Here is a 72,089-nt window from a genome sequence, read left to right as displayed (position 1 = left end):
ATTCTGGGGTATCAATGTTCATAACAAGTAAAATACATGTTGTTTTTTTTTAAATAAACAAATCACAATGAAGTTTGAATTCATTCATACCTGCTGAGAAAACATGTCATGGTCACTTATAGAGAAATGAGTGCGAGCGGATGACGTCATTTTGATCCAAACAGATATAAGAGAAAACAACATCAATACTAATGGTATAAATTTAGCCCATTCCCCAGAATCAGTAAAATATTATTTCAAATTTCCATTCTGGGCGTCATTGTTTTGTTGTATTTACTTGGACATAAATCCATTAATTTAGGATCTTAAGCTACACATTTTATTTTGAGTGGAATTTTAATGTGAACAATTATGAACAAAAATTCAAGAATGTCTAGTAAATTGTGTTTTTTTATTATCGAATTTTGATCATTTGCAACGTGGAGAAAATGTGGACTCTCTCAAGAGGTAAGTTTCTTTCTCTTGTTATTAAAAGACAATTGAATTCAACTACAGTGTATGTATGCATAGTATGGATACATATATCACATTTTTTTCATAAACTCCTTCTTTGTTCAAATACTAGTTAACATTACATTACCTTTTATTGCCTGATCATTCAATTTTTGAAATTGCTCGTATATAAGAATATACTACTGGGAAATTTTAAAGTTTTTAACGTATTCTTTTGAAGATTCAACATAAAAAAAATCAGAAAAAAACTTTATGGAAATAATTCCTTTCGTTCGCCTTTGTATACTTATTAAATCAAGTGGATATTTTTCTTATTTGTATGGCTAGAAATCAAATGCCTGTTCGTGTGGTATATAGGTATGAATAAGTTAATCTTTGCTTTGAAAAAAAAAGAACATTAAAGTTCACCCTTATATAACCTTATCTATCCGATTTTATGAAACATAAATCATTTAAACTAAATTAAACACAAAGAAAAGCATTCATAGTCATTCGAGACCTGTTAACTTTATTTCTTGAATCATTTCCAAAATCAACTTGGTATACACTACAATGTAGTAACCTCCTACAGGTGTTTGACATTTCAGAGTGCAGGCGAGTAGATATTTTGCAAAATACGTAGGTTTTTTTCCCCTAAATATCCTTGATAGCATATCAGTTTTGAAAACAAAATTGAACCACTATAAAAAGACAGGATGCTATTTGTTTTCCTGTTCAATTTAAAGCCTTATTCATTTGATACTCTCCCCCTTTCCCTCGAATTGTTCTTCACAATAATATTCTTACCATTTAGGTAAGACAACGCAGTTTTCAATAAAATGATGCAGCATCGATAAACAAGCTCCTTGGTGAAGAAACAAACTAAAGATTGTTAGTGTATATATATTCTTTAGAAATACATGTACACTATTAAAAGCGATTGCAATTTTAAAAGAATAACTACTATATACAAATGATACGAAAACACCGATCACTTACAAAAATATCATTAATATACATATGATTACAATGAAAATACTGAAAGACGATGGATACAAGAAGAGGACAAGAGAAACAACTGTCTACTTTATTAGGAGGTCTTATGTTATAATGTTCTAAAGTTCTGTATCAGGATTACGAGTTCAATTGTTTATAAGTACCCTAAAAAGACCAAATGGTTTCCAGAATATTTCATCTTTGTTATGGCACAGCTTGAGACAAGGAAAGAGGGAACACAAACGAGCCACGAAGCTTTATTTTGCAACAGCTTTACAGATGTCCCAAAAATAGAGCTTCTCTCATGTCTCGTGAATCACTTGATAACTCAAGTATTCACTTAAAGGAATAGAAGTATACTTGATTAGTGTTTGCATTGAGAAGACCAATTCAATAAAGAAGTTCACTGTAAGTATTAAACTTAACATAAAAAGCACGCACATAGTATTATGTAGGGGGAGCTGGCCCCCTTTTTTTAGTATGAAAATGTTCATGGAAAAGACCCCACTTTTTTAAAGTACAGTCTACGTTGTGTTCATATTTCTTTTCATGTTAAAGAAATTGGATCCAACCCTCAACACCCCCACCCTCCCCCCCACCCCCCAAAAAAGCCCACCCAACCCTCCTTCCACGAGATTTTGGAGATTGAATTTATTTTTATGAATTTTTATTTTTGCTTGTCAGAGATTTTTCATGTAGGTTGTCAATTATTTTTCTGACTGCACCCCCCCCCCCCCTTTGAAATATTAAGTAGACAACATCGATGCCACGCACATACTCTGCAAAATAGATCCTTTTATTTTAAGATATATTTCATAATACTTAAATATTTTCATGAAGCAATTAACAAGAACTTCTTCCCTTTAAATTTGATTCATATTTCGTCATAATAATGATTCTGACAAGTCTAATTTATTTTTTTTTATTGTGAATGAATGTGATATTCTGTCACATTCGTGTATATTCCGAAGCTTTTATATGTGACATCGTAAGCGTCTGTCTGAAATCTATATCTTGAATTTTTTTGTGATTTATTCGTCGCAAAATAGAGTATAAGAAAAACCCCCATTAAAAGCTATTTTTAACATTTATCTTATTACAGTGTATATTATCTAAATTGCGAGCTCCATTTTCAGTGTGCATTACATATATAATACACCTTACACCTGGACCCTACATGGAAATGACCTACATATACTTATAATTGTTGGATTATATTTATGCAAAGTATTATTTGAATCAAATTTTGACGATTTAAAAAAATCAAAGGACGCCGGATTTCTTTGACATCTGAGTGACTACTCTTTGAATTTTTAATCCTGAGCTTTGAAGTAAAATAAAAAGCAAACAAGGCAATTACACAATATGTATGTATATATAGATAAAATTAGTAGGAAAATCCAGAATGTTAAGGTTATACACTATAGCCCATATCATGCTTAAATAGGTCACTGGTTTGTTTATATTGAAACCCGTCCAAAATCGATAGACAAATTCAAAATATTTACTTATACTTAATATTGTATAGCATCATATATATATATATGTTACAAATCAAGCTCAAAATATTTCCCTGATTTTGTTATAAAGTTTGGATCAGCTTATACATAACAGATTGCATGTATACATACTATTATGTGAATGCGTAAATAATAGCACTAACTACAGGGTCTTTTCGTCAGTTTATCTTCAAATATGTACAATGTAGACAAGCTAGCTAAGCCAGTGACATATTAATAATGAATTTTATAGGTTAATTTTTATTTTACTCTTTTAAAAATTACCGAACTTAATTTTCATTCGATGTTTCCCTCTATTAGTATATGTGATAGTCTTATATCGATTCTTTGTCATGAAATAGAGACAATTTTGACAAACATGTTTACTGAATAAAAAGCAAAGTCAATTTAATAGCGATCCGATATTTTTGTTTTAATTTATAAATATATAGTAGATATTTTTGGATAAGCTAATGATAAGGATCGGGTACTTTATTTTAACTACATACAACCTATAATTTTTATCTATGAATTATTAAACCCATGATCAGTTATTTAAGCTTCTATGGACTTTAGCCATTTAAAATATTCCATTATTGAAACAAGTATTCATAAAACAATCACTGAACTCTTGAACCCTATTGTTCGATTATAAATATGATACAGGTAAAGTTAAAAACTACCTAAACGTTTGGCTGCACTTTCTTAAAAATTTAAAATTTTAGTATTATCTCCCTATGCTATACAACAACAATTGTCTTGCTCTCATTTTTGACACGTCAAGGGGGTAAAATGACTGTTCATTTGTTTATCTTATCCCCTCAAAAATTCAAACAAACAGAGAAAAAAAGTACATTTTTGGTTGTACATCACGTGTATATGTATGTGTCATTTTGTTTGTGTTGGAGAGGATGATCTAAGTTGGTAAAACTTGTGTCCAATCTTATTGATTATGTTTCAATAAAATATGTTTAAATAAAAAAGAAGAAGAAAAAATGCCTAAGACCTGGAAGCCGATGTGAAGAATGTTTAGGTTTCTCTATCGGAAAATTTAGCAAGCATTATATCATTGATATACTTTACAAGAAAATGCGTTTTTGAGTAAAATGAGTTAAACCATTGCAGAATTTCTGAACGTCTACATTTTTCGAAATATATATTTTAAATCTAAAATCTAGTATCCCAAGTTGTATGGTAAAACTGAACGTTACCCAGTGTATTTATATGGAAATAAGATTAAGCTGTATAGATAATATTTACGTCTTGATAATAGATATACTAAACATAGGTAATCAAAGATTACGAAGCTCACCTCGACGAATGTTATCTACATGTAAAGCAAATTTCACATCATATTTTTTATCTAGTTAGGGTACATCCCAAGATCAATATCCATGCAAGTTTGATTTAATTATAGACCTGCTCAAAAAACTTTTGACCTGTTTAGTAATCAAGAAAATTTTGGTCAGTTCCAACATCCAAAGCAAGTCTGGAAGTTTTCATCCTTAGATGCACCATCTATGCAAGTTTAATCATAAAAGGCCATAATATTATATAGCTACTCAAAAAAAATTACCCTGGTCACTCATCTGGAAAATGTACGTCAGATTCAGAATCCAAAGCAAGTCTGGAAGTGTCCATCCCTAGATACAACATCCATGCTAATTTGGTTAAAATATGGCTAAAATTCACTCATGTGGAAAATCTAGGTCAGATCCAGCATTTGAAGCAGGTTGGTTAGTGTACATCCCTAGATGCATCATCCATGAAAGTTTGGTCGAGGTAGGGCTTATAGTTACTTGGGAATGGGACTACTCCTAAATCTATACCTGGTCTCACATGTGGAAAATGTAGGTCAGATCCAGCATTCGAAGCAAGTGTGGTAGTGTCCATCCCTAGATGCATCATCCATGCAAGTTTGATCAAGTTAGGGCTTATAGTTACTTAGGAATGGACCTGCTCCTAAAACTTTAATTTGGTCACTCATCTGGAAAATCTAGGTCTGATCCAGCATCCGAAGCAAGTTTGGTCGTGTCCATCCCTAGATGCATCATCCATGCAAGTTTGGTCCAGGTAGGGCTTATAGTTACTTGGGAATGGACCTGCTCCTAAAACTTTAACCTGGTCACTCATCTGGAAAATCTAGGTCAGATCCAGCATCCAAGCAAGTGTAGTAGTGTCCATCCCTAGATGCATCATCCATGCAATTTTAATCCAGGTAGGGCTTATAGTTACTTGGGAATGGACCTGCTCCTAAAACTTTAACCTGGTCACTCATCTGGAAAATCTAGGTCAGATCCAGCATCCGAAGCATGTGTGGTAGTGTCCATCCCTAGATGCATCATCCATGCAAGTTTGGTCCAGGTAGGGCTTATAGTTACTTGGGAATGGACCTGCTCCTAAAACTTTAACCTGGTCACTCATCCGGAAAATCTAGGTCAGATCCAGCATCCGAAGCAAGTGTGGTAGTGTCCATCCCTAGATGCATCATCCATGCAATTTTAATCCAGGTAGGGCTTATAGTTACTTAGGAATGGACCTGCTCCTAAAACTTTAACTTGGTCACTCATCTGGAAAATCTAGGTCTGATCCAGCATCCGAAGCAAGTTTGGTAGTGTCCATCCCTAGATGCATCATCCATGCAAGTTTGGTCCAGGTAGGGCTTATAGTTACTTGGGAATGGACCTGCTCCTAAAACTTTAACCTGGTCACTCATCTGGAAAATCTAGGTCAGATCCAGCATCCAAGCAAGTGTAGTAGTGTCCATCCCTACATGCATCATCCATGCAAGTTTGGTCCAGGTAGGGCTTATAGTTACTTGGGAATGGACCTGCTCCTAAAACTTTAACCTGGTCACTCATCTGGAAAATCTAGGTCAGATCCAGCATCCGAAGCATGTGTGGTAGTGTCCATCCCTAGATGCATCATCCATGCAAGTTTGGTCCAGGTAGGGCTTATAGTTACTTGGGAATGGACCTGCTCCTAAAACTTTAACCTGGTCACTCATCCGGAAAATCTAGGTCAGATCCAGCATCCGAAGCAAGTGTGGTAGTGTCCATCCCTAGATGCATCATCCATGCAATTTTAATCCAGGTAGGGCTTATAGTTACTTAGGAATGAACCTGCTCCTAAAACTTTAACCTGGTCACTCATCTGGAAAATCTAGGTCAGATCCAGCATCCGAAGCAAGTTTGGTAGTGTCCATCCCTAGATGCATCATCCATGCAAGTTTGGTCCAGGTAGGGCTTATAGTTACTTGGGAATGGGACTTGCTCCTAAAACTTTAACCTGGGACGCCGACGCTAACGCCGACGCCGACACCGACGCCGACGCCGGGGGTATAGCATAAGCTCATCTCGACTTCGTCGAGGTGAGCTAAAAATGGGACAAGTAGTCTATGGGTAGCTTGTTTACTTAATAATATTCTAAACGCAACAGGACTGTAATGTTTGGAATGACCATAATTTTCATAGTGTTAAATGGACTGCTACTTACGTAGCTACTACAATAAACCAAAAACTCAAAGATCAGTTTATACAAAAAAGCTATATTGACATAAATAATTTCTGTAACTTTATTACATACAGAATTTTTAAAACAAAGTTTGAATGTGAAGAATACTTAACTGTTTTTACCAAGATTCAGAAATATTTTTGCAAAATTTAGAACAAGTAACTACCGTCTTCCAATAGAAGTGGATAGATGGAATAATGTTCAAAGGAATAAAAGAACTAGTGTTATCTGCGCAATAATAATCAAATTAGAGACGAATTCACTACTTACTGGAATACATGTGTTATGTAATGTATAATATTCAAAAAGATTTTTTGTTACATCCAAATGTTATAAAACCCTGTAATTTGATGGCACTGATCCTACATTATTAAGAAAACTTTGTATATTTTTCACCAAAATTTGTGACATTGTCTGCACTTTTCAATCGAAATAATCTCTGCTCTTAATTCCAATTTGTTGTAAATATATGCATATGGTTTTTGAGAGAATTAAATATGACTGAATGAATGTACAAAGCTTTAATATACAACATGTAGTGATTATAGCCAGTTTTTATTTTGGAATTTTAATGGATACTATGATTGTTCTTAAATCACAAGAAAAGATTGTTCCATACGATTTGAGGTCTGTATTAGAATTAACGGTGCTTTTAGAATGGTAGAACTTTAGTAGACTTCAAATACGAAGTTTTTCCTTTCAATACTTGGTGGATAAATGTAATAAATCAACTATGCTACACACTTAATGAAATCAAAACTTCTTTCAAACTACATATGATCTTAAGATCAGGACAAAGAAAAGCAAGCATATGACATACATCAACAAAATGTATGATTCTCTTAAAACCTCTCAAAAATGTTTGGTTGTGTGTAAGTATTTAAAAAGTGCGTATTAATAATTAAGTGCAAATCGCTGTCACTGCCATCTCGATCAATATATCAAGTTTAAAGTCCAACAACCTTCAGATTCTTTAGGTGCTTCATAGCAGTGTAAATCAATAGGTGCGTCCTTGTATTTTAATATTAAAAGTTGGTGTAGATCTTCTGTACTTAAACATTACGTGTACCTGTTTTAAGTTTTCCAATGACATTGCAACCTTTTTAGGTAGTTGCTTATTCGCCAAGTTATCGATTTAGCAAACACAGTTTGACAAGCTAAAAGAAATATTGAATACAAGGAACAATATTAAATTTTTGTTTTATGTGCTGCCAATTTTTTTTAATGCATTTCAGGAAATTAAATGGTAAAAGATCATGAAATAAAAAAGATATACAGAAAATATCAAAAATATTAATGCAGAACAGCAAAACGAGCATACAATGTCACTTTCACTTAATATATGTACAGTATGAGTTTATGATTTTCACACATTCAACACTCGTGCGAAAGTTATTTAACTGTGAAAGATATATACGTTTGGCACATGTTTTATGGAATTTTTAGATTTACTCTTTTGTTTTTGTTTTTCAATCATTAAATCATGTGAAGACCAAAATAGTTACTATAACAAGATTCTGTCAATCGTTCAGGGTATGTAACTCGTACCATCACTTCCGTCCCTTTTTCTAAATAGAAAACAGCGCCGATATAACTCGTGCTATTGCTGGCTTTTAGATCAGACTGGAGCTCACACTTTGATTGCGAACTTTCGAGGAATTTTTCGGGAGGGTGATTTTTCATGTTTGCTCTCTGGTGATAGATAAAGTGGGATAAAGACATGTACATCGCCCTGGTATCCCCTTCATCCATTGTGGTGTTCATAAGAAATGTTACTTGGCTATAAATGTAGTAAAATCCTTTCTTGGAAACATTAAACCTTCCTGTGTCTGGGTTGTATGTAATTCCATTGTTAATGAAGGAATGAGGATCATCAAAATCCCATAATATATTCTCTTTTTCTGAAAAGATACAATAATGCAAGTCTTACTGAAAGTTTCATGCATTTTCCTAGACAAGGTATCTTTTCTTTTTCAATTATTAATCTTTTACTGACATTGAAAATCAAACAGTTCTGTTTAATATTTTGTTTTTCAGTTATATATATCGAGCATCTATTTTACGGCTTGAAGCTAGTGCATACTTTGTAAGGTTTCTATCCGCTTTACGTTGACAACTCTTGCTGCAAAATTTTTCTTTTCATCATCATAACGGGAACTTTGTGCACAATTAATCTCGAACTGTGGACCTTTGAAAAAAGATAAAAGTTAACAGTGAACAATTCAGCTGATATCAGTTGAAATACAATTATCATATAAATAAACAGGTATATGATATTGAAACTGTTTAAAGTATATTGCATGAATTGTTATTTATCACGTATAATAAAAGGGGGAGGGGGTTAAACATGCTATGATTGCAATGAATCACCAGATTCACATCTAAGTTTATATGAATAAACTCAATTTAAGTGATTTAATACCATGCTGATATTAGCTAATTTTACAAAACCCTTGTGATTATATATACTCACTTCTCGCTCTATCTTCCCTGTATTTTCTTGTTACAAACTAAAAAAAAAAAGATAAAAAAAATTAGCTAGCACTGTGATTTTTGCGCAAAATATGGCTGTAAATAATATCAGCAAATGTAACGTTACAGCCTTATATCAAAAACTTACAAGGTTCACTAAGCTTTGGAGTGTATCTTGGGAGTTTGCACAACAAACCCTTTGTCCTTTAGTATCGACAGTTTCCGAGAAATTCACCAGATTGTAGCTGTCATCGTCCTTATGGAGAGAAAGATCGCCACATGGAAGGCACAGGGCTTCAGGACTCGGCACGAGTTGTCTTTCGTTGCGATCGTTTTGCCACACAATAACAACAGTCAAAGCGATAATTAAAAGTAATAGATTTAGAATCATTAGTACTATCGCCAAATTTCGCCATCGCTGATTATGTTCCGCAGCAGTTTTTTCTTGATGAACTTCCGTTTTCCCTCCGTCTTCTGATTTAATAAATTTGGCGATCTCCTCTTTAGACTCCATTTTGTTACGCACAGGCCCTCGATCTAAATGTAAACACAACGATATCAACCGAAGCGGAAAGTAGGCTAAACCGTCTCTGGCTAAACTAGACATCTGGATATATTTAGAAATACGCACACTGGAATTTCCTATCGGTTTTTTGCAAAGTTTTAATACTAGGAATTTTGCCAGCCTAATGATATCTTGTAAAATATATGAATTGTATCACCTTTTGAGAAAAAAGAAAAGTACTTTATAAATTGATGAAAAATATAAAAATACTTGGCTAATTAAAAAAACATAAAATTATAGATCTCTATGGGAAGTGTACATGTGAACCGATTGTTTCTGAATTTTAATATAGAGAAAAAATTATAACTTAATTTAAATTATATTAATTAATGAATAAGGTCACAAGTTGCACGTGCATGTATATATACATATCTATAATGTAGTAGTATCATAATATAATATTTAACAGATTTGTTTTTGAGAAAGACTGACATATCCCCGATTGGCAGTTCGATAATGGCCATTTTTTTCCTTTTAAAATTAAAAAGATGGAACTCCAAGGCCGTGAGGTCTAAGATGTTTATTCCTAAATTCTTGTCAGAAAGATATGTATATACGAGTGAAGTATGAATGTCCTTGCACTAACCGTTCAGATTGAGTTTTAATGCCCAAGATTTAACTTTCTCAAGAGTAGATAAAACTCCAAGGTCAAAGACATGGTATCAAAAATGTGAGTACTCAAAGAAGGGCTTGTCACAAGGAACACACATGTATGTGAAATATAAAGCCCTAGCACCAACTGTTACAAATTATGGCCAAGATTAAAGTTTTTTGCGGAAAAACTGACAGACAAAAACAATATTCCCCCGAATCTCTGATTACGGGGGCATAATAAAAAGAAAGAGAAAGAATTATCTATTGTCGGAATTCGGAAACCACGTACGTACGTATGCATGTATACCTGTATAGGTGCGTTGTGAGAAACCAATTGTATAGTCGTGACTAACTAACCTCAAACATGCACTACACGGTCAGATATACAATCCTAAGAGAAAATGACTCAAATTAAAGGTTGATATGGTACAAAAGTGTCTTACCCGGTACTTGGATTACTTCTTTTTTCATTAACTGTACATAACTATAAGAACGTATAATAAGATATTTATTACCATAACAATACCAGCCAATCTAATGAAAAACACTTTTATATATATATATATATATATGATTTAGCGTAACACCAGGACCATTTCAGTTTATGAATCATTTACTAATTCATTTTTTTTTGGTCTCACAAGCAGAAATTCATTCTTTAAACAATACAGGTAAAACTTATTCAAATACAAATATATGGAAACACTTTGTCACATGTAACATGATAATAAATAGATATCTTTTTTTTTTTTTTTTGTTTTCTTGTTGCACGGCAGTTTAGCAAAGAAAAAAAACCCAATATTTCACTATTAAGTAAATTCATTAAAGAAGATATAATCTCAAACTTTTCAAAGTATGGAATATAACCTTTTTATTTCTTTGTGATCAATCTTCCACGTACGTGGTAACAATCAGCCGGGTAATACATTTTTGAGTGATTTTATATTACTTAAACATTACAGTTAGAACCAATCATCGTGTTGACTGTAATGTCACCAGTAATCTTGCAACGCCATTTAGACCAATATCGGGACATATAATCTCATATAAAAACTTAGAGGGACACTAAGTTTTTTTTATTTAATTGCATGTGCAACACCTTTTTTACCACATTATTTTCTTCACATTTTCAAGTATTTGTGCACTTTCTAAATTTTACACAGTGTGCATATAAAATCCCCCTTTTCTCATTGAAAATAATTGGTGGATTTGAAAGCAACTAACGATCCGTGTTTTCGTTAACAGTACTATAATCACACCTGTAATCGACCATTCGAGCTGCCTATGTTTCTTTTTTTCCTTCAATTTTTTAACTTAAAGTATGTTTTCCCAGAAAATGTCGATGCACATATTTGATAAACTACACTGTAGGTCTGATAGCATGATTTTAAATGACACATTTTTTTTTCACGGCCACCAGTGGTTTCGACCCCTTGATGTTGTGAGAATATTTTACAACTTGAAAGTGAAATACATGATCTGTTTGGGGTGGGTTGCTGTTGGAATTTAAAAAAAGTTAAGATTTAGTATTTAATATAGTTATAATATACATAGTTTATTTAGAATATAACTTTGGGCATCATACAGCCCATCAGTATACAATTATTACATATTTTACACTAATTAGACTCCCAGAGTTTAAAGGGGGGGGGGGGGCTATAGTTATATAAGAAATAATATATTTATAAGCATAACATTGCAATTTTTGTTTACAAAAACATGTTATTATTCATCATATGTTTTGCTTCAAAATTTTACAATTGTACATCAATTTTCAAAATTCTAGATAATGACATCATCATGATAAAATTTAAAGTCGTCATTTGATAACTGATATCTGACATTATCTTTTGTATCATCTGTGATAGATGTAAACATCATACGAACTACATATGATTACAACACATACAGTTGTATGTGAACATTGAATTATCAATCATTATCTACATTATTATATTACTCCCTCGCACCTCCCCCCTTCTCTCTCGCTCTATATCACAACTAAGGAATTATTTTGGATCGGATCTAGCTTGGATTCGAACTCACCGCTTAACTGCAACCGGCGCAAAGCAAGACCGCTTGAAAGTGCATTAAATAAAAGGAAGTTTGGGGAACTCTTCGAAGCTTCTTAACACACCAAGACATTGTTATATTTTGTGTTTAAAATCAATGTCCATGCCACATAAATCTAAAATCTTAGATAATGCATTTTAATCATTGGGGTGCCATTTTGCAAAACAATGTATATAGTAAGCAAATCTTATCCATATCCTCCGGATACAAAGGCAATGAAGATGACTTTGGCATTTAATGTAAGTCACATGACTAAAATCAGCACCTTTGAATTTGGAAAGACGAAAAATGTAAACATAAAGGATTTGTCAGAAGCGTCCACCCTCTAAAAATCATGACTATAATACTAATACTCATGTTATCTACAGTTTCCGATTTATTCAGTCATGCTGCACGATGTTAGGATGAAACTAACCTCTTCAGCACACTCAACGTCTCATACATCTACTTTTAACATTACAGCGATTAGTAATTATTATACACATGCATATCTAATCTTAACCCTCTGCATTTAATACTAAAACTTTTCCGCTTATTTATTTTCAGTATTAACCCTGTCCTAATCTATAATAGACTGTCTTGCTCAGGTAAGCATCTCCATGAGAGAGAGAGAGAGAGAGAGAGAGAGAGGCTCATTCTACTTCTACACATAGACTTTACAGATAGACTTCATTTACGTGGTATCGACTTCAAATACAAGGAAGAGGAAGTGCCTTAAAGCAGTCATAAATGTTATTCCCCGTCGATCTTTCACCACCTATAATTAGGTTTTACACTGTCTGATACTTCCCCGTCATTCAATTCTAAATAATTTAATATCAACAATAAATTAAATCCGGATGTCCTCCTTCGGTAATTAGCGAAGTCAGAATGGGGCCTTGGATATAGGAAACTATGTACCTTGACAATTCTCAAGACATAAACATTAATGATGAATAAATCTGAGCTTTTATTTAATTATTCAGAATTTTCAATCAGAGAAAAGACAAATTAATAAATTGTCAGTCATAAAGAGAACAAGGATTCCCTTAACTATTGTTCCATCGATTTTAAGCTCCGACCACAACACAAAATTCATTTTTTGGGAAAAAAGGTGGGATTTTGCAACGGGAAATGGGGCCCAATTCGGCCCTACCTGGGGCAGTGGAAAATCCCTGGAAGTGCATGTAACACCTGCCTCTGTAGTTCATTATTTTTAATATTAAAAAAAAAACTATATACCTTTTCTGTATTTCTTTTTATTAATATTTTCTTTTCCTAAAAATCAGACATACGTTTTTACAAAATATTGAGAGTTCATGTTTCTCATGCTAGTAACAAATGTATTACCCGCTTTTCTCAAACAATGATTTAAGCCATAGCATGTTCACAATGCATAAAATCATTGGCACCGTTTTGATAAACTTACGCATCAAACACATAGAAATGAATATAACTCAAATGCCTATTTCTGATCAAGAAAAGGTCGAAAAACTTGGAGCTAGGCATTATGTACCTATCATGCCGTATTTTCTTCAGTTTTCTGAAGATGGGGGTTAGTTACGGAGACCGGGATACAAACTCAGTGGTGGTTCTTCATTCAATTGGTGGCAATATAATTCATAGCATGTGAAGCCCAAACACGTTTCTGGATGGATTTTTGATGTAGGTCAGGTTAGATACCTTGAGATACACCTCATCCCCAGCTTCAAGGTGAACATCAGCCCCCAGAAAAGACTGATAAACCATAAACTGGCGGTTGGCGGACCTCTCATATGGGCGAAGGGTCTCGATTAGGCCCTCCTCGTCTGGTTTAAGGATATTATACTTGTAGAACCTCATGGTGATGGAGCTTGGCATATCAGGAGGCATCGAAGCCTTGTCGTCATAGGTCTGATGAAGGTCAAGGAAGCCATAAAGGTGGTAGAATCCCGTCGCTGGAACAACAAGACGGCCATTTCGGTACTCCATTCCATTCTGCATCAGGCAGTTGTTTCCATCTTTGTCCCATTCTCGTACTGGATATAAATCTCGTCGGCCGCCATCTGTTGGAAAAAAAGCTTTTTCATGACAATACTTGATCCCACTTGCCCCAAACACAAATATTTCAGTGGATTAATTGCACATGGCATTTTTATGATATTTTCACGTACCATATCTAGTGCTTATTTTTGAACCAGTGATGTGCGCTGTTGGTTTGAGGTTCCAGCTTACGTCCATGTATGGTGTCAAGTTCGGCATTTGTGTTTCTGCACAGAAAAAAAGAAAGATTTAAGTTGTTTGCTTTTTTCATGTTTCTGTTAGCATTTATTTACATATTTTTGTCTGACATCCAACTTTTGCAACTTCTGTATACCTGTTTTCCTTTGCTTCTCTGTTGTTAGTGTATCATTAAAGGTCTAAAAATACAATAGGTATAATAGAAGTAAAACGCATTACTGTGTGCACAGCTAAATAATTCAATCCGTTGCGCTCTATTTATCGCATACAGCTGATACTTAAGCAGTTAAGGGGTCGATATATCACGTACACACAAGAAATGTTATAAATATATTTATACCTTTGTTAGAAAGCTCTTCAGTGTTGGAACGTGGCAACTGCAGCAAATTTTGTTTTTGTTGTCTGCACATGGAAGGCACAACTTTGCACACGTATCGTCCTTTCTGCCCGCCATATTCCACAACAACGCTAGCACGACTACAAGGACGATGACATCCGTCAGAAAAATAAATATAGCCATAACACGTATGTTGGCCAGACTTGGCAATCTCAACGCCATTTCTTGGATTTACGATGTAAATTCTCCAAGAAATCTTTAAAACCCGTTTTGGACGAACAGCGATCGACTCTTACGGCCGATCACTACTTTGTCTTTGTTTCAATAACTAAAAGTCAAACGGACTGGCATTCGTGATAGCGCTCCTCTAGTAACCGTGTCTCTTATATATAGACGGTATGATCACGTGGCTGCATTCAAGTCCTTTCATTCGTTTACTTCTTCGTCTATATAAATAACCCGATATACGCCTAGGATTTTTATCTTTCATAAATAAAATAAAGTGAAAGCGAAACTTTGTTAGAGCCATGTGAATATATCTCCCTTGATAATGTTGTACGATAAGAGTTTATTTTTATCAAAAGTATGCGGAACATTTATTTATTTAACTATTTTAAAATTATTTTATTTATTTAGGCCTATCATTTATTAAATATACGTCTACTACAATATGGTACATATATGCACACTGAAGTGCCTTTAATTCATTAAAGATAATATATATAAAAAAATTAAATGTGAAAGTGTACATGGTATGCTTTTAAATTTCTGAGAAATTAAAACCGGTATTTGTTTTTCTATATTACACAGAATTCAAAGAAAAGCAAGTTTCATAGGGAGGCTGTGGACTCTTCCTTTTTTCTATCAGATTTAGGGGATATGTTATCAAACATCGGTAGTTTTCTTAGAATTTGTTATCTCATCTCAAACAAAAACGATTTTGAGAGATTATTTTGGTTTGATTTATACTGAAGACGCCAGCTGCTTTATTTATTTCATTGATTTGAACTCCGAAATTTTTATATATTTTTTTGAAAGTGCATACATTTCCTCATTTCCTCTGTGCTATTGTAAAAAGTCAATAATGGATCTCTTCTTTCTTTTTATTCAATTGACAAATCCTTTCTATAAGGTTAGCAAGAATTCATTTAAATCCTTTTGATGTACTCAATAAAATATGTTCAATACAAAAAACAAAACAAATATCTTTCTTGTATGTACACTAAAATATGAATTGTTTTGTTCCCTTCAATAAATATCTTTTTGTATGTACAGTAAAATATGACTTGTTTTGTTCCGTTCAATAAAAATCTTTTTTGTTTGTACTGCATGAGGAATTTCCTATTCAAAAAAGTAACTTTGTGATATAATCGGTATTTTATCATGATTCCTGTGCCTTACCAAATATTTACTCTTTGGTTAATACCAACTACTTTATAACTTTGTCGATTCTCAATATAAAAATTTGAAAAAAATTAATGTTGATAAGCATCAAATCTGCTTTTGGTTTCTTGTGTATTTTTTAATGGTTTATAGCACCCCCCCCCCTCCCCCGTTATGGTTACATACATATGTATGAAATAATTCTGTAATTGGGATATTAATTAATTTATTTATTTGATTCATAGATACTTATCAGTATCCTTTTTTGACTTTTAAAGAAAAAGTATAAAAGTGTAACAGAATAATATTTTTTTTAATACTCAAAATAGGTATATGTGTATAACACCCCTCCTCCCCCCAAATTAATAAATTTGTAAAAATTAAAATTAGCAACAAGGAAAGGAAAGAAAAAATTTTTGTGACTTTGAAAAAAAAAAACCCACTAGAAAACCATTGACAACATGCAAGTTTATGATGTGTTCTATCATGCATGAGTATGATGAGTGTGAAAATTTTCCGCATTTGTACTAACTCTCAGTGCTTAATATGTATAATTGTTTTGTATTTTATAAATAGAAGACTAATCATATCATTCAAGAATTTCAAGTCGTTCTCACATTTTTTAGCATTTTAAGTAGTCCTACAATTCACCAATAACATTCTTATCATATTGTGCAATTTACATTTCTTGAAGTTTGCAAGCAAACGAAGGCCAAAAAAAAAAGCAATTTATCAATCAGTATATCTATTTCTTCAATTTTACCAATATTTGAAATCAACTGGATCAACTGGAAACAATCATGCAGAATACACCGAAGAACTTTTTTTTTAACTCGGCCCTTCTATGATTTAAAAAAAAAAAATACCAATGGATATTTGGAGCATTTTAAATTGTTTTTTATTCATGCAAGTTATCTTCTATAGATTTGATTTTTTTTTTCATTATAGCGTGGAAATCTGTTTTTGTTTCTTGTTTTTTTTTTTGTTTTTTGAAAAAAAACAAAACAAAAAAAAACATTTCTCCTTCTTTTCTTAAACTATTTTTTAAAACTTCTTTTTTTCTTACAGAAACTAAATACATACTAAATATTGAATTGGTCATTTTTAAAAATGCTCCCAGTAAGTAGGCAATATCGATGGTATCTAGCAGCTTCAAAGCACAAACATTGCTCCTGAAGAAGCATTAAGTAATTGAAATTATATTGCTTGTTCTCTTAATATTAACAAGAAATCGAAAGTCTTTTTTTAGTCAAGACAGTATTCTGATACAAATAGTCTGTAGACTAATTCTTTTTGAGAAGTCATAGCATGTCCTATAGCGTGTATACCCCCCTCCCCCCCCCCCCCCCCCAATAGATCGGGAAAATATTTCACGCGTAAATCCTTCATGACACTTTTGTGAATTCGGAGATTTAACTCTTGCTCTGCATATGCCAGCCGGCTTCTACAGGGTATATTCTAATTGGAAAAATGGAAAAGTCCAATCTAACTAAAAAAATCTTGATTGATGTAGCTCTAGAAAGTGCATTTTATAAACATGATAGACATAAAATTGAAACAAAACATTGAAGAATTAATCACGGAAACTAGTCTTAGAACACTATAATTAGCATGAAAAAGTAGTTATGTATAATGCGTAGCGCTTACTACAATAAATTCCAATAGATTTTATTAACTGAAACTGAAAGAAGCCGAAAAAGAGAAGAATTTACTTATGTATCTAAGAGATGTCATGAATGTTTGAACTATAATGACTAGTTAATTGGTTAGAAATAGGTGAAAATTGACTTTGAACCTTAGTATTATTTGCCGAATAAAAATAGAACTAAATAATAATAATAATAATCCATTTATTAATGTGACTTGTGTAATACATTATGAGATAACATCATAAATATAGAAAGACAAATACTTTACACCCGGCCCTTTGGACGTATATGTCACCTAGATATAAATCGTACATTTTCCTACACGGACTAATTATGTATGTACATTGTGTAAGTCCTGAATAATTTACACTGTAAAAATTGCGCTTAGGAAATAAACACTTCCATTACGTGTTTAGATCTAAACGTGTTTGATTTTGTGTTTAACAACTAAATACTTACGTCTAAATGTATTTAAAATCTATACGCGTTTAGATATTGAACATGTATTTTGTTTTAAATTCGGTCAAGTGCAGAGTTATCTTCCCGGAAATGTTATATATTTGAACGTTAATAAGCGCGGTTGTCGAAACAAAGAAAGTCACAACAAAATAGTAAACGAAGTTTTCAAGGAAACTGATGAGGACTTGAGTGACAGTCAACGCAGAAATAGTGAAATACATATGAAAGGCTTCTTGTTACTTCTATAGAGGGTATGTATGCTTTGGATTAAATAAAATTTACATGAAGATTAATAAAGGTAAATAACATTGCGCTTTATATCTAGGATGTCTTTGGGTGCCATATCATGTATTCATTAATAAGTGTAAATATTGATTCTAAAAATGCATAAATATTGATTAAACTTAAATGCAACGTACATTCTTTCTTACAGGTTAAATTTATTGGATAGCCGAGAGAAAGAATTTCAAACTTCCTTTCTGTTTATGGATGTGAAAGATGTCATAACATATATACTACCATAGAAAATACTTTCAAGATTATCCATAAACTCTGCTGTTTTGTTTACATCACGGGGGATTTGAAATAGTGAACCATATTGCATCACACTGCAAGAAGCACGCCATACATGTGTACCTGGAGTCTTTACAATATTAACTTTGTATTTTGCTACTGCAGACAATTCAACAACAGGGTGTTACTAACTGTTTAGATGCCAAAAAGTATGATATGTCATAACTTCTAAAAGACTGTACAAAAAATTGAAAACCATTCACAAGAGAAAGGAGTTTCGCCGAACAATGAATCTGTGAGAACATTTTACTGTGTGTTAGGTCTTTTTTAGCACTTTGATATGATGTTTAAATAAAACTATTAATGTCCTGTCATATTTTCAGTTTTCTTGCAGATTCTTGTTTAAAACATTGAAGTGTTTAGGTTCTAAACGCAAATCTAAAACTGATTAGAAATGTGTTTAAAATCTAAACATGTAAGCATTTAGGTTCAAAACACTTTCCATTACGTGTATTGAAATTAAACATGTTTAGAATTTAAATGCATTAAAAAAAGTGTGACAAGATTGTGCTTAGAAAAGTGTCTATCACCTAAACACATTTTTTACAGTGTACTTGTGTTCTTGAGATTGATAAAGTGTGTCCATCGTAATGAAAGTTACTTTAAGAAATATTTCAATTATAAACATAATTTCTTCTTTTTCCATATCCCTTTACAACAAACTTTGCAAACTGACTTGTGCAATTAGTTACTAGAGTTTTCATTTTTACACTACTGTCCATAGATAGAAATTCATCTAAGAATCACGTACGCTAACTCTCGATTCCCGCCTACATTTTACACCCATTTAATTCAATACTAATGACAATTTGGCCAAAAAATCTTTGTTGAATGCAAAGAAGAGTTCAATTGTAATTGATTAATAATTTTAATACCAGTGTTATATAGTTAATTAGCTCTTTTTATAAGGGGGGGGGGGGTAGACGATGTTTTCCATTGAAATCAGGCTTGAAAGCATCAGCATATTTTAAAATATTCTTGGATATGGATAAATGTTCTTTAAATCTTTTCTTATGTTTTATACATATATAATTAAACATGTGTAATTGATTAAATACAAAGTTGTAAATCCTTTCGAATTTGGTGAAAAAATGAGCATTTTTGTCGTTTTTTGTCCGTAAACATAGCCCCCCCCCCCCCCCCCCGTGAAACACAAAAAGCTTTGGTATGAGTTTGTGAAATAACAATCCATATTACCTGTAAAAAGGAATTTTTGTTTCACGGGGGGGATGTTTTAAAATTATTTTCCGTTTTCAATTGATTTCTATAGTGAAAAGCACAAGTTCTACCAAAATTATAGTGTTATCTCTCTTTGTTTTCCCAAATAAGTAATGTTTTATGAAAATTCATATAAATATCTATATGAATATGAAAAATCATTCAAATATGTTAACTTTTGAAAATTGACTTGGAGGTAGGCGGGAGAACAGTACTATCGTTCGCAGTTCTTCTATGAGGATGCCGAAGGAGCTTTGCCGAATGTCTGTGTAAAACAGAAAATCTAGCACAAAATGTGTTTCCGTTTCAGCAACTCCGACATCACAGAACCGACATAACCTCTCTTCTGGTCGCTCACCATTGTAGCGTCCTGTTTCTATACGCAATGGTAAGATACCACACCTGAACTGGGCAAGAAGGGAACGTTCCACTTTGCTTAGAGTCAGTTTCACATATTTCTCCTGTTCAACGTCTGATTTGAAAGTTACATATGTACGTAATTTTGGGATATTTTGAATTGCGTCTTTCCAAAACGATGAATATAAACGTAATATGCACGACTCAACAGTTTTCAGATCTACCATTTCCCGTGAGTCAAAGACATGACCTAACTGGAGTCGTTGGAATACATCCTTAATTTCGCTGCACCAGTTATTATGACACAAGCTGTAGTCCATATCAAATATTAGTTTGGTGATACGGTCATCATCCATCGTAAGGATTCTGTTCCAGTACCGAACCATATATAATAACTAGGTATCCAACCAATATCTCCATATAGAGCAAGTCTAGGCGCAAAGCGATGAACATCCGGGAAATATCGAACGGTATTGGATATTTTCCACGGTCTGGTATCTTCTGTATCCCCATACTCCCGATGCATAATCCAGAACGGGAACTACACAGGAGTAGTACAACTTCTCATAAGCTTTAATTCCAAAATCTTTGTTGTTATGTATTTTGGAGATCATCTCTCCAAGTGCTCTTCCTCCCGCTTTTGATAAAATTTCAGCATTTTCAGTGAAGTTTCCGTTATAAAGTGAACGTTACACCAAGGTATTTGTATTGGTCAACTATCTCCAATTTGTTTTTGGCAGTGGTAAAATCAAATGTTGTCTGTTTCGATCTCATTTTTCTGAAATGAATGCACTTTGGTTTATCAGTTTTAATCAATACTCTCCATCTCTTGCACCACTGATGAAGTTTATCTAACATACACTGGAGATCTTCTGGACATTTGGAAGAATGAAATAAAAATTACTAGACTGTTATCTAAGAAATTGACCTAAAATCAATATCCAATATCAGAAATATATTTTCATTTTGAACAAAAGAAATATTCAGTAATAATCATGAATTAAAATTCATGTAATACAACCTGTTACATTTAAAGTTTAAAACATATCAATTTAAACTTATCTATAACAAGTCAAGATAAGTTATGTAAAGATATCTAATTATGTAAAAATATAACCTTTTGGAATGTCAGAGGAGTTGAGAGTTTAATTTATTCTCTCAAACCACATGAGGATTTTGTACAATATCATATATATTTTTATATATATAAAAAGAAATAGACAAACTATACGAAGAGATAAAGTCGCCCGCATGGCGCAGTGGTTAGAGCGTTTGCTCTTGAGTCGCAGAGTAAGGAGAAGCTGCAGAACTGTAGCTTTCTGGTTGAGAAAATTCGGATAGACAAACTATTGAGCTACAGATCCAATCATTATAAAAACCTTGAATTTACGGCGACGATTTTTTGTCGCACACTTTGGGTATTATTTCTTGTATTATACGCTTTCTCTCACTTAAAGGATGGTACAATTTAATTAACTATATTTTACTTGTATTTCTGATACTTTATTAATATTACTATTCATAGGTTACTGAAACCCTATATGGCTTTCGAATGACAGCTTCAAAAATTCGCATTCAGACGTCCATATGGTGGGGTAGATTGATTGATTGATTAATTGTATGTTGTTTTACGTTTGAGAATTTTTCACTCATATAGAGACGTCATCATATACCGGTGAAGGGCTCTACTCGGCACTCAGGGCCATTGAGCAGCGAGGGATCTTAATCGTGCCAACGCCTACCATGACACGGGGCCTCGGATTTTAAGGTCTCATCCGAAAGACCCGCAACTTTCACTTCAAAGTGCCGAGTAAATAAAAAAAAATAGCAGATGTTTAAAGATTTTTTTAGGTATCAAATGATATACATAACTTGACTTGGGATTCAATAAATGAATGAAAAGGTCTTTGTATCTGTATTTGTAGATAATTGATTTTGTGAAAGAAATATTTCGGTGAATTAAAAAAAATGACCAGACACATATTTAACAACCTGCACTAAAAATACAAGCAATGGGAATACATTTCTATGTCTCAGCATATGTCTTTTGATATTGTTTTAAATACCTGCCAAATATCTCCTCAAGTTACAAAAAAGTTATGTCCAAAAATAATGCAAAAATGTCAGTAGCCCAAGACCTTTTTGTGCAATTTTGAATGAATTTTAATATTTTTTTAAAGATCTGTGAAATAAATAATAATGGTTAACAAAACAAAATAAGAGGCCCAGGGGCCTTTGAACAAACTTTATTCCATACTACCTGAGGATGCTTGCATGTAAATATGTCCAATCATGACTTTGCTGTTCTTGAGAAGAAGAGTTTTAAAGATTTTTTTCCATGTTTCCTATGTAAAAATTTGATCCCCCATTGTGGCCCCACCCTACCCCTGGGGGTCATATTTTGAACAAACTTTATTCCACACTACCTGAGGATGCTTCCATATAAATTTGACCAATCATGGCTTTGCTGTTCTTGAGAAGAAGAATTTTAAAGATTCTTTTCTATGTTTCCTATGTAAAAATTTGATCCCCCATTGTGGCCCCACCCTACCCCTGGGGGTCATATTTTGAACAAACTTTATTCCACACTACCTGAGGATGCTTCCATATAAATTTGACCAATCATGGCTTTGCTGTTCTTGAGAAGAAGAGTTTTAAAGATTTTCCCAATGTTTTCCTGAGTAAAACTTTGATCGCCCATTGTGGCCCCATACCCTACCCACGGGGGTCATGCTTTGCACAAACTTGAATCTATACTATCTGAGGATGCTACCACATAAGTTTCATATTTTTTTTTAGCACAGTGGTTCTTGAGAAGATTTTTAAATTAGGCCATAAATTTTTCACAAATTCGTAATTATCTTTCCTTGGAATAAGGCATGGTCCTTCATTTGAACAAACTTGAATTCCTTTAACCCAAGGATACTTTGTGGCAAGTTTGGTTGAAATTGGCCCAGTGGTTCTTGAGAAGAAGATGAAAATTTGAAAAGTTTACAACGACAACAACAACAACGACGACGACAGACAAATTTCGATCAGAAAAGATCTCTTGAGCCTTCGGCTCAGGTGAGCTAAAACAAAAAAAAAACCCATTGATTTTAGAAGTCTTTATGACAAAAGAATTTTCAAAGTGTAAAACTATAACTGATATACCATTTAAAACTTAAAAATGTTATATAAATCACAAGCAGCATTAATGGGAGTCAAGTATCTGTGCATACCCAATTATGTAAGGAGTGCAACATTTTATGTTTTGCTTCCCAGCATGGTAAAACTTAAATCAGTATATGATTCTCTGATTTCTATTTTGAAAAATAAAGACAAAAAGAACTCAAGATATAAAGCCAAGTTGAATACTTTTATGTGTTTTAACCATGAAGTATTGAACTAAAAATATTGCACAATTTCGTTAACACTTAATGTTGCCAACACTTTTTTTTGTGTTCTATGAGTTTATTTTTAAATTTTACTCTAGCCAGGAGTGCAAACTGTTTTATAGTTATCGATGAACTTAATCTATTTTTACTAAAAAATAAATTGCAGAATATGTTTGATAGTATTTGTAGTTCAAATCATTATGTCTATTAACAAATTACAGATATTGTTTGGACATTTTACAGTGAAGTCACAGAGTAGTTTTCATCACCAATGATATATTTTTTAAATATACTGTATATTACACAAGCAAATAATCATATTTTGAGGTCTAGAAAATATGAAAAACTTGCCGTAAATGATAAAGGATATCAAAACGACGAACTGATATACAAACTGTAAATGAGTTATTTTGTGTTATAATTTTTAAAACAATCTTTAATAAAATACAAATCATATGTCAGGATTGCACCAAACTACATGTATGGTGAAGTAGGATCACCTCGAAATTTAGTATTTTTGTAAGAAAACTTGTATATCAAAATTCTTCTTTAGTGGCTTGCATTTAAAGAATTGACTTACATGAACAAAAAAGTAATTTTGGGGGAATTTAATGTATCATATATTAACACTTTTCAAACCAGATTTGAAATAAATGAATAAATGTAAAAAAAAAAAAACAAAAACAAAAAAAAACAATCAAAATGCCAATTTCTTTCACATATGCAAACGAGAAAAACTTTAATTTCTTTTGATTATGTTTTTTAGAATATCTTTTAGGAGGTAGTAATATTTTCCTTTTTTCAAATAAAATTTAACTAATAAAAATTCTGAAACTTTTCTATACAACTGTCTATTCTATTGACACTTCAGGAATTTTAACTAGAATGTATGTACAGTATAAGTGAAAAATGTGTTATGGTTAGTTGATTATTTTCAAAAAAAAAAAAAAAAAAAATACAAATTTGTTGGTCATTGTTTTTTTTTATTTACCCATTTGTAGGTTGTTTTTTTTTTGGACATGAAAAAAGGAAGTGATTCAGTAATTTAAAATTTTTGAATTATATTTAATCTCTATGAAATACTCAAGGGCCAGTATTTAAGGTATTTAAATGTTGTTGTCCAAATTGTATGAAACGTCCAAGGCCCAGTTTTTTAAGGTCTTGACCCCACTTATAATGAGGAATCACTGTTAATGCAAAATACATGCTAGAAAGACAAATTATTTTAATCAATGTGTCATGAGAGGGTGTCAAGACACTCCTTGCCTTAATGGATATAGTTCTTACAAATGTCATTCATTCAACATGCAAGGATAACCTCGGTTCCAATAAATGTGAATCGTTTAACACGAATATCATTCCATATAACAGTTATTTCGAAATCATATGTCAGTTTGAAATATTTTTAATGTTCTCAAGAACCAAACTGAATTCAAATTACTATACCTATACTGAATTACTTTACCTATACCTAATTCCTAAACATAATTAAATTCCTTACAAACAAAGATACATAGTGGGTTCCAGTAAATTTTCTAATAAGAAATATTCGAGAAGTGGTGATAATCAAGTGTGGATACTTCAAATTCCAAGAAACCTTTGGAAAACTTCAAGTCGCAAAATTTTATCAAAATCAGTAACTTCAAAACGTACAGACTTTGTAACAATTTAATCTGCCATTCCCTCAATAATTTCAAGGGCCAATAATAATAATAAATAAAATGAAAATGATTATATTCATTTTTATTCCTATGTTGATTCGATATACATTCTCCGCATACCAGTAACATTTAGACTATTAATAAGCTATGGTAAACAACTCTAAATTGATAGTAAATGATACTTGTAGTTTACGACCTCAACATTTACAACAATATAAAGCGCTGAAAGACAAACATGGTTTGACATTTGCATCTGAATCTCTGATTCTGTGTCAAAATTAAACAATTTTCTGTGATATTAACTATAATACAATTCTACAATTATTACAATTATACAATTCTATTCTAAAATCTACGTTAAGATGTTAAGATTACAATTGTTTCTAAATCCTAGTCACAGCATGATTAGATTTGACTTTGCAACGTTGTTTCTTATATGTATTCAAAAACTATATTCAATAGTTTATACATGTACATTGTAACTTTAGATTACGAGTCAGTCTAACCACTGTGACACCGTGGTTAGAGTGACTGCTCTAGAGTCAGAAGTATTGATCCTTACGTCGCGGGTGCGAATCCAAATGCGGGGCGTGGAGACTGGTCCTTGGGATGAGACCATATAAACTGAGGTCTTGTGTAGCAGTAGGTGCTGGAACAAAAAAGATCCTTTTGCTCGAAGGCCCTAAGTGCCGAGTACAGGTCTAAATTTCAAGCCCTCCATCGGCAAATGGTGGCGTCTCAATATGAGTGAAAATTTTGAAGGGAAATAAAAAAGAAAACCGAATGTTTATTATGTATTTTCACGGTAAACTATGCATTGACAAATCTTAAGTTCATCACTCAAAATAGTTTAGTTTGAGACTTTATATTATAGTTATGTCCTTAAATACAGTTTTTGAATATAAATTACTATTGACTAAACTTTAGTCAATAGTAATTTATATTCATTAACTGTACTTTTGATAATACTATTTTATATCCTAATTTGTAAATTATAATTCACATTCGTTTACAGTAAAATGTTGCTCAGACATCTTAAGTTTAAAGTTTACGACCGAAAACTACATATTTTATAATGTAAAAATCACCTGATAAAAGAGATTCTTAAACGATGTTCAGAGCAACTCCTACATACATGTAGTAACAGGTATGGTTAACAAATGCAAATGCAAATTATAATTTACAAATAAGAATATAAAAAAAAGTATCATTAAATATTATTATGAACTAGTTTATCAAGTGTAAAACTGTTTATATTATTATTTTTTTTTTGAAAAAAATTGTATGTCATACCTAGGGTATTGATGTAACAACAAGAGGAGTTATTTCACATAGAAAATTAAATTGTGAAAGAATTTTACCAAGATAACAAATAGCCAAATTATGCAAGCATTTCTAATCAACTCTTGAAAAAAAAACAATGTCATATATTTAATTAATGATTTGAGAGAATATTGACACTTATTTTTAATATCTTGAAAAGGAAAAAAATGATAAAAGTGTGCTTAAAATTCTAGGAGTAATTTCGTCCTTCAGTTAAATTTTGTCATGAAAGTTAAATATTGATATCCGTCGAAGGTAGCTTAATTGTGGCAATCTTTTATAAAGCTAATTCATTATCTGAGAAGAAATTCATTTACATATGTAAAATAAAAGATTGCAATTTAATTAGCAGAAATATAAGTCTCTCATGACAGGGTTTGGATTATTAAAACAAACTGTACCTGATAAAATGTATATTATTTAAAAATATTAATTTCATACATTATGATTTTTTTAAAACCTGAAACTATTATATATCTAAATTTTAACAGAATATCTTAAGAATATCTATGTAAAAAAAAATTCTAAAGAGGGCTCAACTAAACGTACATGTATTTTCTAATAATTTATTAATTTTTTTTCCCACAATGTAATGCATTGGATGATTTTAATACAATCAAAATGCAATAATTTCTTCCGATTCGTTGAAAACAAAAACCCAACAAACTATTCTTTTTCACCGTCAAAGGGTTAAAAGGCGAACCATAGAATCATTATCTACAAAAACAGGATGTAATCAGTTTGTATCTTTGTCAATTTTATATATAATATGGAATGCAAAGATCGGTAACTCTTTTCAAAATTTTGTTTTCCTGTAGCTTGATTTGTCTCTTCACAGTCTGAGAAAAAAAAACATAATACAATCTAAGAAAAACATAATTAAATCTAAGAAAAACATAATACAATCTAAGAAAAACATAATACAATCTAAGAAAAACATAATAAAATCTAAGAAAACATAATACAATCTAAGAAAAACATAATAAAATCTAAGAAAACATAATGAAATCTAAGAAAAACATAATACAATCTAAGAAAAACATAATACAATCTAAGAAAAACATAATACAATCTAAGAAAACATAATTAAATCTAAGAAAAACATAATAAATTCTAAGAAAACATAATACAATCTAAGAAAAACATAATACAATCTAAGAAAAACATAATAAAATCCAAGAAAAACATAATATAGTCTAAGAACTCATATTGAAATGTACTGAGTAATTAATAAAATTACAATTATTTTGTCTTTTTTCTCAATTAAATTACTAAGCTCTAAGGTATGTAATAATAAAAATTTCAATTGATTTACAAAAGACTTTGTTAAATTACAAATTACATTTTCATTTTCACAAATATATATAATATTTGTGAATAAATACAGAAAAAGTACAATATAATTTGTTCAGACTCTGTGCTAATTTTACATTAAAGCAAATAAACATAATCTGAATAGTGCATGTGTGTTTATTATTAAATAAATTTTGGAGAATTTCCTGTGATTAATTTGACAGCTTTTAATATTTTAATGTGTCCTAAACACAAGATCTACATGTACATGTATATTAATTGCCTCTCCTGTGAAATTTGATTAAAAAAGGTTTTCCAAGGATTTATGAATCAAAAATTTCAAATCATTTCATTAGTAGGTAAAAATGCAAATGTTGACAATATTCACAATTTTCGCATACAGTGTATGTCATTTTAAATTACAAAAGGGTAGATCAAAATGGACCATTGGAATGTTTGCCAAGTGCTATAAAAACATTTTGATCTGCAAATTTAGGACTCTTATATCCTAAATCATTTTTTTTTTGTTTGTTTGACGTCCCTTGAGAGAACTTTTCACTCATATATTAAAAGGCACCACTCTTGTCGGTGGAGGGCTGGATATTTAAGATCTAAACTTATGGCCTTTGAGCAATGAGAGATCTACTTCGTGCCAGCACCTACTACAACAGGGGACCTCGGTTTATATGGTCTCATTCGAAGGAACGGTCTCCACATCCCGAAGTGAGATACGAATCCGCGAGATAAGAATCAACTCCTTACTCCCGACTCTAGAGCAAACGCTCTAACCCATTGCTCGACGCGGGCGACAAATCATATAATGAGACATCTGTATAAACATTTTTCACCACCGACAGATATTTAACAAAAAAGTTTAGAAAAGAAGTGACAAAACAACACTTGGCCAAAAGCTATAAAACATACTGGAGCAAACAAAAAAATCGGGAAGACCTGAGCAATCTTATTCAACGAACTCGTTAAAAACTCTCAACTGACAGAAAGCCTTTACAAATTGAAAGATTTTTTATCTTATAATAAGTTTGTTTTACTCATAAGTAGAAAATTCGGCAAAGTTAGAATTCCAAAGATAGGAAGTTATAAATGAGTTCCTCTGTGAATAATTCTTTGAACGAAATGAAGCATTGTTAAACGTAAAAGACTTTTGATAATGTATGTACCTTGGCCTTTATTTTTATCTACAGAAAAGCAATAAAACAGACATACGAGGGTTAATCCAAAAGTAATGTTTCAACTGCTATAAAATTTTATTAATCAAAACTTTTCAACAAACTCAACAGCCCTAATAATTCATTCAGATATATACAATACTTTATAAAATGATAAAATAATTAAACATAACTTTGGGTGTCGTCTATCGCCGCAAAGCAAGAATATGACCTTTCTCTTCGACACTAATTTTGAATCTGATGATACCTAAGATTTACTCAAAAAGAAAGAATTTAGAGATAACTTTTGGACAAAGTTCAAATAATTTAATACATGATGGTTTATAACAAAATGGCAGTAAAGAGTATTAAAAAGATCACGGGAGAGGTTAAAAAGATAAGCTGATGAAATGAAAATGAGTGCCGAAAAGTAACGTCGGTATTATTCTTGTCGTGTGGCAATAGACAAAACCGAATGTTGTGTTTTTCTTAATATTTTAAAAGTATTTGATATAATCGAAAGAAATGTTCAGGCAAAAATCAAAATAGATAGGGGTATTAGTATGTCAAATTTTGTTGATAACATTTGATTCTATAGCAGTTGTGATATTAGTTTTGGATCATCTAAACATGAATAATAAATAGTTTACAATATAAGTATATGGCTAAATTATAACCATGATGTAATGAAAAAAAATCTCTAATATCATCAATAACGGTAAAGCCACCAAGAAAGACTCATTTTCTAATTTCATTCAAGAAACATAAAATGCTTTATTGACATTTTGATGACTGTGTGTATTCAGCAGAACTAGGCTTGTTACCATTGATGGATCTGTGCTTTTTATCTACACACGGATGAACAGACTTTTTTTACTTTCCAGAATTTGTTTTCCCCATGCTAGACATTTATATTCCAACAATAAAAATTAACTAAAAATGAGCTATTATCAATTCGGAGTACGAGTGGATGAAAATGCTCCACAAAAAGCAAATTTAACTTACCTTTCTTCACTGTTAGATTTCTTTACCTTTTCCAATGTATTTAGAAGTATATATGTACATATCTTTATTGGCTATCACATTAATTTCGAGAATAAAAACCATTCATTTAATTCTGTAATTTCTCACAATGCATGGTATAAATAAACACCAGACATGTAAAGCCTCAGGAATTTTCTAAATCTGAAATATTAACTGTATTTTAATTAATATTACATTAATCATTTAACTTTGAATGTAATTTGTAAGTGCATGTACTCTTATCTACATGTAAATAAGAGAAATCGGTACTATTTTAGCTACTAGTACAATGACTTTGAGATAAAAAATTAAGAAAAACACAAATAACAATCCCCTTAGAATGAGAGCTTACATTTTTATTTTTCACAAAATACGCCCATTTGTGGTTCAATCAAATTTGAGCATATAGGCCTATACTTCTTTGCATTATATTGACCGTAACTGTACTGAATACTTTGTCCAATAATTAAACAACTGTAGGTAATTGAAGAATTCTATTTTTCCATATTGGCAGTTAATTCAAATAAATCTGGGCAACCACTCTCCAGAATCAAAGACGAAACACACTGAAACAGAAAAATCATTTAAATTTGTTTTGATTTTATACTTTTAATTGTATTTTGTTTGAAAAGCCTAGTTGGTGTTCACCGTGGCAAAGTCACTGCTCTGAAAAGATAAATATTTGTATCGGACTATTGTATTTATTGTGAAATCCCTTTCATTAGTTATCCAATAAAAGACAATTCTTAATTTTGAAAATTGTGTACAATGTATTCAATTGCAAACATAACAATGTACTGAATTAACAGAACAATTGACTGGGGAAATCAGGGTACATTAAGTTCATCGAATTGTCCGTAATATAGTTCCTACCTATTACGCAAAAAAAGGTAGAGAAATAAAATAAGTATTTATTCTTTTGAATTTCAAAATGTGAGCAATAATTTAATTTGTTATAAATTCCTTATGGGTGCTCAAAGACCTCTCTATGAACAAGCACAATGAAAAACAAATGCTTAGTCTGCTTAAAAAACAAAACAAAACAAATACTTTTTCATTGTCAATGTTATGCCTCACAGACATAACCTGAAACAGAGAACCCGACTCCCTCGTTAGTCCACTTATAATCCATGTTAGGATGAAGGACAATGAACTCCTTTTTACTGTTTATTGATGTCGGGTCGGACTGACTACTCCACTGCGTATAAAAATCACTCACTTTAGATCCATCATCATAGAGCCAGTCTCCTGGATATTCAAGTCTTTCTCCTTGGATAAGGTAACTCGATCCTTCAACACTGGCTAAAAAGACAATTGTTTGTATGATGAAATAAATATTTATTTTAGGGTTAATTTAGAAATTATATTTAAAGCTATCAGTATTCAAAATTAATATCCTTTTGGAAAACTATTGTAGATATTCAGCTCTAATCTTAAAAATGCACAACCAAGTGCAAACAAGTGGAATGAAAATAGTGTTGAAAACCTGAATGCATTTGAGTTGAACTTCTTTAGAAACATCAGACAAACACTACGGGTCAGTTTTGAAGAATTAATAGTAAAGAATTTAATTTGGTCCGATAAGTTACAAAGGGACCGGTAACATACGAATGATGCTTGTTTTATTTTTTATTCCGATGACCTATATACTATACTGTTACATGTAGCGGTCACCCATTTAAGGACTGTTCATGCTTACTGCAGTGTAAGGTCCATGAAATTGAGTGAAACTTTACCGTGTCAGTAGAAAAGGAAGTTCTCTATAAATAAATAAAGGATCACAAAAATCAACCATTGGATGCTACCGGACCTCGTAATCAGTGAATGCAATGCTGTGTATAGTTTAAATATTTTAATGCCCCTTGATATTTACCTCAAGGCTTAAATCATTCACATTCATAAACAAGCGACCCATGGGCCAAAACACTCACCTGCTACGTTCTGAAGAAGATTTAAAAAAACCCCTCTTTTTTCCAATAAAAACAAATTACTCTATTTTGTGACCCAACCTTAGTTCCCAAGAGTTTATAATTTAACTGAGCATGAATCCACACAACACTGGGATACTTCAATACCAATATGACTTACAATGAAACACATTGAATGGTAAAATCTTATGTTTGAATGGAGCGTTTTGAGCTTTCTTTAGAACGTTAATTGTCATATAACGACAGGCCCATTTCTTTTAGATAGGAAAAGAACGGTCAAATGGTTAATTCGATTACCTATAGAACAAGTTTTCCATAAATACAATTATAGCCAATCAAATTGACAGTCTATATGTTGTGGTAACTCCAATAAACATAAGTTCATAAAAACGTACAAATTCGTTGCACCATGTTTTTTAAACAGAGTCTCTAACTCTTCCTCCTAACTTCATAGCATCTCCATTTTAGTAAAACTCATGTTGCTAGTCGCAGAGACTGGGGTGTCTTAAAACATTGCGACGAATATTTCTTTCTCGTTTCTAAAGAAGTGGATGTGTCATTATGTAACAATTTACTTTCGATAAAAAAAAGACCCAAACTCTCCATTCAAACGAAAAATTTTTACCACTTCAATGCTCATCATTAACAGTTGCTACCTATTTTTTTTATCAACTTAGGTCAGTCGCGGCCGTGATTCGAACACACGACCTACCGATCACGGAGCGAGCGCCCTTGATATTTGAGGTAGGCCCTTTAATTAAAGACAAATAACACAAAGTCATCTATTCCCGTTTTTTAAAATGATTTTTTATCACATTGATTTGCACGAAGGCCTTCTGGTTTGGTCCTAATTAAGTTATTAAGTCATACTAACACAAGTTATTACAAAGTATCCAATTTCTAAATAATTTGTTACTGAAAATGACTTCAAGTTATTGAAGTCACACATTAATCTTTGTGGACTTAAATAGAAATTGTACTTTCCAAATACAAAATTGAAAGTTTTTATGAATTTTTGTTGGTGCAGTGTTAAATTTAGAATTCTATTGCCATCAGCAGTATAAAAAAATGCTCACTGGCTTAATGAGATGAAAAAGTTGAGGTGAAAAATGAAATGAATGCAACAACATCACATTGTATTTATGTTCATGTACATTGTATATGACCTTGCTGTCCTACAGAAGAGAAATGTTTTAAGATTTTATTCCTTTATATATTATGCTTTGTTGCAAGTTTGGTTGAATTTGGACCAGTGATTCTGAAAAGACATCTAACTGTGAAGATTTACAGATGAATGAATTTGGTTGAATTTGGCTCAGTGGTTCTGGAGAAGAAGTCTAAAATGTGAAAAGTTTACAGATGAATGGATTACGGACGACAGGTGATCTGAAAAGCTCACTAGAGCTAAAAAATTAAAAAAAAAAATTCTCACCCGTCATATTTTTGAATAAGAGAACCTTTTCGTTGCTATTCAATTTTACGAGGTGATGCCCCTCTGACTCGCAATTTTCCTCTATATCTCGGATTTTGGAAGGCTCCTCGTGTATTTGATAGCAAAGAGTGGTACCGTTGCTTGAAGCACAATTGAAATCTGGCGGACAGCAACTACAGATATCTAAAATATACAAAAAATCAAAAGAAAATTTAACGTTATTAAAAATTAAACATGAAATATAGGAAAATGTCTATGTCTATACAAAAGTGTTGTCTACTGAATTCGCATGAAATCAACACGAAGCAAAACACCTGAAATTTTGTAGATGTAATTAACCGTATTGCAGCTGAGAGATAATTTCATTAAATATTCAAGTGAAAACTTTTGCCAAAACACATTTGTCGAACAATTAAGCGAATCCTGATAGGCAAAAGGTGACTGATATTAAGCGATAATAAAAGACTCCGTATCTACATGTAGTGAGGAAGATCAAAGATCATGCATTATATCAATACAAATTAATTCCATAAGAAAGACACGTAGAAACTGCAGCACGTACCATCTGGAACACAGGAAATAAGTTCTAAAGATTTCCCAGGACATCGTAAACCTTCATACTGTGGTTTTGGATTGTTGCAAACACGTGACCGGAAGGATGTACCTGTGCTCTCGGATACAACCTTTCCACAAGACAACTGACATTCAGACCAAGCTGTCCAAGCATTCCACTGACCATCAACTGTAAAATGAATAATGTATACAAATAAAATAATTTATTACATTTTCAACAGTAAAATACTGTGATTTATTTATTGAATAAAAGTGATATTCTCTCACAGTGTGAAAGGATACCAAAATAATATTCTCTCACAGTGTGAAAGGATATCAAAGTAAGTAAAAAATAATTTCTGGCCTGTCATAAGATAGAGATAGTACCTAAGCATCTTGATAGAGCTAAAACTGCAAATTTCTTAATATAAATATATTGCTAAAATCCATGCTATGTAATGTTTTCAATCACACAACTGCTAAACTGTGACGTCTCAACCGCTCAACTATGACGTCAAGCCTATGACACTGTGTTAAGAAAAAACAGAGGCAAAGGGAAAATCAAAGAAAATGTAATAAACAGAAAATTCAATGTTTTGTAGATGAATATGGAATTTATTTCACTCGTGAGACAGGATTTTTTGATACTTTCACTCGTGTTTCGCACTCGTGAAAATATCAAAAAATCCTGTCCCACTCGTGAAATAAATTCCATATTCATCTACAAAACATTGAATATCCTCTATGTATAATTCAAGAACAAGAGGAAATTCCTGTTGTATACGTTATGACAAAAAGCATAGGCCTTGAAATGCTGAAATGTTTATCAAAATCTTAAATTCAAAAGATGCAGTATTTACTTTCAGACAATCTATAATATCTGCATGAAATTTTCGGGTAGATATAAACCATCCAAAAAAAACCTACTCGGTGGATGCTTTGCACAATCTTCGTCTATAAATCCGTCGGCATCGTCATCTGCAAGAATAAATAGTATTTATTATCTATTAGGTGAAATATCTTGGTATAGAATTATAAACTTATTCATATAATATGTGATCATAAGTCATTTTTCTTACTAAGTTTATCAGTTAACGTACTTTAAAAAATGTTGAAACATTTCTTCCCCAGTTGTTAAGTGCCAATAAGTACATTTATTTTCTAATCACTTACTAGTACACTAAATTCAATATTAAAATATGAGTTACTGGTTCTCAATACAAAAAATGAAAATATTTAATTGGATGTACTTATTTGTTTTAGTTGAAATTATGCAATTTTAGTGATATTATATTGAAAAGCTCGAGAGTGTTACTTTGTTCTTAGGTCCTTCACTCGCACGAGGTAAAGAAAGTTAATGAAAGCTTTTGTTTGCTAAAAAAAGGTGTCCTTTTATCAGACAGTTCAACCAGTATCAATAAATTAATTGTTAAATATTAAACATGCATGTCAGTAAACTGTTTTGTCTTTCAACGCTTGATCATGTACTAGTTCTTGTAAACAAAAGGTAGCACCATTACTTATTGTCTCTGATGCAAAATCAATCTTTTCCTGTCTAAATCGATACCAATGATATGTCTTTCATCGTTGAAAGAAATGATTATGTTTGCCTAAATCTGTTTTGTTTTAATTAAAAGCTATTACAAAAGTGTTAAAGATTTTTTTGTTTTTCAGTAAAATGTAAAAATCTATTAAGCACTACTTCAATTCAAAAGCTCTCACACATTGCCTCACTTTGACATAGCATCCATATAAATTCCTTCATCAGCGATTCATCTTATACCTCCAAGATGTTACGAAGTTTAATTAGAATGGTACCTATCGCCATTTGAGTGTATTCATGGTCTTAGGATACAATAATATGATACCTATTAAATTTTTATCACAAATTTCCTCGTCAATCAGCCCATCACAGTCATTATCTATACCATCTGGGACATCTCCATTGGTCACATTGCACGGCTGAAAGTGAAATACAAGGTCAGCTGAGCTAAATATAGATTTCATCAAAAATATAATAAACCTCTTTTCTCATTTAGCTTAATATAAAAATTGTTTTGGTCTTTTACATATTCAAAATGATCTATTACAATATTATAGATATTTAATTAGATTTAGCTTTCTTACGACCTTTGATACTATTTGCTGTATCATTATACACACTACTAGTACAGAGCTCCAGATAATTTTTTACCTCAAAGTGTATTTACTCCCTGATTTTCAAATCAATACAGATTTTGCTTTTTCAGCAAAATAATCAAAAAGTATCTTTTTAATCTATTGCTCTTTTGACATCTAATGTGATTTTTAGCTTGTTATACAAATAGGTGTTTTCTGAAAGAGGAATGCATAATAAAGAAAGAAAGACAGTTTCTGCATTTATCAATTAGGTTAATAAAATTTTTAAAAATCTTGTCAGCTTTTAGCTATAACTGACAGAGAGAAACATTTCGTTTCTTTCACCAGAAAGACCATATGGTAGGCGAAGTTACCAAGGATTAGGCCTATGTCGATCGTAGCAAGAGTTACGAGAAAAATATCCTTCCTTTGGCCAGAAAAATATAATATTCAAATTTTCATCCCCACCTGCCCCTCTCAAAATGTCCCGCCCCGTTGTTTTTGTTCTTGTTTTGTTTTTTGTTATCAAAAATATATATTAGGTTTTGGTATATAAATTGTTGGCATCGACCGAGGTAAAAGTTTTAGAGTTACTCCCCGTTTGCATTAAAAGTCACGTGGCGCTATTTATAGCAAAGGGGCATGTGGAAAGCAAAAAAAAAAAAAAAAAAAAAAAAAAAAAGCAATTATTTTCATACAATTAATAAAGGCTGTCTGCGGACTGTAGATGATCATATTGCTACAGAAAATGGTTAATATATAAGAACTGTGTTATAAACAGCGATAAAGGATAAATTAGACACCATGCGTGTTTTGTGACAATATCGACGTGTACGCGCTGAGAACGAAAATTTGGATGTTATATGAACAGTGGAAATCTGTGATATTTTCAGACAAAATACGAGTATTTAATATTCAAATCTTTCTCCCGAACTGGAAATCGGCCTACTAGGTTATTCCGAATACGCTTATAAATCAAAATTTCATTTTGATAAAAATTCAAACCGTCGTATGCAGTACTTTCGTAGTGTAATGCTTATTTATGATTGCTAAGGCATAATTGTACGCCCTGTTCTAATTTTTAAAGCGTATTTTGAAAAATTCAATGCATATTTCTACAAATACGCACCTTATCTGGAGCTCTGCTACTAGTATACTTATGTGTTTTACGTACCGTGTTTATTGGAGACAACCTCATTCCGGCAGGGAATCCATATGATTCAAACCTAGCGAGTCCATAAATATATCCACCAAAGACCACAATTGGTGAAGTGTGACGAAATGAGTGGGAACCAGTAGACACTGAAACATGGGAAGCCAAGTACTGAGTCCCTATTATTTGCCTATAAATCTGACTTGATGGTAGGTTCACTCCATCTAATTGTAAACCGTCTGCATCTTTCGAGTGCACAACAAACATAAAATAGTTGGTATATTCGCCTAATGAGTACTTTGGGGTGGTGAAGACATATTCTGAGCTATACTGTTCAATCGGAGGGATCAGTGTCATGGCTGGGTCGGCCATCTCTAGAACCTGGCTCGACACAATCTGAACCAGCATGATGGGCTTTGAAGACGTGACAAAGCTGTACAGATATGATGAGTGGTATTTTTCTAAGAAATCACCGGCTTTTGAAAGATACAGTGTGTATGATACGTTTTTACTAAGTTTATAGTCAAATCCAGTCGTTTTTACTACGGTACTGTCTTCGCTTGCAATAAACCGGAAGTAGTCACCGGTCGTTCGAGTAGGGATAGGTAACGTAATAAATCTTTTGCCCCAAGAATTTGTTGGTGTCATTTGCTGAACCAGATGGTCTTTACTGGTACCAAATCCAACGTTTGTGCGCCTATTTCCGCTATAAACCACAATAGGCTGGCTTGAGTTAATTCTTGTCCCTGTTATATCTGCTGGAGCTTGTATCTGAACAGTGTCAAATGGACTTATCTGAAACTTGACGACATCGCCATTGCCATAACGTTGCGATCGGAATTTAATTTTAGAATCATCACTCATTTTTATCCGTATTTCTACAAACGTATCCGCGAAAACGCCGCATATAAGAAACTCAGTGTTATAATTTGAGGGAAAATGAGATACTGTGTAATATTCTCTGCCAAGGACATCAATCGGCAAGGCGAGGAATGCATCAGTAGAATATTGTTCTTTATTGACGCCATAAACGATAACTTCATCACTGGCAGACACACTGAGCGCCTTCTGACTTTCGCCTGTTCCATACATACGAAATTCATTGCTTATGAATAATTGCTTTGTTTGACCAGATGTCAAAGTAAAAGACTCATACACAGAAGGCATATTCCATTTTGGAGAAGTTACTACGACCTTTACTTCATAAGGTTTGGCAGTGGTTATGAAAAGCTCGACAGGTAACGCTCTTTGAAAATTTTCCATAAATGCAACAACGAAATCTGTTCCTTTGTTGTCCGGAAAATCTCAGAAAGAAAAAAATATAAATAAAGAATATATATATGAAATTTAAATAAAAATAATAAAAATATCTTTTTCGTCTTCAGGATGGAACCAAAAGTGTAATGTATTTTTACAAAATACTTCATGTTTAGAAGTCTATTGTCACAAAATTTATTCCAGCTTTAAGAATAATTTCATATCATAATGATTCAATCAACTGAAGGAATACAATCACCGGAAAAGCAGCAAAAATATTTTTTTTTCCAGAAAACCTTGAATTGGTCCAACAAACTGACTATAATAGAGTGTATCCCACTCACTGAACATTAACTATGCATATGACTCTGTTTCTATGAGGAACAAGAAATGAAGTAGAAATCTGTTTTTCAGTACTTGTGGGTTTGTGTTCATTTCTATTCTTTTATGGTCTTTATTTATGCAGGAAATGCATTGATTGAATAAAATTCATTGAGTTATTTTGAATACATCTGCTGCTGTATCAATCTTCAAAAGAGTAGGAAATACTTACTTTGAACGTCTTTATAAACGATATTAGATCCCTGGTATTCATAATCAAACGTGCAAAATTCAATGACAGACTCCCTGTCTGAAAAGATAAATACCTTTCATAAAATATATCATTTAACAGGCTTAAAATTGAGCTCCTTGAGCATTATCCTATAATCAAATAGGTTTTGCCTCAGTAGAATTGCAACTCGTTTCCGTTTTCACAGTGCTCCAGCACCAAGAAGGTACATATACGTATGGGAAAAGTATTTTTTCTGCTTTCTTATTAAATTACTAGAGATATATACAACAATGAGAACTTTCATTTAAATTAAGAACAAAATGGAAAAATATTGTGTTTAGAGAAAAAGCAATATAATACATTCAGTTAAAGTGTTTTACATGTAAATTTCATTTCAGAAGAAAAAAAGCTCTAGTCCTCAACGTGAACATTTATTAGCAATGGCAATTTTTAATTTGCCGTTACATTTTCTGGTACTTACCTTGAAGGAGATCGAAGTGTTCCCAACCGGGTATCGAAAGATAAGTTACCGTCTTAGACGTGGAATATTCATCAAACACATAGCAAAGACAATTTCCCTCATCAAACCCCAGGGACCTACATTCGAGGGAGGAAGCACACAGGGACATACACTCCCGGAGAGTACACGTGCTACTGGAGTTCTTGATATTTGGGGTATAACGATAATTGTCTGTGACGTCACTGTTTTTGGTCCAGGAAAGGCAACAGTTGGCATTTGTAGATTTAGTAAAGTGGAGGAAAGATAGTAGGAATATAAACATGATTGTATTGGTAACGACTCAACAATGGGAATATTACAAATGGGAAAGATTCTACGTTGAAATAAATTTTATATGAATTGATAAACTACATCGATCATATGCTGGTGGCTGAATGGGTACGCTTACGTTTACTGACAACCAATTGCGCCCTTGTTTGCAGTATGAATGTACTTCCGGTGTACAAAAAAGCGTTATCTTTGTGAGCTGAAAATCACAAAGCGCTTAAAGTCAAATATACTTGACAACTTTCTGCTAATCATTATCGACTGTTGGCTGGAACAATATTATATCATAATATGTGTAACAGTTTTACACAATAGATGGAATTGATTTTATGCTTTTGTTTGCTTGTACCCCCTACGACTTCCTAAGTATATGTGCATTGTGGAAAAAGGGTACTTGTTCCAGCGTTTGAATTTAAAAATTAAAAAAAGATAATTATGCATCTATAAAGTCTCTTTTATAGTAGTTTCAGTCCTAAGATATTTATCTTATCACTACCTTCTTTAACTCGTGTTTTCAATATAGATCTTTAAGACTGATTTATTATGAGTTGTTTAACGTCACAGCGAGATTTATCATTCGTATAGCACTACAGATGAAGATTCCGGACTTCAGTCTATACACTAGTCCAACATTGATACCCCCACCCATTCTGCCAGCATCTTGTTCCCACGATTGTTTTTATCTCCCGATCCTTAAACTCTCATCTGGTCCCGGAGATTCAAGACGTTTACATCCTTGCTATTCACTTATTTATAACTTAATGATGATTGATAAAAAATTTTGCAATTCAATATTAAGAAACTGAGGACTTATTTAGACCACACCTGATGTTCGATACCTAATGTCCAATCCAATCATGTAATCTGACTTTTCATAATAAAATATTGATTAAATTAATCAAGAAGCAGAGATGCAAATTTTTTTTTAGGCCTTTAAGAATATAAAACTTGAAGTCCTCTTACTTTTGTCTTCTGTGTCGCCTGCAAAGCAGAGCGACACTTAAAAATCACTTTACCTGGCGTATGTCTGTCAGTTCGTCTGTCACACCTTATATCTGGAGAATTGAAAGAGGTTTTGATTTGGTATTTTGTACATATATTGCTTGGCACTTTGGCTTTTGTAAATACTACCGACCTGGTGACCATGAAATTGACCTTTCACCTTGCTTTTCAAAATACTTCATAGTATTTTACAGCATATTTTGACAATTAAGAGAAAAGTCTCTGCTATTTAGCACTTGCACTGTTTGTTATAATACCAGCGCTACGGTCCACTTGACCTTGACATTTGACCTATTTTGCCAAAAAAAAAAAAAAAACAAAACAAAACAAAACAAAAAAAAACAAACAAACAAACAAAAAACCATAACCGAGTTACGTCTTTTTAATCTTGAGAGAAGGGTTTTGATAATTGGCATTTATATCATATGTTTTGAGCTCATGATAATATACTTTGAAAACTGTATGATATGCAGTTAACACGCAAACTGAAATTTAAATACTTTGAAAATACATCCGGATCAGTATTCTATATTTCTATTTGAATGTCAGATTCTATCGCAATCTTACTATCCGTTAATATGCAAACGCATGAACTATAATGCTAGTAGCAAATAAATAGCTGACCTCTATTAGATTTATTTACATCTTTTATGATGTTATAAAGGCGACACGTGCGTTCCTTGGAATATTTTAGTTTAAATTTCTTATGGATAATATTTTCCTTGTGAAATAGTGTTAGCTCACCTGAGCGGAATGCTCAAGTGAGCTTTTCTGATTACCTGTTGTCCGTCGACCGTCCGTCCGTCCGTCCATCTGTAAACTTTTCACATTTACAACTTCTTCACAAGAACCACTTGGCCAATTTTAACCAAAGTTGGTACAAAGCATCCTTGGGTGAAGAGGAGTTTAAATTGATTTAAAATGAAGGGCCTAGCCCCCTTCCCTAACAAAAAATACTATCGTTAACTATAGTTTACTATTGTTAAGTATAGTTAACTATAGTGATAACTTTGACACTTTGATTTACTATAGTGATAACTTTGACACTTTGATTTACTATAGTGATCACTATGAAAACTTTGATTTACTATGGTGAAAACTTTGATTTACTATAGTGATAACTTTGAAAACTTTGATTTACTATAGTGATCACTATGACACTATAGTGGTCACTTTGAAAACTTTGATTTACTATAGTGATAACTTTGACACTTTGATTTACTATTGTTAACTATAGTAAACTATAGTTTACTATAGTATTTTTTGTTAGGGTTACAAGGGAATAAAATTAAAAAAAGACAAAAATAGGGTGGGGTCATTAAAAAATCTTCGTCTCAAGAACGACAGGGCCAGAAAACTGAAACTTATGTGTAAGTATCCTGGGGAAGTGTAAATTCTAAATTGTTCAAATCTTGACCCCGGATTTAGGGTGGGACCACAATGGGGAATCCAAGTTTTACAATGAAATACAGAGGAAAAATCTTTAAGAAATTTTCTTCTCAAGAACCAGAGGGCCAGAAAAGCTGAAACTAGTCTGAAAGCATCCTGGGTTGTATAGATTTGAAATTATTTAAATCATGACCCCGAGGGGTATGGTGGGGCCCCAAAAGGGAATCCAAGTTTAACAGTGAAACTTTTAGGCAAAATCTTTAAAAATCTTCTTCTCAAGAACTACTGGGCCAGAAAAGCTGAACCTCGTGTAGATGCATCTTGGAGTTGTGTAGATTCTAAATTGTTAAAATCATGACCCCCAGGGGTAGGGTGGGGGACCAAAAAGGAAATCCAAGTTTAACAGTGAAACATAAAATCTTTAAAAAATCTTCTTCACAATCATCACAGGGCTAGAAAAGCTTAAACTTAATTGGAAGCCTCCTGATGTGGTGTTGATTTTAAATTGATTAAATCATGACCCCCGGGGGTAGGATGGGGCCACAACAGAGAATCCAATTTTTACATTGAAATATACAGTAAAAATCTTTAAAAATCTTCTTCTCAAGAACCATTGGGCCAGAAAAGCTTAGACTTATATGGAAGCTTCCTGGGGTAGTATAAATTCTAAATTGTTCAGATCGTGATCCCCCTCCCAGTGGTTGGGTAGGACCACAATAAGTAACACAAAGGGGAAATCTGTTGAAGAAGAACAGGTCCAAAGTTAATCAGCAAGTTACATGTTCTTAAAAATTCTATATTAGGTATTCTATTTTCTCAGCTACAGCATACTTTGAGTAAACAGAAATTATTGTATTTAAATGTGATGGACATTTGCATTTAATTCAACCTTTTAGTAAACCTTGGTCCTCTTTTATTATGACTCGCTTTAACACAAAAGATACATTAATAATAGACCTATTTGTCAACCAGAGTCTCCCTCTGAAGTTATTGTAAGGGCTAAGTTCAGTAGTTAGTTTAGCAGATATAGTACATGTGTAATTTCATTCATGTCTAATCTTAAAATGTTTATGTTTGTCAAACAATCATAAACAGGAAACTTCCATTTGTTTGTTTGCTGAAAGCAAAGATACTTTTTACATTTAAAAAGCTGAACACTTGCATAATCGTTTAATGAAGATAGTAATCATCGTTTTTTTTCAGCGTTGTTTTTTGTGTCAAATGACCCTTTACAGAAAGTCCAAATTCTAGTTTACATTATATATTCTTAAAGAGGTGCTTGTTATATTTTATATTATTTGGGGGGAAAGCCATCAATAAATTATTAAAATTAATCCTCTAGCTTAAGGAGTTTTCGACTCAAATATAGATACGTTTTAAAAAGAATTATAGACTCTTTACGACAGAATACATCAGTTTACGTATCTCAGAGATTTATTAAATAGACTTATTTAAAAAATCTTAGACAAAATTAAAAAAAGCCCCCAAAATAAAAACAAAGCAAACAGAAAACAAAAATACACACACATACACAGCGATTAAAGATGAAGTAGATGGCGGAAGAAAACGAAAAACATATGTATAATTTTCACCAATATTTGAAATGATTTCATTTTCATGCAAATAATTGAAGTCTGATCATTTAAAAGACTAGAAATAAAGCAAAACTTAAATGAAGCTTGACCTCCACCGATTGTTCTTTCTATCACACCGATGAGAAAAGCCACAAAGGCATGCATTGCTTTTGCGATGAAAATCACTAATTAAAGTTTGTAAGTGCAGAACGACATAAAACTAATAAAGCTGGAGAGCTACAATGATTAATGGAGGTTACGATTGATACCTTTTACGATTGTCCAGACGAGCATTGAGCTCTAATCATCGATTCAACTTATTAATGAAATCAGCATCATTCTTACAGTCCAAAGGGTTGTTCCTATCTCTAATACCCGCCTTCAGCTTTTGAATCAAAATGTAGGATACCTGTACGTTAACTCTTGATGTATCTTGTAGTCTTAAGATTAAGAAAGATCTTAAAATTATCATTAGATATGAGTTTTGTATGATGCAATCATATAATATAATTTGGTCTTGAGCTAGATCTTATTCATAAGAAGGCCAAGGCTCTTAAAAAATTAAGTTTGTGCAAAAACAAAAAAAAGATAATAATGTTACTGTATGCAATGCCGAGGATCTGTTAACAGTATTAAGTAGGGTGTTTCATCCCCCAAAACACTTTCCGTTTGATTTTATTCTGAATATTAGGTAGAGAATGTTCATGTGTTTTTATCTGAACTCTCAAGAAAGGTTGGTTTTTCACGGCATTAAATGGGATTAACAGTGATAGTCATTAAGTGTTCTATGTTATCTACAGACATGTAGCAAACATTTCCAGTTTCAGGAGGGGGACTGAAAGTGTAATCAACCTTTCATGCTTATTAATTTAAAAAAACTGGAAAAACTTATAGAGGCTTAATTCTTTTATTACTTTATGCCCCAAACACCTCGGCACATTTACGTTCAGCGATTATGACGTCATCGATGTAGAGACTGCCGTTACTACTTTTCGTGCTTCCATAGATTGCCTACAAAACATTAATTTTAGTGTATATCAAAATACGACATACTAAAACACTATGTTAAATCTTGATTAATGTATGATATTTTGCCTCTAGTAATTTTCCCTATATACAATTAGTTCGGTAGATATGAATAATCCTTTAGAAATCGCTGTGAAAGGCTAATCCCCGTTTTACCGTTCGTTAATTAAATTAGCTTATTCCTGCTTCGAAATTTGTATCGGTATGATAAATCCGTATATCATTGACGGAGTTAGCAAGATTCCAATTCCCCATTGACCAGGACTATTTCCCGAGACGAAGCCGAGAGAAATAGTCCTGGCCTCGAGGAACTGGATTCTTGCTAACTCCCTCAATGATATACTTTAAATGTGTAATAACCCCCTTTATAGACTTAAAAAAATTATAACTACATTAAAAAAATATGACAAAACTCACGAATCGAAGATCTTTTGGGAGAGTCTGATTTGACATGTCGTATCGAAGAACGCTCCATTTGCGGTAGCCATTCTGTGGTTTCTCAATTTTTAGGATAGGATGGTAAAAATTCGGTTTTTGAAAGAAGAGGGATAGGATGCAGCCTTCCTCTTCCATTCTGTATGTAAAGCTGACACAGACGTCAGTTCCTATTTGAAAATACAAGAAAGAAAACTTAAAGTCGGATTATACCATAGTATCAGACAAAAATGTATTTCTTGTAAATTTCATATAAAAATTCAGACATTTTGGGGGTTTAACCGATTTGGTCGCATGAAAATGCAACTTTTTTGCATCTACTATTCTTCCTATAAATATGACAATTATGAATTTCACTAGATACAATAATTTTTAAAAAGATAATTTGTTAATTTAAAATAATGATAGAAGTATATCCTCAGTTTCTTTCACAATATGATTTTTGTGCAATCACTTTTTTTGAAATTGGTTTTTATTGTTTATAATTTTGCACAAATGATAAATGCTATGGGGAATATATCAATTTATATTTATTAATCCCTGTAACATTGAATAGGTTGCTCTTTGTAAATATTTTTATCGTCTTGGATAAATAAAATCCTTATGCCATCGATATAAAATAAATACTGCTGTATTTAAAAAGTATGAACAAAATTGAATGAATATAAATTCAAACATTGAATTCTTATTTTTGGATGTCGTTGGTCCTATAACACATCTGACCGTGCCAACAAATTGAATACCGCGCGTTAGCGCAGTATGATACTTTGTCGGCATGGCCAGGTGTGTTGTAGGACCGACGACATCCAAAAATAAGAATTCAATGCTTATATGTACATTTTCTTATTTTCTCTCCTCATAATTGTTAATTTTGTTAATCTTTATTATGAATTTAGCACCTTTCAGAACTGGTGTGCTTAATAGACGTAAGAACCGTTTGTGACGTGTTAAATAACGCCTGTTATTCCTGCGAGGAAAAAAAATGACAAACCAATTTTAAACGCACAGTTATTGTATTTTTAAGTTTATTTAACAGGGTAAATGTTTTCATTAAATTGAGTCAAAACAATATACATTTTGGATTTCCTAGAGTATTGAAAATGCATATAGTTCCTACCGTGTATTCTACCGCGCAGTGACAAGGTTCCGTGTGTGTTATAGAGATTTGAACGTCGTGGATTTCTAATGGATTTCATAAGTCACACTGAATTTAAATATTCGATTTTTAATGACCTTTTTTTTCTTGAAATACCCATAAAGACAAGAAAAAAAATGTATTTGTTTACTTCATTTTTTATATTAACTCATTCCTTACCACACTAGTAAACAAAACTGCTGAATTGAAAAGATAACCTAGTTGTAATTCTCACCAGTTGTTTCAACATGTGTCGTTGAAAGCCAGAATTCCTGATTCCTGTTTATTCGGCCAATAAAAGCTTCACCATCTGGACCAAGCTCCTTGTTTTAGAGAAGAAACAGTTAAATATACATGTAATACAAAATCTTTAAAATGCAAATCGACTAAAAAAAATCTAAAATATTAAGAATAAAACTGACAGAAGAAAAGAATTTTAAAGATAAAATCGAAATATAAAAAGCAATCATACAGGCCAGTCTTTTAGATCTCCTGTCAGTGTCAGCTCTTTTTTGTCCGCGAAATTATGTCTCAGCACAAAAACTTCCTCTGCAAAGCACGATTAAAACTTCCTTAATTTTATTAAACCAAACCCCTCCTTCCTTCCAACCTAATATCCCTTTTAAACTTCAAGCTTACAAAAATGTAATTCTGTAATTCATTCATATATATATATATATATATATATATATATATATATATATATATATATATATATATATATATATATATATATATATATATATATATATATAGTTACTGTAATAAATCAGAATTAGTATAGTGGATTGAAATATATTTTGAATCACCCAATCAAATCACTTTATATGTAGCCAATCAACGTTTACATTTCAGCCAACCAAATGATTAGAATTATTAACCAATCAGAACTAATTGAACAGATGCAAAATAGTATAAATAAAGGGATCAATGTAGCTTTGGTTTTACTTTTAGTGTAACTTATTGTTGGAGTTAGGTGATTTGGGTTGGGTTCCTGAGCTGTGTCGGGAAACAAAAGAATTGTTAGTTAGACCACTCAGCTCAAAAACCTAGTTCCCTAGTGTCTTTCTGACTAGCTATAGTGTCTCGGTGACTTTAGCTTGTGTCTGTAACCAAAAGTGATTATATATATATAGTGTCCTGGTGACTAGCTATAGTGTCTTGGTGACTTTAGCTTGTGTCTCTGTGACTTCAAGGTGTATCTGTGCCCTTGTGATAGGGTGTTTTTAGGTAGTTGCAGGCTTTGTTGGGAAACAAAAGAATTGTTGGTTAAACCACTCAGTCTGCAGCTTCAGGGATCAGTTAATAAATATGTAGTAAGGTTGGCATCTTCTATTGATTTGATTATAGGTGATTCGTTGTTATAGTTCGTTACTGTTTAATTTGACAATCATTATCCAGATAGGACCAAGGAAAAGTAAATATAGTGGATTTCAGTCAGTCATTCTTTTAGTGTCATTAATATTATAGAAGTTTGTTTTGATTTTACATTGTAAGCGTGATTCTTAGGAAGGAAACCTAAGCGAACCCAATTATTAATCATTTGTACATAGTAAAAACGTAAAAACGTTACAATATATATATATAAATCTTCGTAAATATGAAGTTATTGTCTCTATTAGAAATAAAAGACTTGTCTCTATTGTCTCGTACAACACTAACTTGAATTGACTAATGAAACACTACAGAAGCTGCACTATTTAAATAAACTGTAAAATGAACGTGATCAGATTTTTCTTCTAAACACTTAAGGTAGTCCGATCCTCAGGTTCTGAAAATCAGGCATTGAATAATTGAAAATGCTCACAAAAATGTCTCTGAATTCTTAAAGAAATGTGAATTTACCCACGGTAATTATTCAAACCTCATCATTAAAGTTAATCATATTACAGGCCCGTTGGAAGCAATTTCAGTTGGGGGGGGGGGGGGCAACCATACATTTTCAGACTTTCAGTTGGGGGGGGCACTATTAACTACCAAAATTTGAAGAAAATTGCATGATTTTTATACTTATATAGTACTTCAGTTTCTTCTGTGTACTTCAATTATTTTATTATGCATACTTTATAAAGTGTTTCCTATCATTGCAAAACACCATAAATCGTTTCTAATTTCATATCATGCTAATTAGCATTGGTATCTAAAGTTGAATTAAAGGAAAAGTCGATTTCTTTAAATCTGTATTTTTAACATACCTTGGCTTCATAGGGTAAAAATATCAACGTTTTTAAAGACTGTTTTTAAAACTTCAAAGAACCTTGAATCACACTGAGATGCATAAAATGAAAATTGTTGCATGAAAAGATTTCATATTTAAGCTTCATTTTGAGACTTTTTGAATTAAATAATAAATTAAACAGTTATCCTTCCTGGCTGAGGATCGGATATCCTTAACATATTAACGAGTTGCTTTATCTTTATGTCACATTACATACGAAGATGAACAAGTGCTACCAATATCATGATATGATGATGAACAATAGAAAATTTTGCTTCCATTAAAATTAAATAAATAACTCCATATCAAAAATTTTTGTACTATACAGACCTTGGCATCTGTCTCCCAAATATTCCCAAGAACATTCACAGTGTAAGTTAGAGATCAACGAACATACACCGCCATTTTGACAATAGTTAACACATGGGTCTACAGTAACTGTTACAGATCTGGCTACTGTTGACAGAGGGAAAAAAAGTTATTTTTAGAATTTTCATCATAAAATTAATCTAATGAGTTAAATTGAGGTTTAAATCAGAGATTAAAGTTTAAAGAGTATAAAAATTTCTGAAGGTCAAATGATACTCACATGCGCTTGCGTTGGCTCCTTCAGTTAAAAACAAAGCAAAGCTGACAAAGAACAAACAATATAACCGACACATTGTTAGCCTTGTTCACTGGGCTCCAGTCAAGTGATGGTTCTCAGAGAGACCCCTCTCTCCATATATAGGAAGTTCCTGCCCACTGTCATGTTTTAATCTTACGATAACACAATGATTTAATTATAGATATTTTTTTCATTATATGTTTTTTTTATTATATCTCCTGCCTTAATCATATTTTTATATATTGATTGACCAGTTTCGTAGAAAAGAATCCATATTCTTAACTAGCCTATCCCATTTATGACATGATGTACTTTTATAAAATATTATGATAAGTTTGCATTTTGTAGAATGCGTTTCTTTTGTTTCTAGATATTCTTTCTTTCTTAGTATAAGAAAAAAATAAAACATATTTGTCATTATTTTAATTAGTCTCTAGATTTTAGGCAAATTCCAGATACTGTGCATATCAACAAACTTTTCTCATATTTAAAAGTAATTTTGTTTATTTTGATGTTTTTAAACTAATTTTACATTTTTTATTAGATTGAAATTATTTTTATTATTTCAATTGAAAATGTCATATTTATAAGTTGCTGCAGTCATAATCTTTGCAGAAAACCCAACACTCCAGGATTTTCGGAAGATATAAATAAAAATAGTGTATCATAATACCATATCATAATCCCTTCTTTCTCTGTAATTTGCTTTGGCGAAAAAATATTTAAACAGGTAACGAAATTAATTGAAATCAGTTGAATAGCTCTGTTAGATTAACTTTTCAGAAAAATGTGAAAACAAGACAAAATTCGTTTCATGGTAGAGGAAATTGAACCTCCTATTTTTTCAAGTAAAAAATATGGAAGATGCTTAAATCGTTTTCCCTCCTATATATATGAGCATTTCTTGCCATTTTCGAGAATATGTGTTTTCGGGGGGGGGGGGGGCTGGGGGGATCCAAGGTAATTTTTAGTGACTTTACTATGTAAATTTAATAATTCCAAAAACCATAGGGGTCGGGATGGAGGGTTACGAAATCCCCTGACAGCATCCTTCTAGATCCGAGCATGTTCACCTATGAGTGATCATTCAATGTGTTCGAATAATACAGTTAATTCTCGGTGTCTCATACTTGATTCGGAATTTGAAATCCGATAAAAAGTTGTAGTTCCAACTTTGTTGTCTCAAGCTATCAGGTTTTACGGAGATATTAAAAGTCCTGTCATGTACCAATTATCCTGGTTCCACTGTATGCCATTACCTTCCTATTTCTCCTACAACAGTTCTGCAACCCCATGTATGTTTTGATATATTTGTTACTTTGGCAGGGATACTGCACCAACTTGATAAATCATATTTCAAATAATTCATAATAATCATATTCATCCTTTTTCATAGTGTCCCTCAGTTTTAAAACACTTTAAACTAATCTAAAACGTTTGAAAAAAAAAACACTTTAGTTTTCCTCCAAAATAATGGTGTTGCTTTTTACTCTGAAATGTTGGATGAAAGGCTTGTCGTATGTATTTTTTAAGAGAAGAATTTGTATATTTAATGTATTATTTATAAATAAGGTCCAATCCTATCGTTTTTATTATAATAAATTCACCTCGTTTTTGTCATCAAACGGCTCTAAGTGTTTGAAAGTGTATAACTATGTTTTTAAGACCTTTTCAATATACTAGTATCAAACTTTATTTTTAGCTGTTTAAAGATATTTTTAATTTACTAACCTTTTATCATGCTTAATAATCTTTCTATCAGGTTCCAACTCATTTTTTGATGCAAAAAGTGCATGCACAGAAAGTGCACTCACCGGCAAATACATCTTCATTATTGAGAGAATGATTTTTTCTTAAAAAAAAACACTAATAATTTACCCAAGTCAACAAACATACAGGCTAAATTTAAAAAAAATAAATAAAAAAAGCAAAAAATTAACACATCAAATAAAGAAATTAAAACTCGAGCATTGCGGTCTCACTCTTTAGGGTCATGGTGCTATTATCTATGGTGTTGTCGTTACGTCATACGAAACCAAGTCCAAGTCATTTATTTAATGAATTCTGAATCCATTGTCCATATTAAATTATATTCATGTACACCTAGATGCAAATTTTCTTGCCTGTTTTTTTCTGTTTTTACTTTGAATGGAGCAAATGCTCTGTAAATCCTGTCTCTTATGGTGCAAAAGTCACGGTCAAAGTTAAAATTTTTGAAAAGTTTGTCAAACTTGAAAGTCAAGGTCATGAGGTCAAAAATCTTAGTTCTAGTATGTTCAAATTCAGTCTAAAAACTAAGACATAACAATTGGTATGAAACAAGTCAGCCAAAATACGACCCAGTAATAGGTTATATTTGCTAACAAGGTCATTATAATGGTCATGAAATACTATATGCTGACTTTAACTGAGGTTATTGAAATCTCTGTAACTTCAACTTATCTGTCAGTAGTCTGCCTTGGTTTAAAAATTGATGGTACTCAAAGCATGATCTTGAGTATCGAATAAGTTGGGAGATGTAAACACCATATACATCTATATACAGATTATAGCGTGATATTTAAGGAATAAATGTCTATTTTTTTGGATTCATGATGTGATCAATCGAGTGGCTTGCGTGATAATTTGCATAAACGCCGAAGGCGTTTATGCATAAAATTATCACGCAAGCCAATCGATTGATCATCGCCATGAATCCAAAAAATCTGAGTTATTCCTTATATTTACATGCTCCTGATTCTGCAAATTCCCGTGCTAATAGCCCCGCTTCTGTCTCTATTTGTCCCGCCCCGCACGTGATTTTTTTTTAACCGCGCCTATCGATGAACCAGTAGATTTATGTAGAAATAAAGTATTTTTACAATTTGTAATTTTATCTCGGACAAAGACATTGGAAATGTAAATATTACTACATAAATAAGGAAAGTTGATGATGGAAAAGTTAAGGTCATCTCGTTTGTCATACAATTTAGTTGTTAGCAAGCCATTATCGTCTGTAGTTAGTAAAACATCCAAAAATGAAACAGATGTGGTAGACTCCGTGGTGTCTTATATGTCACGTTCACTGAGATCTATCGAGTCAACATATGAATAAAAGTGACTATTGCTAATTGATGATATATCGCCGATATATCTAAATGTCGAGCTGTAGTCACAGCAAGTGTTTTCTTCTTCTCATGTAGAAGTATTTGAATAAATTCTGCTTCCTAGGAATATAAAAACAGATAGGCTAATAAAGGAGCACAATTAGTACCCATCTGAATTCCAACAGTTTGTTGGAAGACCTGGTCTCCAAAGACTACATAAATTTTTCAAGGAGGAACTCCAGCATCCTTTTAATATTAACTTCAGAGTACTTGTCTGTAGAATCAGGGTGATTTATAATTTTGTTGATGATCAATCACAAGATTGGAAAATTTCCGACTTCCATTTTTAATTTCATTAAAGAAGCAGTTATCTATGATATCTATGTGTCTAGTTTTTAACTTATCTTGAGGAATGGTTGTATAAAGTGTAGAAAAGTCGTACGTTTGATGTAACTGACTTTTGAAAAAGAACAAGTCTCAATAAGGCTTATCTGTGGTCCCCGGTTACTCGTCAAATTTCGAACATTTATTAAAAGATTTAAAAATTAAATTTTATTATTAACTAACGTCTTTATTATTTGAATCATCATCTAAAAATGTCAAACAACAGATATAGGCAGGATACGAAGCTGCGTGTTGAAGATAGGGTCCTTTGATTTTCATGAATTTCAAAAGAAATCAGCGACACGTACACACTTCAAAGCTTTCGTAAACACCGAGCACAGGTTTGTTCAGAGTCGAGTTTGAAATATAATGTGTACATTATATGTGTAAAGGTTGAGTGAAAATATCTTTGTTGAACAACCTTGTGCTCTATGTTTTCTAATTAAAAATATTGTGATTTTGAATCTCTTCGCTGACTTCATTTACATGCGATTAACCTCTTTATGACCTGTTTAGAATCATAACAAGCCACGTGGATTTGTATCGTTACGGGTAATTGCCCCCCGGTAAACGTGCTAGCTCTCAGCTGAAACGTACTCAGTTTTATATCTGTCAGCATGGACTTGTTTGGTTCATCTTGTTATAGCGTTTTATTGCCAAAGATTTGTAAACAGAAGATTGTATTTGTGTTTGATTGTGAATCTTGAACATATAATTCGTCTTTGAAAGAAAAATGTCATATCAAGATATTCTTTTTATAGTATCTAATCTAAATGTCTCCGCCCATTTCCATGTAATAGAGGAACCGTTGTCTGACCGGGGGAAAATGTTCCGGCATTTTTTAGTGCGATAGGTTTAAAAAATTGGATTGTATTTTTTGATACGTTTAATTATTCATTATAAATACACAATGCTTTAATTAGAAATACTTCGTTATACACAATGAAAACAAACAAAATACCGTATGCTAATATTTAACCGGTAAACCAAGGGTGTAAAAAGGGACCACACTACTATACTTAAGTAGAATACTCCTTTGGCGAGTTTTTGATAAGTCAGATTTACACCACTTCTAGAATATGTGTAGACAGTACGTCTGAAGTTTTTGAAGTTGAAACGCCATTGGATGTTTTGAAATCTTTGTCTTTAATAATGTCTACTTTCTCTTAACCCTGCCAGTTTTTGGTTTATGGCTGTTCTCAAAATTTTCAATGCATTTTTATGATAAAGTTCCCCAATTTTAAAGACCTAGCCTCACAGTAGTTTTCTCCAAGAGACTATTGACTTGATTTGGTGAAATTGCTTCTAAATCTATTGGCTCCCCTCTTCTGTCAATGCCCCAGTCTAATTAAATTACAAGATAATACTATTACGTAAACATATTAAAAATGTTTTGTTTTTATTCAAATTTTACATTAAAGTTATTTTAGCCTTTTTTATAATTTATTTTGATAGAATATCTTGCTTTTTCAAAAGCCCCCTTTTGGTGTTTTTCTTGGTTCCTGGGGTTTGGCTAGCCTCAAAAAACTGGTTCAGTTCTTCTGTGATTTGGTTGAATCTGTTAGTTTTGAGAGGGGAAGCAGGTGTCTCGGATTTAGGAAGGTCAGTGATAGCTGTTATGGTAAGGTTTTGGTTTTCTGACAGACTTTTAAGTTTACTACTACATAATACATCTAAATGTTCCTAATCGATTGTCCCAAAATAAAAATTGTCTTCATCCCTAAAAAAAAGAAATCATCAAACGCCATTTCTAAGACTAAATCAGTGACCAAACAGATGCTGGCTCTGACTCCGAGGACTTGCCATTGTATTGAAAAATACGTCACATTTGCAGACGATTATGCATACGAGTATGTTAGAAATAATAACAAAAATGAACTTTAGCTTTTTATAATTCATTAAGATTTCGTTTGACATGTCAAAAAGCAATTTCGTTATTTTGTTAAAATTTTGAAGCATTTGTAAAAAGCAGTACAAAGAATGTGTATATTCATACGTGGACAGACGGCTTTGAAAAAAGCCCAGATGAAATTAGTCTTGAAATTGACAGGGTAACAGCGTTTTTACGAGCAATCGTTTTTAAAAGAAATAATGAAAGTAATGTTCGATGGATGCCCTAACAAAAAAAAAAAAAAACCAAAACAAAACAAAACAAAAAAAAAAAAACAAAACAAAAACAAAAAAAAAACAAACAAATAAACAAAAACAAAAACAAAACAAAACAAAACAAAAAAAAAACAAAACAAAAACAAAACAAAAAAAAAACAAAAAAAAAACAAAAAAAAAAAACAAAAAAAAAAAAAAAAACCAAAAAAAAAAAACAAAACAAAACAAAAAAAAAAGTTATGGAATTCCATTTACGACAGCCAACTGCTTTCTGCCAACTGCTCACTGCTTACTGCCAACTGCTCACTGCTTACTGCCAACTGCTCACTGCTTACTGCCAACTGCCACTGCGCACAGATGATATTGCCTGTTTTATTATCTTTAGTATCTTTAATACGCATGCTTAATTGAATAAACCCTATGATAGATTACAATGATGACGAAAATTGGCGGATTTAGGAATTTTTAAACGACGATGGCAAGGAAGGAATAAATAGGAGGAAAGCGTATTCCCTCTTATATACAATACATCTAATTCCCACATTTCCTTGCAGGCAAATAATTCAATTGATTTTTTGACGGGGGGGGGGGTATTAAAGGCTTACCGTATAAACGTCAGAAAAATTGGGGGGGGGGGGGCTTTTAGTAGGATCTTGGGTTATATTTTTTGGTGTATGAATTTATATCAGAAAAACATGTACTAATAAAAAAAATCATAAAGGCCTTTTACTTTACTCTATGTAAAAAGCAATTTCAGGGTAAAGGGGGGGGGGGCGCACAACCCAACATAATTCCCTAGATAATGAATAAAAAAAAGTCACAGGCGTCTTTATTAAAGGTAGAACTAAGTCTGTATATAGAATATGTTGGAAATTTAGTGGTTACGCCCTCACCACCACCACCACCACGAATGTTTTTAGAGATCTAACAGATCTAACATTAGCCATTAAGATGATTTACATAGAACACATATAAAAATTCCCACACAAAGGTACTTTTCCTAGAGTAAAAAGAAACACCGACAGATATTACTAGATTAAACTAGGCAAAAGTTATTTGTTATTATAACTTTCAGTAATATTTCTAGTATAAATACGTATGCATGTACCAACAAATGTTACTCAAGACTACGAAAGTCCATTGAGCTCATTTTCGTAGTGTAAAAAAAAAAAATTATATTTCGCGTTATAACGCGAAATTTTCGCGAATAAACGCGTAACTTTCGCGTTATATCGCAAATGTTTCGCGAATTAACGCGAAACTTTCGCGAATAAACGCGTAACTTTCCCTGTAAAACAGAGACATTTGCATAAGTTTCCATTTTCTTTTACTTTAATGATCTAGTTTATTCGTTACAATAAAAAACGAAAGACTATTTTGAACTTGGATTATCACAAGCTGAAATTTTATGTTTTTCACGCCATTGAATGTGTCTTTCCTCTTTCTAAATCTTTTTTGCCGTCACATTTTGTCTTTCTCAACGCTGTTTAAACATTTTCAAAGTCTCTGCAAGTTTTTCCAAATTGAAACTTTCGGGAAAATGATCCCCATTTCCGGTGTAACGACGAAAAGTGACCCCGTAGAATATTGACCAGGGGGTCAAATTTGTACGAAAAAAAAAGATCCTGGGTCAATATTCCACGACAAGTAGGGTCATTTTTCGACCGTAGAAAATCCTTCCAGGCCGGTAATTCTTCGACTCCTCTCACGTTGAAAAATGACCCCCATAGAAATCTGACCCCCTACTTTTTCACAATATTATATAATAAAACCTACTAGATGTAGTTGCAAGTATACCAGCATTGATTTGCTACAAGGGTTAAAATTTTGAATTTCTATTCTGTTAAAAACCTTTAGAAATGAGATATGATACGCGTTAATTTTCCCCAAGAAAATTTCAACATACATGTGGACATACTTCACATATGTAATCCTTGTGACAAGACCTTCCTTTGGATACCAACCACTTTGACCTTTTGACCTTGACCTAGGTGTTTGACCTACTTTTGAAAAACTTTAACCTTGGCCATAACTTTTGAATGGTTGGAGCTAGGGCTTTCATACTTCACATATGTAATCCTTGTGACAAGACCTTTTTTTGATACCAACCACTTTGACCTTTTGACCTTGACATAGGAGTTTGACTTACTTTTGAAAAACTTTAACCTTGGCCATAACTTTTGAATGGTTGATGCCATGGGCTTTCATACTTCACATATGTAATCCTTGAGACATAACCTTCCTTTGGATACCAACCACTTTGACCCTTTGACCTTGATATAGGAGTTTGACCAACTTTTGAAAAACTTTAACCTTGGCCATAACTTTCGAATGGTTGGAGCTAGGGCTTTCATACTTCACATATGTAATCCTTGTGACAAGACCTTCCTTTGGATACCAACCACTTCGACCTTGATGTTTTAATTACTTTTAAAAAACTTTAACCTTCGCCATAACTTTTTAACAGTTGCAGCTAGGTCTTTCAAATTTCACAGCTATATTCCTCGAGACAAGACCTTTCTTTTGGTACCAACATTTTTTAATCTTTTGGCGTGGATTTTGACTTGCATTTGAGAAACTTTAACCTTCGCCATAAGCTGCCATACGGGGGCATCAGTGTTTCACAAACACATCTTGTTTGAATATATTATCCATAGGTTTCGAAAATATTCGCAAATACTGTGTTTTATTTTCATAAATAATTTTTTAGTAAAAAAATCAAAATGTCTTTTGTTTAAATATTCTATTAGATATTCATTTTCTGCATCTATTAGTAGAAAATTTTTAACTATAAAACATCTTATTTGCAAATAAAATCTTTTTTTCCATTTTCTATGAAAAATTTGGAAAAAAATCATATAAAATAATTAATAGCTAATATCGGCCTTTTAATGCTGAAACCATAGTTTAAAGGGGATATCTTAAAGATCTGTGAAAAAAATAAATTGGTGTAGCATTCCTTCTTAAATTCTTCCTCCAGACTTAAAATTAAATGCTTACTTCAAGTGTTTTACAATTTATAAACTTTATCTCTATAATGTTATGTACAGTACATGCATATTGAGGAGGGTTCCTTTGCGCGACAGAGGCAACTTTGGTACAATTTTTTAAGCCCACAATTTGCTTGACTTTCTTTTTTTTTTTTTGATTGAATAGCTCTATTACTAAGTGAATGATTTTAATTTTCCCAGAAGCTTTGCTAGGACCTGTAATAAGGTGAACATCTACTCAAATTACGTTGATAGCCCAACGGTTAATCATTTAACACTGTCCATTCAAAACCGTTTAGTACATGTAGAAAATTTGGTTAGCAGAGCAGAACCATGCAACAAGTAAAGATTATACATAGTTTTATTAAGAGTACGTATTTGAACAAATACCAAAGAACGTTTATATGCAATAAGAAAATATGAAATGCAGGATAATCCGTAGAACAACGAGTGAGTCATGATGCAAGTGCATTTTGGTTAACATTGAAAGCAATGACACGATGTCTGAACAAGATAAAAATTATGAAAATATAGTAAACTGAAAGCTTACAAGGGAAAAGGATAGTGAATGTCAAACCCTTATTACATACTAGATCAAATAAAGGATATTTACAAACCTCCTCTCTGCATGTGGATAATTTAGGGCATAAGCCGCACATCTATTTATCATAACGGTACAACAATAATATCCAACTTAGATTTCAAGCTGACATATGTTCCTTGCATGTTAGTAAGCATATAAATATTGTTTTCCAAGCAAATAAAATTAAATGCGCAAACATATGATGCAATGAACAAATTGTGAACAGGGAAGCAGTATTTTCTGTTGTTTGAAATTATCGCCCTTATAACTTTAAATTACATTCATTTTTTGCAAAAATTAACAAATTTGCCAAATCCAATTAAAAGTAAAAAGATCAAGAATAAACATTTTATAATTTCTTTTCTACAAACAGTAAAAATTTTGTTTTTATTCTAGAATAAGTATTTTTTCCATTAATTTTATTGTAAATAACTTTGAAACATCTATGTATTATGCATATATAATTTTTTTTTCCACAAGGCCTAATAATAAATGAGTAAGACGGTCAAAAAAAAAAAATAAAGAGAGAGGGAGATAGTGGAGAGAGAGGGAGTGGCGGGAGAGAGAGTGGGGGAGCGAGGGGAGAGAGAGAGGTGGGGGGAGAGGTGAGGAAGAGGAGAGAAAGAGGGGGGAGAGTGCAGGGAGAGAAAGTGAGGGGAGAGAAAGAGAGTGGAGGAGGGGAGGGGGAGAGAGGAGGAAGAGAGAGAAAGTGGAGAATAGGTGGGGGGAGAGAAGAGAGAGGTATTGGGAAGGAGTGGGGAGAGAGAGGGAGAAGGACATGGATTTTATCAACATATTTGGAGAAATTTGGCAGTTTTAGTCTCTGTCAGGATGGTTCATTTACTTTCTCTATCGTATGACAGGCAAAGAAGTTTTTTTTTAAAAACACTCTTCGTGAAGGGAAGGAAAATCTCGAGTTTTGCCGCACTTCTGATATTCTCACACTGTGAGAATATCATTTCGATACTCTTTCACACTGTGTCAGAATATTCTTTAAAAACCATCATATGACACGTTAAGCTTATGAAATGATACATTGTTCCCTCACTTTTAAGCCAGATTTCTAAAGTGTATAATTTATCTAAAATGATGGATTTCTTTACTATTGGTAAAGTTGTAGTAAACTTAATGATAAAAAACAGCCTTGAAAAGAAAGCGACAAGTGGAGATCTTCCTGAATAAAAATCAGTCTAAAGAATTTCTTGGATTCAACAAGTGAAAAACAAGAAAATCTTAAAAGGAATATTCATTTTATTAATTAGTGGAGTTTTAAGGTTAAATGCCAAATTCAACACTAATCTATCTATTTTTCGCATCAATTCTCTTTTAGATCTTCTGAAGATGATTGATTGATTGAAAGATTGTATGTTGTTTTACGTCCCATTCGAGAATTTTTCACTCATATAGAGACGTCAACATATACCGGTGAAGGGCTTCAAATTTTGACCTTTACTCGGCACTCAGGTCCATTGAGCAGTGAGGGATCTTTATCGTGCCAACGCATGCCGTGACACGGGGCCTCGGTTTTTAAGGTCTCATTCGAAGGACCCGCAACTTTCACTTCAAAGTGCCGAGCGCATGGCGAAGGAACAGTTGCTACCCATTTTTTATCGACTTAGGTCAGTCGCAGCCGAGATTCGAACTCACGACCTCCCGATCACGAAGCGAGCGCTCTACCGACTGAGCTACCGTGAACGGTGATCTTCTGAAGAAATGTCATTTATAAATTCATATAAGTCCCCGTCTGCGGTCATGTTTCTTATCTGTCAGTCAAGATCACAGGTTCCTGAGTAACATGACTATATATGTATAATTTAGCGTTATAACGCGAAAGTTACGCGTTTATTCGCGAAAGTTTTGCGTTTATTTGCGAAAGTTACGCGTTTATTCGCGAAAGTTTCGCGTTATAACGCGAAAAATATTTTTTAACGTACGAAAATGAGCTCAATGGGCTTTTGTACAAGACCCTTTTAAAAGTTTGTTCTTTTGTAATCCGCCTCCCCCCCCCCCCTTAACCCGTCAAAAAAGCTACCAAATTATTTGCCTGCAACGAAATTCAGAAATTAAATGTTTTGTTTTTAAGAGGAAATACTCCTTTTTCCGATTTACTCCTTCCTCGCCTTTACAGTTTAAAATTCCTAAAACCGCCAAATTTTGTTATTATTGTAAGAACTACGCACACTAACTCTCGATTCCCGCCTACATTTTTCATCCATTTAATTCAATATAAATGGCAATTTGCACATTAAAACTTGTTTGAAAGCAAAGAAAAGTTCATTAATATTAAGTACTAATTTTAAAAACCAGTGACAAAGAGTTAATTGCTCTTATTTACAACTCCTTTCATAAGGGGGTAGAAAATTTTATCAATTGAAATCATAGGCTGAAAACATCACCATTTTTAAATACTTATGAAAATGACAATGGATAAATGACTCTTAAATCTCACCGTATGTTTTAACTTAAGTAAAATTCAATATATGAGATTGATAAAGTGATAAAGTACATTTTTTATTTGTTATCTCATTTGAAAGTGGTAATTTTCCTGTTTTTAATCTTTAAACACGTGCCCCCCTCCCCTTGAGACAACAAAACCTTTGGAATGAATAAAAACTGAAAAAAAGGATTTGTTGTTTCTCGGGGGAAGATGTTTTGAAAATAAATTTCAATTTTCCGTTAATCTCTATAGTGAAATATTTTCTCAAATTAAAGATTTATATCTCTTTGTTTTCCCAAATAAGTTATGTTTTACATACACGGATCTAGAGGGGGGTCGTTGGGAAGGGTGGGGGGTCCGGACAAGCCCCTGGAATTTGTAGCGTTATTTAATGTATATACTAAACCAACTAAAAGTGACCTTGGAACCCCCCCCCCCCCATAAAAAACGCGGATCCGTGTAAAGTTGATCTGAAAAATCATAGATATGAAGCATTTATAAGATGTCAACCCCCCCCCCTCCCGCCGAAATAGGTTTTTCACGTTTAGGAAAGGAGTTTACGTTTTTGTTTTGTTTTTTCTTTCTTGTGAAGAAAGGACAAGGTATTGTAACAGCCGACTTTGGCCCTTTATTTGATGTAAAAATCAAAACACAGTTAAGATTGTGATAATTTGCAGTTGAGAACTTAAAATGTTGTTTGTTTTAAAATCAGTAATAATTTTGATTCAAAGAGTGCAGGGAGGCCACAAAAGGGTGCTAAAGTTGGACATTTTTCCAAATTTTCTCAATTCTGATGTAATTTTGTCAAAGTTGAGATACTTTTCAATTTGGGAAACATAGTGCACAAGCTTTCCTATCTGAGATTTTTATACACAAGAAGCATCTGATACTAGAACATGAAATATATAAATCTGGTAGATAGGCAAGCTTGTGGTCTGTGTTTTCTTAAATAAAATGTGCTATAAAATTGATGAAAATTTGCATAAAAATGAGAAAATTCGGAAATTGACATATTTTGTGACCTTCCTATGACCTTTGTGTACCCCATAACTTAGAATCAATATTCATTTTGTAAGAGGGATGACAACAGGTTAGTAATGATGACCTGTTGCATCGCTCCTGGAAAAACCAGAAATCAGGGGCCAAAAAGGGGTCTTAGCCTATCTTGTCCTTTCTGTGTTGGATTTTTTTTAACTGGGGTGGACTCCTCCTGTAAAAAATTCCTGGATCCGCGCCTGGTTTTATGAATATTCACATAAATATCAATATAAATATGAAAATTTATTCAAATATGTGTGACAGTTGGCAGTAAGCAGTGAGCAGTTGACAGTAAGCAGTTGGCTGTCGTATATGGAATTCCATAACAAACAAACAAAAAAACTATATAGTATAGTATCAAAGTTTTTATTATAGTTGATCAAAAGTTTTAATTACAGTTAATCAAAGTATATTTACTATGAATTTCAGATCATTATATTTTATTCCTTTAAATTCCTACAAGCAATTTTCTTATATTTAAAGGAAATATTACATGTATTTTTACATACATGTATAATTCCAAACAAATACATCATTGGTATGTAATTTTACGGCTCTAAATCTTCAACAAAAAAGTTTTAGAGTAAAGTTTCATAGTAATTCAAAATTCAAAGTATTTACTATAATAGTTAACTATAATTACCTGTAAGTAAACTATATTTTACTTTATTGAATTTTTGTTAGGGATGTAAATATTTAACCTTTCATGCTTCTAAAATAAATAAGAGTAATAAAGAGAGGTAATAATTTAATTTTATTGAAATCTAAACACTTCATAACATGTTCGATCAACGATCTGGACATTATCAATGTATAGGTTTCCTGTACTGTTTTTCGTGATTCCGGGAATTACTTATAAAAAACCGCTTTAATTATATTCTCATCAAAACAAACTGCAAGTGTGACTGTAAGTGACTGTTCTTTTTAATATAAAATATTTACATTTGCAAATGCCTTTCCTTATATGACAATACGAATTAAATTGACATTCGATTTCCAATGACATGTAGTTGGTCATGTGATCAGACTTTACATGTATAGAAAGTATACTGCGCAAACCATTTAGAAAGTTGCGACTGTAACGTCACATGACTTCATAGGTACGTTATGTTGCATTTTCATAACAAAGTCTGTATACAGCGTATTTTTCTTTGTAACACGAATAAAAGTATAAAATATAAATATAAGAAATAAAATATAATTCTTAGTGTTTCATTGGGATATGACATGAAGTTGGTACGTGATCAAATCTACTATAACTCCCTTCGGGCGTTATAGGATTTGATCACGTGACCAACTTCATGTCATATCCCAATGAAACTCTAAAAATGATATCTTATTTCTTAATAATCAAGCCTTTAATCATTCTGATTAGTTTTCGAGGTCCTTTATTAATAAATTTTATGATCAAAAAAGTAACTTAAATTCTGTTCAAATTGTACAACAGAAAATGTAAGTGTTAAATCATGATTGATATATATTAAAACTATTTTTATATAAATGAAAAGTTTTAAAGGTATTGTAACATTCAAAATCATGAATAAACTCACAAATCGACCATCGGTCTTAAATTTTGGGATCGTAAAGCGGACGAAGTTCCATTCCCGATATCCCTTTCACGACTACTCCCAGTTAATAAAGACCGACAAGACCGAGCCAGGTTCGTCCATTAGTACAAGTTAACACAGGTGTCATTTCCTATTAGAAAATATGAAGAAAAAATTTTAAATGTTAGCTGATAAACGTCAATATTAACACGAATCTAGACGAATTAATTCGTCATCAATGGTAGACTCAAATCTTTTGTACACCTTTGTAAATTCTAGTTTATTCAAAACAGAGGACCAGATAGGCAAAGGCCCCTCTTAGAACAGTGCAGTAGTTCATAATCAAAATCCTATCGTCATTCCTGTTTGAATACTAGTATATTAGTTTTGACTCTAAGTGATACAATGTGGGATACACAGAGGTCACGGGGAGGTCGGGAAACTTTTCAATTTCCGAATTTCCCCATTTTTATTCAAATTTTCATCAATTTTAAGCACATTTTGTTTAAGAAAACAAAGAGAGGAATCAATTTTTTAAAAATATTTCATGCACTAGTATCAATAAATCTTGTGCATGAAAATCCTAGATAGGAAAGCTTGTGCTCTATGTTTCCCAGAGGGAAACTATCTCAAATATCGTGAAATTCCAACAGAATTGAGTAAATTTGGTAAAAAAGAATTCTACTCTGTCACCCTCTTGTGGCCCTCGTAAATAATAAAACAATGAAATAAAATAAAATTGAAATAAAACAATGATGGTTTAAAAAAAAAAAAAAAAAAAAAAAAAAAAACATCATTTAAAGTCTGTATTTGCAAACTATCACAATGTTAACTGTATCTTATTTTTTTATATCAAATAAGGGGTCAAAGGCTTCCTTTTAAATAACTTGTCCTTTAGCTAGTTTAAAAGAAGGTAAAATACTTTTGATTCTTCAAAAAATTATCTCTGAAAGCATCTGAAATAATTATGTGTAAAAATTCATTAGCTCAGGTGAGCTAAAATAAATTAAAAATATACAAATAATTCAAAAGAAATGATTTTGTTTGTTGTTTAACGTTCCTCTCGAGAATTTTTCACCCATATGGAGACGCCACCACTTGCCGATGGAGGGCTGCAAATTTATACTTATACTCGGCACTAAGGGCCATTGAGCAGTGAGGGATCATTTTGTGCCAACACACAGGACCGGTCTCCGCAGTGGATTCGAACCCGCGACGTAAGGATCGGCTCCTTATTCCGCGACTTTAGAGCAGACGCTCTAACCACTGCGCAACGCAATGATTTTTAAAAAGAGATAATTTTTTATTTCATTATATATTATGTATTTTTATTATATCACCTGCTTTAATCATTTAAAAAAAAATATTGATTGACCAGTAACACGGAAAAAAATCCATTTTTTTTAACCAGCCTCTCCAGAATTATGACGCAATGCTCCAGTTTTCTCAGAAAATGTCCCTAGGTTGAGAGCTGGCATATCTATGCGTTTATGACTCTTTCTATATATCAGTCTATATTTTTAGCTGTATATCTTTTATGTATAAGTGTATCGTAATTGAAAGACCTTTATCATGTCTTATGATATTTTAATCTTTCTTTCCAGTTGTCAGTATTTGATACAGAAAGCGCACAAAAACTGAACAAAACTGCAATTATTTTTTTTAATTAAGAAAATGATTTTTTTTGTAAAGCCCCCCCCCCCCCAATTATTTACTGCAATAATTAACAAAAACAAAACAAGAACAAAAATAACCTCCACACACATCAAGAAAAGCGGGGAAAAAAAGATGAGAGAGAGAGAGAGAGAGAGAGAGAGAGAGAGAGAGAGAGAGAGAGAGCGCAACTAATTATTATTAAAAGCAGGATCTCAAATAATAAAAAATCAGTAACTGCACTAAAAGTATTGTGTACAGAAATTGGTTGATCTGATACTTCTCTCTAGTTAGTATCAATTTAAGAACTTTATTACGAGACAGCCTCTATTTATTTCTAAAGATAGAATGGAGGGATATTCAGATGTAGGTCAAATATCACACAATTTTAATCAACCAAAACAAAACTCTTCAGGAATGTAACAAAGATGTTTGAGCCGCATATCGAAATAAATCTTTATTACACTTTATAATATTAATCCATTGTAATGCACGATTCTTTTACATTAAAGTTAGGGATGACAATGTTGTTCTCGGGTTTAGTCACGTTTAGTAGTTTTGCTTCGAAAGTATTACATATTTCATTATAATGTGGCTATTGAAAAACTACATACAAAAATATTTTACACATATATGGTGTGAAAAGCTTTATGATGATGACCTAGATAGTCATGATGTCTTTAAATCCACTGGACATTTAATCCTCTTCGGACACTGAATAGAAATGTGGAGTTGTCATTAGTGTTTTGTTAAGCTTAGCGAAAAAATAAATTTTTGTCAGTCACTAATTGGGTGAGAAGCGTGGGGAAAACGATGCAGAGCAAAGATGGCAATTGAAGTTTGCTTTTTTATTCTCCTCGTGGAATTTTCAATTCCAGGTAATCTAATCTTAGTGTTTTTCATTCCCAGAAGAGTTTTTAATTTATTGTTTTTAAACCGTTCAGTTTATTCACTATTTTTGTTCTTGGCAATTTTTTTTCAATCCTTCATTAATTTGATATATACATGTAAGTATATTTATATTGAGTAGTTCTAGGAGATTCAGAACCTGTGAATCCTTCCCTCACAACATGCAATCACTCGGCGATATCCCAGTGTGAAATGGCAAAGGCAGGGGTTCACTATGAAAAATCCATCGATCCTTGCAAGTATGATCTTATTTATCTCTTTTTTGATAAGAAACTTGAAAAAGTCTACTTAAAAATATCCGCTTACTAATTGGAAAATGATTGGTTTTAAATGTCAGTGAAATCTGTAATTTTCCTTAGTTTTTATGAATATTGGGGAAACTGCCTGAAATCCCTAGAGAGAGACTGTAAAGGTGACTTTTATTATGAAGAGCGAGTCCACAGTTACCAGTTTGACGGGGAATATTACTGTCCTTGGCTCTTTCCAGGTACTTGGAAAACTTTAATGTTCATAGGTATAGAACCAAATTTCTCACTAATATTGATAAAGCAAGTAGTAAGTACTTTGTAAGATTGTTCGTATTAAAATACCGTATATTTTTCTACCCCATACGGCACATGGGTACAATAGGATTATCAAAAAGTTAAGACAAAAATTGTTTTAATTTGAACAAGATAATTCAGAAAATTTGTGTCCCCCGCTTGGGAAAAAAAAGAAGAGGATGTGGAGTTCTAGGGGGAGGGGGGCTAAGCGGTCACCGCCCTGGATTTGCAGAATTTTTAAATGTATACATGTATATTGAAGCAAATAAAAAATGCAAATATAGATATAAAGATTTGATTGCTTATTCTTTAATATTGTGTATAGAAGATTCTTTTTATATAGAATATTTATTACGCTGTAATAAGTAATATATAGAGTACCTTTAAACGAGTGTATCTTCAGATATCAGACGAGGGGGCTTGTCCCCCGAGTCTGATATCTGAAGATGCACGAGTTAAAAGGTACTCTATATGTTTTGTATCATTGTTCTCATGCACTGAGTTACCCATGATCTATCAATTTCACGTTAATAGCATGTAATTCAACTATATTCTCATGCACTGAATTAGCCATGATCTATCAAAATTTCATCATACCATTTTATATAACCAATGAAAAAAGAGCACGTGATTCGAAAAGTATAGCGCGCTGTATTTCTTGAACTTTCTACCTCGTCCATTCATATTTTGAACGCCATGGATGACGGTGGTGATTTTATGCTTGCGCCAGTCTTATAGACACGGAAACCAAAATTATGAAGGAATATTCCTTAGATCAGTTAGGAAACCAGATGCAGGTTGAAGATTCTTTGGGAAGTGACGTTTGATCTACCGGAACTAAAAATTGAACCTATTATGGATTTCGATATAGGAGCTATTTTAGACGTTAATTTCACCAGTCCCGAGGTTGACATGAAGGCGAAAAATGAAAGGTTTGTACAAGTGTCCGATCATGAAATTCAGCGTTTGATAGACTCTAAAAAATATCAACACTCGTAAATATACCAAATGACAATTTAAACGTTCAGGCTATTAATCAAGGAGTAGCGTGCGGCACAGGAAAATGTCCACATTTGACCGAGATGAACAGCGATTCTCTGCATGTTTAAATTACTGGATGCAGCGATTTGTGTTGGAATAAGAAAACAAGGAATATCCACCTCGCTCCCTGTACTACATTGTGTGTGGTTTGTTACGCTTTAAGTTTATGAGAGACGAAAACGTTCATTTATAAAAATGTGCGTGTGTGAATTCCATTTTGGATTTTAAAAATTGACGTGCAAAATTTAGAATGTTTTATGTAGACCTAAGGAAAGGTATACCTTCACTATGTTTATATGTGTTTGTATTTTGCTTATAAAGTCAGCTACTTTGTTTATATTCTTTTTCTATATGTCAATGTAAGGTCAAGGGTCATTGGAATTGTTGCATCATTACCCTGGCGTGTTCTATCTTGATAGAGCATGGTTGTTAGAGCACAGTTAGTCATGGTGTATCAAAAATAAAAACACAGTGGACATCAAAGGAAAACGCCGCAGCAATGATACAATGATTTCATGTGAAGTTTGTACACGCCAGACGTCATAACTTTTTCATTTCATATGTTGAATATTATCATTTAGTAAATAAAAAAAAATAAATAAAAAAAAAAATTTAAAAAAACCCGGATCGTACGGGATTAGAACACGGGACCTCTAATTTGCTAAGCAAGAATCATGCTCCTAGAGGCACTTGATAATACATCAAATTAAATGAAACATTAGGTCACATATAATGTTTATATTCACCTTCGATATTGTCAAAATTTTTCACAATACATGGTGTCTAATTTAGCCTTTACTAAACAATTCTAATAGATGTAATTAGAATATAAAGTCCACCGACAACCTGTATTATATGTAATAACTCTTCACATGCCCCTGTGCTAATAATAGTGCCAAGCGATTTTAATACAATTTAAAAAAAAGAGGGGCGGGACACTTTGAGAGGGGCGAGAGAGGCCATAGGGAGTTATGGTAAAAAATTTTCATTGCAAAAGCTCGAAAGCTTCTTGAGATGTCGCACGGAAAGAAAGTGTTACACACAGAGAGAGTGAATGAATTTACGACCTTGTACTTTGACCTTTTTACCTCAAAATAACTAGGGGTCTTCATTAGGCCACAGGAGGTTGTTTTGTAAATTTTCATTGTAAAAGCACAAAGGCTTCTCGAGATATCGCGCTGAAACGAAAGTGTTAAAACAGACAGAATATATGAATTTATGACCTTTGACCTTTTGACCTCAAAATCAATAGGGTTCTTCTTTAGGCCATAGGGAGTTGCTATGTAATATTTCATTGCGAAAGCTCAAAGGGTTCTCGAGATATCGCGCAGAAACAAAAGTGTTACAGACAGACAGAAATACAGACGGATGGACAGCTAGACGGACGGACGGACAGACAGATCGAAATTAATATCCCCCACTTTCAGTGAAAGCTGGGACGAAAGTGTTACAGACAGACCGAAATTAATATCACCCACTTTCAAAAAAGAATATCAAAGTTTTGTATTAATCACCAAATGTGTCGACCAAAAATGAAAAATTCATAGAAGAACAAAATATAATTTATCATCCTCAGAATCTTATTCATTCATTTAAATGTTTAATTTTTTATTCGATTTCCAGTGAAAGTTTTCACAATACAATGTTAAATGTATGCCGAATTTTTAATCTTTAATCCCAGAAAAAAAATTGAGTTCATTCATATCGTAGTCTTTGGAGATGTCTTGCAAACAAAATTTGTTTAACAATATTCTGTTTTTGAACCTTGAATTAGGAAAATGAATTATACATTGAACATATCTGCATTGAATACAGCTTGAAAATACTCTTTCCCTTAATTCACTATTGCATTCTTTCAAAGACCTTCATTAATTTTATTATACTCTTTAAATGCATGCAAAGGATTCATCATTAAAGGGGAGTAAAACGCAAAATATATCGTATTAATAATCCGTTGTTGATACATTTAAACCTTTTCATTAACAGATGATCAGCCGGCTCCTGGCTGTGATAAGAGGACTATGTACCAATGTAAAATAAAAACCCGACAAGAAAGAGAAGACTACTACAAGACGGGAAAATGTCCGTGAGTAGACATCTTCTACATACTAGTACTCGTTATGTTATAGGAAAGAATATAATTTAGGTGGTGATAAGTGGTTGGTGTGTGCTGACATCATTAGGTGGTGATTTAACATAAGTGGTTGGTGTGTGCTGACATCATTAGGTGGTGATTTAACATAAGTGGTTGGTGTGTGCTGACATCATTAGGTGGTGATTTAATATAAATGGTTGGTGTGTGCTGACATCTTTAGGTGGTGATTTAATGAAATGTATGGAGATATCGAACAGTATTTAAACTCAAAAAAACATTAAACAATACAAAGTGATGACATCATTAGATGGTGATCTAACATAAGAGGTTGGTGTGTGCTGACATCATTTGGGGATGATTTACCATGAGAGGTTGGTGTGATCCTGACATCATTAGGTGGTGATTTGACAGTAATGGTTGGTGTGATCCTGACATCATTAGTTGGTTATTTAACATAAGAGGTTGGTGTGTGCTGACATCATTAGGTGGTGATTTAACATAAGTGGTTGCTGTGTGATGACATCATAAGAGGGTGATTTGATATGAGAGGTTGGTGTGTGCTGACATCATTAGGTGGTGATTTGACAGTAATGGTTGGTGTGATCCTGACATCATTAGTTGGTTATTTAACATAAGAGGTTGGTCTGTGCTAACATCATTAGGTGGTAATTTAACATAAGAGGTTGGTGTGTGCTGACATCATTAGGTGGTGATTTAACGTAAGTGGTTGGTGTGTGCTGACATCATTAGGTAGTGATTTAACATAAGAGGTTGGTGTGTGCTGACATCATTAGGTGGTGATTTAACATAAATGGTTCGTGTGGTGCAAACTAATCCTAGGGAATTTGCTTGAGTGAATATTGTTACAGATCACGATATAAACAATTTAATTTAACGAATAATGTACTAGTAATACTAAGTAAAATTTGACCTTCTAAATAATAATTTTAATCTTGTGTATTGCAGATTTCTCATAAAGCAGAGAGACTGCCTGGAATCTTTTCGCAATTCATGCTCAGAATATAATAAGTATTCTTTAGAGCTCCATAACTGGAAATATCAAGCTCACTTAGACTGCCCGCAGTTGTTAGGTATGTCATAACTGGAGCTATGAGACAGGTAGGCTTAGAAGGCCATCAAGTGTTGGGTATGTTATTACTAGAAATATCAGACATAATTAAACTGACCTCAACTGATAAGTATAGGAAAGATATATTTTTCTCGGTTTTACAGCATTTGAAAGCTGAAAAGTAGATAGTTATTAATTATACCGTCTTTAGCAAGGGATTAAATTATTCCTTAGCAGAACAAAATGGAAGACTTGAGGGCTTGTGCATCGTACATTTTGTTGTTCTGTACATATTGATGTCGGCGACAATATGAACCTACTCTCACTGCACATATTGTCGTCGGCTGCAAAATTATACATGTACAAATTGTCGCCGGCGAAAATTTATGCCTACCCTCACTGCATATATTTCCTGCCCCACGGTAAAGGCTTCCAGTAATATTGAGGATGATTACGATGCTTTCAAAAATATCTACAGTCTTCATGAGATTGCATGTTTAGTAAGAGACAAGAATTCAATGCTTTTTTGTGTGTGAAATTGTCATTTTAAAGTCCATTGAAGCAGCTGCCATGATATTCCATATTTCATATACAATATACACTTTAAAGAAAGTGAATGGTGCAAATAGCATGATTGAATAAATTCGTAAAAAGAAAAATACCTAGCATCTCTCTCTCTCTCCTCATCACCCGAGTAAATTTTTCTTCAAAAACAATAAAAAAAGGGAGATGAAATTTACAAATATGCACAATACATACATGTACGTGTATTAACTGATGTGTAAAGTACATTTTATCGCCCGGATAAAAGGCTTGTCTCGGTACATATTGTCGCCGGGGTCAATATGTACCGATGGACGACAATATGTGCAGTGAGGGAAGGCGGCGACCATATGCACAGGGCAACAATATATACTGTCAAAGGGTTCATCGTAAAGAAGAAAAAAAACAAAGACAAAACCAACAAACAAACAAACAAAACAAACAAAAAACAAACAAACAAAAAAACAAAACAAAACCAAATGCCTCTTCTGATAGTGTTCGGCATTTTAAAAATGAAATTTCAATGAAATATAAATTGATTAAATGAATTTTTTTATACTAGTATATAAGAAAACACAAGAAAGATAATATTGATATAAAGATACTAGTACACCATTGTATCTTTCACAGGATGCATTGTATCAGTTCCTGATAATATATATTTTGTCTTTTACAGCCTTTAATGTGACACTGGATCAGTCCCGATATTATATTTTTTTTTCTTTAATAGGATGCAAT

At 32.6% G+C, this 72,089-nt stretch overlaps 5 protein-coding genes across 5 annotated transcripts in view; 1 reads left to right on the top strand and 4 right to left on the bottom strand.

Annotated features, from left to right (window-relative positions):
- Window positions 1–7,628: 7,628 nt before the first annotated feature.
- LOC133202984 (CD40 ligand-like) lies at window positions 7,629–9,433 on the bottom strand. Its single transcript, XM_061338836.1, has 4 exons — window positions 9,061–9,433; window positions 8,914–8,950; window positions 8,524–8,628; window positions 7,629–8,341 (listed from the first exon to the last, which is right to left on the bottom strand). Exons 1-4 carry the CDS (start codon window positions 9,424–9,426, stop codon window positions 7,917–7,919), a joined length of 933 nt encoding a protein of 310 aa, XP_061194820.1. The 5' UTR covers window positions 9,427–9,433; the 3' UTR covers window positions 7,629–7,916.
- Window positions 9,434–13,362: 3,929 nt separating this feature from the next.
- On the bottom strand, window positions 13,363–14,990 carry LOC133203028 (tumor necrosis factor ligand superfamily member 15-like). The gene is made up of 4 exons (XM_061338886.1): window positions 14,684–14,990; window positions 14,480–14,522; window positions 14,277–14,372; window positions 13,363–14,168 (listed from the first exon to the last, which is right to left on the bottom strand). The coding sequence occupies exons 1-4, from the start codon at window positions 14,900–14,902 to the stop codon at window positions 13,744–13,746; spliced, it is 783 nt and encodes a 260-aa protein (XP_061194870.1). The 5' UTR covers window positions 14,903–14,990; the 3' UTR covers window positions 13,363–13,743.
- Window positions 14,991–31,203: 16,213 nt separating this feature from the next.
- LOC133202607 (IgGFc-binding protein-like) lies at window positions 31,204–39,889 on the bottom strand. Its single transcript, XM_061338450.1, has 8 exons — window positions 39,633–39,889; window positions 39,156–39,229; window positions 37,367–38,649; window positions 35,943–36,036; window positions 35,002–35,052; window positions 34,085–34,264; window positions 33,523–33,705; window positions 31,204–31,464 (listed from the first exon to the last, which is right to left on the bottom strand). The coding sequence occupies exons 1-8, from the start codon at window positions 39,782–39,784 to the stop codon at window positions 31,229–31,231; spliced, it is 2,253 nt and encodes a 750-aa protein (XP_061194434.1). The 5' UTR covers window positions 39,785–39,889; the 3' UTR covers window positions 31,204–31,228.
- A 4,917-nt stretch (window positions 39,890–44,806) lies between these two features.
- LOC133202792 (uncharacterized) lies at window positions 44,807–49,383 on the bottom strand. Its single transcript, XM_061338665.1, has 6 exons — window positions 49,311–49,383; window positions 49,052–49,177; window positions 46,976–47,052; window positions 46,739–46,826; window positions 45,351–45,538; window positions 44,807–44,918 (listed from the first exon to the last, which is right to left on the bottom strand). Exons 1-6 carry the CDS (start codon window positions 49,381–49,383, stop codon window positions 44,823–44,825), a joined length of 648 nt encoding a protein of 215 aa, XP_061194649.1. The 3' UTR covers window positions 44,807–44,822.
- A 16,595-nt stretch (window positions 49,384–65,978) lies between these two features.
- LOC133202539 (uncharacterized) overlaps window positions 65,979–72,089 on the top strand; it is a 13,064-nt gene continuing 6,953 nt past the window's right edge. Inside the window, exons 1-5 of the mRNA XM_061338376.1 lie at window positions 65,979–66,030; window positions 66,183–66,300; window positions 66,421–66,548; window positions 69,631–69,730; window positions 70,706–70,830. Coding sequence (XP_061194360.1) covers window positions 65,979–66,030; window positions 66,183–66,300; window positions 66,421–66,548; window positions 69,631–69,730; window positions 70,706–70,830 — 523 coding nt within the window. The remainder of the gene's footprint in view (window positions 66,031–66,182; window positions 66,301–66,420; window positions 66,549–69,630; window positions 69,731–70,705; window positions 70,831–72,089) is intronic.

The sequence above is a fragment of the Saccostrea echinata genome, unplaced genomic scaffold (genome assembly GCF_033153115.1).
Source record: "Saccostrea echinata isolate AGI-Se365-2 ecotype Australia unplaced genomic scaffold, CSIRO_AGI_Sech_v1 ptg000047l, whole genome shotgun sequence".
In the NCBI taxonomy this organism is placed as follows: Eukaryota; Metazoa; Mollusca; class Bivalvia; order Ostreida; family Ostreidae; genus Saccostrea; species Saccostrea echinata.
Note: the sequence above shows the minus strand (reverse complement) of the source record. Positions and strands in the feature narration are given on the sequence as shown.

Bases quoted from the DNA above. Each gene is read 5' to 3' on its own strand.
- LOC133202984 (XM_061338836.1), bottom strand. From the start codon at position 9,426: ATGGAGTCTAAAGAGGAGATCGCCAAATTTATTAAATCAGAAGACGGA. The intron at 8,951-9,060 runs GTAAGTTTTTGA...TTTTTTTTTTAG, and splicing joins TCCAAAGCTTAGTGAACCTT to TTTGTAACAAGAAAATACAG. The intron at 8,629-8,913 runs GTGAGTATATAT...CTTTTTTCAAAG, and splicing joins CAGGGAAGATAGAGCGAGAA to GTCCACAGTTCGAGATTAAT.
- LOC133203028 (XM_061338886.1), bottom strand. From the start codon at position 14,902: ATGGCGTTGAGATTGCCAAGTCTGGCCAACATACGTGTTATGGCTATA. The intron at 14,373-14,479 runs GTATACAGAAGT...TTTTCTGTGCAG, and splicing joins AGAGAAGCAAAGGAAAACAG to AAACACAAATGCCGAACTTG. The intron at 14,169-14,276 runs GTACGTGAAAAT...TTTTTCCAACAG, and splicing joins AAAAATAAGCACTAGATATG to ATGGCGGCCGACGAGATTTA.
- LOC133202607 (XM_061338450.1), bottom strand. From the start codon at position 39,784: ATGTCCCTGTGTGCTTCCTCCCTCGAATGTAGGTCCCTGGGGTTTGAT. The intron at 36,037-37,366 runs GTACGTAAAACA...TTTCACTTTCAG, and splicing joins GGTTGTCTCCAATAAACACG to CCGTGCAATGTGACCAATGG. The intron at 31,465-33,522 runs GTGAGAATTTTT...TTGTCTTTTTAG, and splicing joins CTTATTCAAAAATATGACGG to CCAGTGTTGAAGGATCGAGT.
- LOC133202792 (XM_061338665.1), bottom strand. From the start codon at position 49,383: ATGTGTCGGTTATATTGTTTGTTCTTTGTCAGCTTTGCTTTGTTTTTA. The intron at 47,053-49,051 runs GTCTGTATAGTA...CGTGCTTTGCAG, and splicing joins TTTGGGAGACAGATGCCAAG to AGGAAGTTTTTGTGCTGAGA. The intron at 44,919-45,350 runs GTGAGTTTTGTC...AATGTTTTGTAG, and splicing joins TCCCAAAAGATCTTCGATTC to GCAATCTATGGAAGCACGAA.